Source organism: Miscanthus floridulus, chromosome 9 (genome assembly GCF_019320115.1).
Source record: "Miscanthus floridulus cultivar M001 chromosome 9, ASM1932011v1, whole genome shotgun sequence".
In the NCBI taxonomy this organism is placed as follows: Eukaryota; Viridiplantae; Streptophyta; class Magnoliopsida; order Poales; family Poaceae; genus Miscanthus; species Miscanthus floridulus.
This window is the reverse complement of record NC_089588.1, coordinates 33,059,630-33,131,718: the sequence shown is the minus strand read 5'-3', so window position 1 is coordinate 33,131,718 and position 72,089 is coordinate 33,059,630. Positions and strand designations below refer to the sequence as shown.

Genomic DNA, 72,089 nt, shown 5'->3' with positions numbered 1-72,089 from the left:
TTGCATCCGACCCGAGGAACCTGAGGCTTGCCTTAGCTACCGATGGATTCAATCCAGTTGGCAACATGAGTACCCAATATAGTATGTGGCTAGTGCTTCTAACACGCCTGAATCTCCCACCATGGGAATGCGTGAATCTAGCAAACTGCTTTATGGCATTACTCATCCCAGGTCCAAAGTCTCTAGGAAAGGATTTTGATGTGTTCCTTGAGCCCCTAATTGAAGACCTGATCGATCTATGGAAGGGTGTCCGCACCTTCGATGCATGTACTGGTAAGAAGTTTGACCTTTGCGCTGCCGTGCTGTGGTGTATACATGATTATCCAGCGCTGAGCACGTTATCAAGGCGAACAACAAAAGGGTATTATGCATGTATTCATTGCGACAAGGATCCATTGTCTTGGGCAATAAGGAATAAGATATGTTACATTGGACACCGTCGTTACCTTTTTCAAGGACATGCATGGCGGAGAAGTTTGGCTTTCGATGGTAAGCGTGAAAACAAAGATGAGCCAGGCAAGTTCACTTTGGAGGAGGTCCTAGAGGAGCTAGAGAAGGTGAAAGATGTCAGGCCAGGGAAGCATCCTGACATTACTGGGAATAAAAGGAAGCGCAATGAGGGTCCAAGGATTTATAGCCGCAAAGTTGGGTTGTGGAGATTGCCATACTAGCAACATCTAAAGCTTCCACATAATCTCGATGTGATGCACATAGAGAAAAACATATGTGAAAACATTCTTGGCACATTACTCAATGTACAGGGCAACACCAAGGACACAACCAATGCTAGGCTAGATTTGTATGATATGGGCATAAGACCTGAATTTCACTTGCAGCAGCATGGCAACTCAGTCATTGCTCCACCTGCTCCGTATGTCTTGGGGAAGGATTAGAAAATCATGTTCTACAAGTTTCTCAAAGGTATCAAGTTTCCTGATGGATATGCAGCTAACCTAGCAAGATACATAACTGCAGATGGTTCGAAGATCCAGGGAAAGCTGAAAACACATTCTTGCCACATACTCCTGCAAAGAATCATACCTGCTGGCCTAAGAGGACTGGTGAGGAAGGATGTATATGAAGCAGTTGCAGAGATCGGGACCTTCTTCAGGGAACTATGTAGTAGAAATCTATAGATTGATGTTGTGAAACGGCTGAAACAAGAAATTCCATTGATCCTATGCAAGCTTGAGAAAATCTTTCCACCTGCCTTCTTTGATGTCATGGTGCACTTGGCCGTCCATCTTCCTGATGAGGCACTGCTTAGAGGACCTGTTCAGTACGGATGGATGTACCCAATAGAAAGGCGGCTAGGCACTTTGAAGAATTTTGTAAGCAATAGGGGTAGGCCGAAAGGATCAATTGCTAACGCATATATGGCAAGTGACACCTTGACTTTTTGTTCTAGGTATATGGAGGATATTGACACTAGATTTAACCGTGATGATGGTAGTGCTGGAGAGGTGCCATTGCCTGATGACATCTCTGTTTTTAAGCATGGTGTTACTCTTGTTGGATCTGATAGGAGGCAGTACATTGATGATGTTGTCCTGAATAAGTTAGTCTGGTATGTGCTAAATAATTGTGCTGAAGTTGAGGAATATGTGGAGTAAGTATCATTTAGATGTTTCAGTTTAAGTTTTTTTTAAATTTCAAAATATTCTTATGACTAAACTTTGCCCTACAGCTTGTACAGGGCCGATCTAGAGGAGCAAGGTGCACGTGATGTTGATAGAATGGTTGAAAAAGGATTTGCAAAGTGGTTTAAGTGCCATGTAAGTCACTACACATTGTGTTTGTAGGTTCAGTACATGAATTAGTATCCATATGTCTTTGCTGAACTGATTACTTTTGTTGCAACAGATTGTGAACAAACGCAAGGAGAATCTAGAATCGGTTAGCGATGGACTGTGGGCACTATCATGTGGCCCAGATCTACGAGTTAAGACTTGTGCAGCTTGCAAGGTCAATGGAGTGTGGTATAGCACTGTGGATCATGAGAAGTTCCTTCTGACACAAAATAGTGGTGTACTGACTGAAGGTTCACATAATGGGAAAGACGTAGATTTTTATGGAGTCCTTAAAGAGGTAATTGAGTTGGAATATAACTCGAATCTGCAAGTTCGTCGGACGGTGGTTCTATTTCGATGTGATTGGTTCAATCTAGAAGGCAAGACGAGAGGCCTTCGAGATGATGGACATTTCAAATCCATCAATGTGCAGTCATTATGGTACAAGACTGATCCTTTCATCTTAGCGACTCAATCGAAAAAGATATTTTACCTGCAAGACACATCTTTAGGTAAAGATTAGCGAGTTGTGCAGAAATTTGAACATAGGAATATTTATGATGTGTCTGAAAAAGATAAGGACAGTCATGATGTGCATCAGGATGAGTATGGTTCTGATACTGAACATGTAGTGCAAGCAGGTGCTGAAAATGAGGTCATGCAGAATATTCAAGGTGGAGAAGCCACTATAACTGAAGGAAATTTAGAACACCTTATAAAAAGCAAGAAGCAACCTATTATTCATGAAGATAGTGAGGATGAGGAGGAAGATGAGACAATAGAGCAATATTGTAGTGATGGTGGCAATGAGAACAATGGTTACATGTCCCTAGACAATGAAGATGATGATCTCTAGTATGGACCTTGACGTACTGTTTTTATTTCTAGTATGGACCAGTGACATGTCCCACTATTGTTTTGGTTTTACCAACATTTTTGTATTTATTTTGTTGGCAATAGAATGCTTTTTCAACCATTCAGGATCTGTTATTGCAACATGATTATCCTAAATTCTAGTATGGACCTATTCTTTTTTTGCCTTCTCTATTTTCATTTACATATGCACTGACTATTCAGAACATGCTTCAAGGATGGTACAGAGCTTAGTCTATTCCTTGCAACCAAACATGTGCTGTGTTACAGCTTAGTCGAGCACATCTGTTGTCCCCTAGCCAACCCATCATAAAAGCCACAGAGATTGACATTGTAACACATTCAAATTCAGATTCAAACTCAAACACACATTCAGATTTGGGCTCACATTCAGATTCATGATCAAACTCAGATACATTCACATTTGGACTGGGAACTCAATTCCATTGATCAGTTACAATCTACATAATTTACAACAGTGGGAACTCTATTTACATATTTCACAGCTATAATTTACAATTTAGATTTGGCTTCATGCTTCGGGTTGGGCACCTCTATTCAGATTGGGCTTCTGTACTGGGGATACTAGCAAAATTCAGAGGTAATGACCAATCCCATAAGCTGAGAGTGTGCCAAGGTGAGGACTCCTCCATTGCATTCTTTGCATTCAGTTCTTACACGGTCTTTGAATGTTGTTTCACCAATAAGTCAATCAGTAAGCTTTAGGTCACCAGCGCCATCGTTCGCCTCTCCACAGAATTCCTGAAATGGGCAACAATAGAACACTATCAGCTATCGAATATGACAAAGCTATGTAAGATAAAACTTTAGCCTACAAGTTTGCTCAATAAGCACACCACAACATTTGAATGAACCGATCCTATCTGGGTACCTTAAATGACATCCATCCAACCACAAATTCCAACAAGGTTGCTGGTCCAACTCTAAATGAACTAATTGGAACTGATAGCAAATTAACTAATTTTTCATGGTTGCTGGTCCAACTCTGAATCACATCTAAGAATCCTATCTGGGTACCTTAAATCACATCCATCCAACCACAAAATCCAACAAGGTTATATACCTAGAGGATTATATACCACACAATCCACATAATCCAACAAGGTTATATACCACAAAATCCACATAATCACATCCATCCAATTCACGGTGATGGCGCCGGCGCCGGCACCCCCGTCGTCCTTGCCGGTCTCCTCGGTCTCCAACTCCCCGTCCTCGGGCACGCCATCGACCACCTCGGCGTCGATCCGGGCACGGGCACGGGCGCCGAGCTCCTCCCGAACGGCGCGCGCTGCGGCGGCCTCGGGGGACTCGCGGGGCTGCATCTTGTCGGACAGCGGCCGCGGGGCGTGCTGCTGAACCGTGACGTCGGGAGCTCGTGGCGGATTGAGGGGATTGGACGGAGGTTGTGGCTAGGGAGCACGAGACGGAATGAGGGGATTGAGGAAAGAACACGGGGATGGAGGGGGTATGGAAAAGAATGTTAACTGAATTTGGTTTAAGTAAAAGTGTGCTCGAGTACAACCGAACATACTTGAGTAGCGCAACGGTAAGGCTCTTTGAGATTCACCCCGAGCTCCCAGGTTCGAACCCTGTTGGAGCCAATTTTTTATTTGCCAACATTTTTTTGTTTTATTTGCCAACATTTTTTGTTTTATTTTTTCTCTATGGTCCATTTTTTTGTAGATGTTTAATTAGTCTACTATTGCTTCTACTAAAAACAAAGTTTGAAATTATTTTGAGAAAAATGGGCATGCACTAATATTGCTTCTCACATATATCATTGGCACCAGTGAGCCATGTTCATGCTTGTACAAGATGTATACTACCACCTTGTCGAAATCATTTGAAATTTTTATGGGATGTTTATGGAGCCAAACTATGATGTTGTGTGCATCTATGCAATTTTCTGACCAAGTTTGCCTATTTCTGTCATTATTTGTTGGATTAGTGAAGCATAATTGTTAAAATACCTTAAACTAGCTAAAAAATTCTACAAACTTGCATGGACACCTCAATTTGGTGTACAATAATGAAAAAAAAGTTTCAACTAATTCTGGGGAAGTGGTCATGAACATCCTCACAAGGGGATACATGTCTCACATATGGCCTTGTCGCTAAGTGAGAGTTGTTCATGCTTGTACAAGATGTATACTACCACCTTGTCGAAATCATTTGAAAATTTTATGGGATGTTTATGGAGCCAAACTATGATGTTGTGTGCATCTATGCAATTTTCTGACCAAGTTTGCCTATTTCTGTCATTATTTGTTGAATTAGTGAAGCATAATTGTTAAAATACCTTAAACTAGCTAAAAAATTCTACAATCTTGCATGGACACCTCAATTTGGTGTACAATAATGAAAAAAAAGTTTCAACTAATTCTGAGAAAGTGGTCATGAACATCCTCACAAGGGGATACATGTCTCACATATGGCCTTGTCGCTAAGTGAGAGTTGTTCATGCTTGTACAAGATGTATACTAGCACCTTGTCGAAATCATTTGAAATTTTTATGGGATGTTTATGGAGCCAAACTATGATGTTTTGTGCATCTGTGCAATTTTCTGACCAAGTTTTCCTATTATTGTAATTTTTTGTTGGATTAGTGAAGCATAATTGTTAAAATATGCTAAGATAGCTAAAAAATTCAAAAAACTTGCATAGACACCCCACTTTGGTGTATGATGTTGGCAAAAAAGTTTCAACTAATTTTGAGAAAGTGGTCATGCACATCCTCGCAAAGGCATACATGTCTAACATATAACCTAATAACTAAGTGAGAGTTGTTCATGCTTGTACATGATGTATAGTACCACTTTGCCAAAACACATTTGAAACTTTTATGTCATGATCATTAAGCAATAATATAATAATTGAAACTCTAGCAATAAAATGTACATAGAAAAATAAAATAATAATAAACACAAAAAAGTTGGAAAAACCAAAATAAAATTGCCTACCCTCGGACGCGCCAAAAGTGATTTCCCCGCGTCATACCGAAAAAAGCCGCCAAAAAGCCGCCATTTCCCCACTCCCTCATCACCCCTCGGCCATTCGTCCTCTTTTCCCCCTCATCCCCCACCCCTCCCCCACCCACCCATTTCTCCAATCCCTAGCCGCACCACTGGAACACAGCCGTCGCCGCCGAGCTGCCTCGTCGCCCACGAGCTGCGTCGTCACCGACATCCCCCTCTCCCTCGTCACCTCACCCCTCGACCACTCATCCTCTCTTCCTCCCTATTTCTCCAAACCCTAGCTGGACCGCCGGAACACAACCGCCGCCGCCGAGCAGCTCGGTCCCCCACGAGTTCCGTCGTCCCCGACATCCCCCTCTCTCTCATCGCCCCATGGACCTATCTCACCCCTTCCACCTCTTTCTTGGCCCAACCTAACCCTAACCACCGCCGAATTGTGTGTCATCGCCGCACTGGATCTGCTTCCCCGTCGACTTGGGTTCACCGCACCGGGTCTTGTTCCCCTTTGACGACCACCGCCGACGAGCACCTGGTGGCAATGGTGGCAACAAGGGGTCAAGGTAGGAAGAGACCTGCAGAACAAGAACAAGGTAAGCGAGTCCTCTATGCAATTACTAGTCTGCGTTCTTCAGCTTTTTATGAATGATTGTTCGATGTCTATTACTGCTTTATTATTGTAGATTGTTTGTTGAATGATGTGCTGCCTGCTAGGCTATATCGCAAGTAATTAAAGATGTGCTTACTGTCAAAATACCAATGTCAGCTACATGTTATTGGAAGTAATCCCATGTTAGATTCTAGACTTCATTGACATGCTTATAAAATTAGCCGACATGCTTGTGTAGTTGTGTGTTTGTGCTGCTAGAAGTTGAGCTCAGGGTAGGACATATTGTACTATTCCATAAGAAATTTACACCAACCAGTTCAATGGAGACAAAAGCTAGGCTTACATAGCTCTAATTTGTGATGGACTATCTTCCTTCTCACCTGCATATCTTTATCCTTGCATAGCTCTAATTTATTAGAGAATGCAATAGTTTTAACCAGTTACAGAACAGTTAACTACTAATGCTGCCAACTAGTATGAAGTCCATAAAGAAACGTTTTCTCCAAGTATTTCACTGAATAATAGGATCTAAGCTTTTGCTATTGATATTTGCTCATGAATCATTTGTCTATTAGCAAGTTCAGTTGATAAATCAACACATTTGATTATCCTTCTTTATTTATGGACTGTTCTTTGCATTATACTACAACAATTGTGGGAACTCATTTAGTCATATGCAGCTGCATAGGGTGGCCTTAGCACTAGACTTATTAAGCTTATTTCATATTTATCTTGGCATTTATGTTTTAGGAAATCAAATTCTTAGCTATCACTAAAAATATATAATTGCATACTGGTTGCCCAACTATACTTGTGTAGGCATACTTGTTGCAGAGTTCCTGATAGGTATACTTGTGCAGGCATACCTGAACAGAATGATAGAATCAGTAGTTAGAGAGGCAATGTGCAGGCATAGTTGTTTAATATTTGAGAGAAAATAAAAGATATTATGATCTATGCCCGCTGAATCATTTAGTAGATTAGAACAAACTTATTTCTTGCTGGTTAGTGTACTATCTTAGAAATATTAGCCATGAATTTGAATTAAGCACATCAACACATTGAGCCAATTTGTGTACATACTGAATGTTTCAGTTCACTTTGGTAGCTCTGAATTTTTTCTAGCCATATGCCTATACTGAATGTTTCATATTTTAGTTCCTAATCATTATCATTTATCAGCTCTTAGCTGTTACCTTTTACTTGTTGCCTATAACCTATCACCTCTTATCCCTTAGCTCTTCCGCAAGCACTACTAGCTCCTACCTCTTCTCTATCTAGCATCTATTATTACTACTCCTTTTTATTCTCTAATAGACACAATCTGCTTGTTCTTTTAAGAACCTCAAAAAACTGAATATGAGAGAAGGCGAGATGAACAAGTGGTGGCGAATGAGAAGGTGTTTGAAGCGCTCAGAATCCTAACAATATCTAGTGAACTTAGTAATTCTTTACCTCAATCTGCTACAAAGAAGGGGAAAACCTCAGCAAACAAGAAAACAAGTAGTGAAGATTTGGATACATCGGAGTATCTCCTTGAAAATGATGATCAAGGAGATAGTGATGATGATGAAACTGAATCTGATGCGCAGCCACAACCCACTAAGGTGCTTCTTCTATCTTCAAATTACTAGATGGGGAATATTTGCATCGCATTTGAATGTTTTTAATCTGTTCTTTAATGTATGCCCTTGCTTTTTAGATACATATTCTTTCTTTCATACCTGTTCTTTAATATATGCTCTTGATTATTAATGCACATGACTTACTTTATTTTTTTCCACAGTCTCCTTCAGGGCCTAGACGGAAAGTCCTCGCTTCAAAGAAGAAGAAGACAGGTCCCAACATGGCGCTGGGAGTTAGGGTTAGTAAGAGAGTGAGGGCACCGGAAGGTTCACAGGTGCAACCCCCTAGGGCCCTATTAAGATCATCAAAAAGGCTTCAACTTTCAGCGAGAGATGGGCAGATTGAAGATGATCATACAGATGGTCATGATGAAATACCACAAAGGTCTTCTACAGGTGCACAGGAAGACAGTGGAGCTGGTGGTCAGGACATTACAGCTGCAGAGGAAGACGGTGGAGCTGGTTTTCAAGACATGACACTTGCTGAAGACAATGTAGCTGGAGAGGAAGGCACTGAAGGCAAGTTATTTTTTCTTTGTCATTGAAATAGGTCATCTTTTTTGCTGATTTCATTGAAACTAAAGCATTTAAATGCAAATTATATGTTGTAGCTCCTGCACAGAGAGCCCCAAGGAGACCCAGGCCACCCACCAAGGGAACACAGCTAGATATGATGACAAAAGCTATGGGAAGGAGAATGCCCATAGCTGTTGCTGAAGGAAAAAGAAGGCCTCATGAACCTGTTCAAGCAGCCAGGTTTGCATCTAAGGCTGGTGTCATCATTCGGGATAAGGTTCATGTCCTACCTCATTGGAAATTATACAAGAACGATGATGAACATTACAAAAGTTTTGTGGGAAAGCTCTCTGTAAGTGCATTACTGTTTTTATGGTAAACTTGTATATCTGCTTAACCTGAATTGACTAACTAAATATGGAATTATCAAATGACTAGGGGCGCTTGGCCATTAACACTAACGACAAGCCAATAGAGGATGCTTGCACCGATATGCTGCGCTCTAGGGTGCGACAAAGGCGTTATCGGCTCAAGAAGAAATATTTCAATGGTGTAAGTGCAAATGAGATTAGGACAACTTCTCCAGTTGAATGCATGACTGATGAATAGTGGAGGGAACTAGTTGCAAAGTGGTCTGATCCAAAGAACATGGTATGGGTATATTCTTTCTTAGTCAGTTTCCAATGGATCTTATCATTTTTAACCTATGATCTCATCTCACATGTCATTCTCCTTTAGGAAACAAGTGAAAAGAACAAGACTAATCGCGGTGAAGTCAAGTATCATTAGACTACCGGCTCTCGCAGCTATGTGGCACACTTGCATGCATATGTAAGTAACTGATTCTCGACATAGCACTGACTTTGTATCATAAGACTACAAAACTTTGCTGTAATTGAATCTCTATGAAACAAAAGCATGGGAGGAACAATGCAGAGCCCAGCACAGCGCAAGATGAAGAACTTGATGTGGTGGAGGCCTTCGAGACATGCCATACCAGCTCCAAACATGGTCTAAGTGAACCAGCAAGAGAAGCATTGGTAAGTCCCGACATCTGTTTCGGTACGCCATTTTGTCCATTAATTGGATAGCATGTCCATTATTAAAATGCATCCTATTTGGCGTATGTGTTCTACACTTTTGCTATGCTGTCCTGAAAGTCTGACATGGATACATTAAAATGATTTGTGATTGATTCAGGATTCTTTTTCTCTCAATTATATAGACTGCTATGAAATTTATCTGCCTTCTCTTATTTACTGTGGTTGAGAAGATCAATAATAAATGGAAATCTATTATTTGGGAGGTTGATATGTGAACCATTAAGTCCCCTGTAATTTTGCTCAAGTGCTGATGTTCACTGAATGAGAGAAAAATACTAAGAACATGAAATTTCTGTCTCTTTGCCCCAACCATTGCTCATTAAAGTATAAATTGTTCCTTCTATACATTGCTATATCTAATTAAGATGTTCCTTCATTATATGTATCTATCTTTCTACTCTGCCATCTTGGTTCAGTCTTTCTACAATATGCAAGTATCACTGTGCATATTATGTTGTCATCCGTTTAATGCTGACCTAAAACATGAACTGAATATGCAATTATCATTGTTTAATGCTGACCTGAAACATGAACTGAATATGCAATTATCACTGTGCATATCTATCTTTCTACTCTGCCTGCCTGCTCACCTCAAATGCTGACCCCAAACATGAACTGAACATTTTAATTTACCTTACTTGACTGCAAATAAGATTCCATTTTGCTGATAACAAGCTGATAACAATCTGCAAATAAAATACATCTTGTGTGATATTTGCACCTCACTTTAATTCAATAAGTATGAACTAATGATGGCTCATTGTTGTTTCAGTCCAACATGGAAGCTTTGAGGGCAGCACCTGTTGCTGAAGGAGAGACAGTAGTATCCAGTGTGCAGGTTGTGTCACAGACGCTCTCCAAGAATAGCTCAAACAGTTTCGTGAAGAATGTTGGCATCAAACTAGTGGCATCCTCCAACTCAGCAGCATCAAAAGAAGAGCTTCGGGAACAACTAGCAGCTGAAGCTAAGGCTGCTGTACAAGATGAAATCGATGAGCTCAAGAAGAGAACTGAAGAAGCTGAGGAAAAGATGGAGAGGACACAAAGGGAGATGGAGGATATGAAGAAGCTGGCAGAGGCAAACCAAAAGGCAATGGAGGAGAACAATGCGCTGCTCAAGCGTATCTTGTCCCTGAATTCTTCGACATGAACTACCAAGGGCTCTGTGTTGCTGCTGCTGGTGCTTGGCAAGGGGTTTGTGTTGTTGGCTGATTTTGTTTAGTCTAAAACCTATGTTGCTGGTGCTTGGCAACTTTATATTATTAGTTGTGATAATGTGAACTGAGATCAATCTAGAACCTGGAATGTGATGTCAAGTTAGTTATATATGAACTGAGTTTATTAGTGTTGAGTCAGTTGTATGGTGACTGGATTGCTGGATCTATTAAGTTATGGAAGCATTTGGTCATTTTAATATTATTTGCATTTTGTAAAAAAAGTAGCATGTGCATCTATGATGAAAATTCTGGGTTCTGTGATGTTATTGCAATGTGATCAGTGACGAAAATTTTGTTTTCTGTCACCTTATCGTAATTTTAATCTATGACGAAGATTCTGGGTTCTGTGATGAAAATGTAAACCACTCACAGGAAGCCACGTGGACTAATCATAGCGTGCCATGTGGCCCAAAAAAGCGCCATGTGGACCCACCACGTCACTAGACACGTCAGCTACCACGTCAGCTGCCCACATCACCTGCCATGTGGATGTGCCACGTGCGCAAGACACGTCAGCTGCTAGCGTGGCAAGCGCCATTTGGTAACCTGACGGAGCAGCATGTTATGACGAAAACCTGGGTACATCAGTGACGAAAACTCTTCGTCATTGAATGATATCCATTCAGTGACGAAACAAGGCATTTTGTCACAGTTGTTGATCAATGACGCTCATTCCATGACGAATCTATTTTCGTCACAGGTTCGTCATAGAAGAACTTTGGCGACGATTTTGGAGTCTTCCATGATGAAAGGGGAGCGTCATTGATGAGCACTTCCCTAGTAGTGTTGCCAACTTGATGAGAAGATGTTTTGCAAGCTAAGGAATGAGTTGAACATATTGAATTTCTCAAATATGTGTTGATACACCTCCCACTTATATAACATGCCTCTCCTTCCAGCACTCCAAGGTAAAAGTTGATTGACATGCATACATTCTTTGCTAAGGACTTGTTTAGTGCATCTAGTCATTCCTCATACATTATAGGCTCATTCATGAAAATCAAATGAATTTGATGCTTATATGGTACCACTATTGCTTCTATGCTTGACTTGATCTAGTGGTATCATATGACATGTTTGTGGGCTTGTAAACCTAGTGTTTAATCCAAAAAAATGAGCTATAAGTGTTTAACTCAACATGGTCAAGATAACCCTTAAAACGAGGTGTGAAGAAGCTTGTCCTTGGATTAAACCGAGTTAAATATCTTTGGCAAGTGCTCTAGATTGAACCAAATTTGGAAAAATGATCCTCACCCCATTGATTGACATTGATAATCTTAACCTATCTAAAATTGAATCCTTGTGGTCATTGATGACAAAGGGGGAGAAGTAACTCACAAAGATAAGGGGAGAAATATGACAAAGTAAGGGGATCACTTAAAATTTAAGCACACAAGTAGGGGGGGCAAGCTCATAAACTTGATTGATGTATTTGAATGTGCATTACATATGTTTGCTTGCATGGTACAAGTTTTAAATTCAATTTCCATGCTTGTGTGTTGTATGCTAGTTGTAAAATTGATTGATGAAATGAAAGACTAGTATGCATAGAATGATAGTTAGATATACATTGCTTATTTTCAAGTTTTCAAGTGGTACTAGAGCCTTGCATATAATGTTGATGTCATGAGGTACATAGCTCTTTGTATTTGCAAGTGGTATCTAACTAACAATGGTCCTAAGAATAGTATATTTGGTTCACTCCGATTGGTATCACGCTTCAAAGGTCCATCTCTTACACCTTAGCATCATTTGGTAGACATTACTCTCCCACAACTCTAATCTATGCATATGTGCAAGCTTCAATCTAAACTCTTAGCACATATGTAGCGGGAGCTAATGCTACCAATTTAGGTTTATGAAACTTGTCCAAATCCTTTACACATGGTAAAACTGCTTGGGCAAGCAACATGGATTCAAATTGTTTTTAATTCATATCTTTGTGAAAGGGTTGTCATCAATAACCAAAAAGGGGGAGACTGAAAGCTCTAGTTTGGTTTTGATGAATTGACAAAACCCTAGGTGCTAACCTTTGCTCTAAGTATACATGAGATAGGTTAGTGCTAATCCAAGCGGTGGAGCAAGTGGATGATAATCATGATGGTGGTGGAGGCCATGGTGATGATCAAGTACTCTGGACATGGAAAAGAAGAAAGAGAAAAACAAAAAGCTCAAGGCAAAGGTATATTTGATAGGAGCTCTTTGTTTTGGTGATCAAGACACTTAGCGACTGTGATCACATTTAGGCTAAATAGTCATAGTATTAAGATGGGTGAAACTCATCGTGAAATGCGGTTATCAAAGTACCCCTAGATGTCCTAACTCATTGCATATGCATTTAAATTCTAGTGAGTGCTAACATCCATGAAAATGTTTATGAAAAGTTGCTAACACACGTGCATAAGGTGATACACTTGGTGATTAGCACATTTGAACAAGGGTGGAGAAGTTTGAGAATAGGAGCAGTTGGTTTGGAGGACCGGACCCAGACCGATAGAGTCTGGTTCCTTCTCTGGAGTGGCCGCACGGGCACTCAGTGCTTCGGACCCAGGCATTGGGCGCAACCGGGCCTAGGCACAAGGGTCTGGTTATGGAGTGATGAAGGCGATGGAGCGAGCAGTGGCAAGTGGCAGCGTGTGGAGAACTGGACTTAGGGTGCGGGTCTGGTCGGTGTGCTCCGGACTGGGTCCAATCATTCTAGAGCGCCTTAGGAGCTCTCTAGATCCCATTGGACCTAGGTGCGTGTGATAACAGGACCCTGGTCCACAGCTTAGGTCCGGCCATTGTGACCATTGGCGCATCGCTACAACAAGGACGTAACTTACTGGCAAGCAAGTGAAACCTCGAGGATTATCATTGTGATTGTTTGATTATCTCTTTCCATGGTGGTACACAACTCACTACCTCTCTTTGTATTTACTTTCCTAGTGTAGCTAAGCTCTTTAGTGTAACTGTGGGGGTATGACCCTTGATACCCATAGACTGTACATGGGCCAAGCCGCTAGAGGAGGCCTAGCCCACAAGACTGTGCATGGGTCGCACTACTAGTGGAGGCCCTACTTACAATACGATGATGTGTAAAGCACGGCGTAGGTTGGCGTGCATCACAAGACTGTGTGAAGATCCTCGGTGATCTAGGAAACCTGCTCGGGTATGCTAGATCCTGTAATACTTGTAACTTCCTATCTTGTAAATCGATTAGGATAGAAACAAGAAGACGATGGTAGCATCCAAAAGACACGAGGATTCATATTGATTTAGTCCAAAGCCCTACTTCTAGTCTTAGAGGTGATTGAGTGCATGTTCCTCGCTTGAATGCTCTAAAGTTCTTACAATGGGGGTGCAAGAATGGTGGAAGAGGTAGGAGAGCTAGAGCTAGGAGATGAACTACCTAAAGGGAAGCTTCAGGAGTCCAAAGGTTATGAAGAATGTGAAGATGTTCAAGATGATCAGAACGATGCCCTGGCTGCCCTTATATAGAGTTCGTGGCTAGGGCATGTACAAAGAAGAAGGTTCTCCCAACCGAAGGGTCATGAGCCTGAGGGAGGGGCCTAGCTAACTTGGCTTACAAGCTACACCGTCTTGCTGCGCACATCTAGGCATGGTTGTCATCATGGTCTTGTGGCCACATCATGGCATGGTGTGGCATGATGCTATTGGGCCAACCATGGTGGCACTGTAGACACGGTGATGGTTCGCCATCCATCCTACATGACGTGAATTCTATCATGGCCTCTGTCGTCATCTCCTGATCCCTTGGGAGCATCGTACTAGAGTTGGTAGCCGCCCCCAAGTCGTCAGTCACCTTGTTTGCTTCTGGAGTTGGTAGCCATAATCCTGAGCCTTAGGGTTGTGGCTCCTACTAGCTTGATTGGCCTCTAAGTCAAGGCCTCTGTCGTGGATCCCATCCCATATTGGGTAGGATACACATGTCTTGTTAGCCCATATTTGGATGGTGGGTCACCATACTACTCATCACCGTCTTGCGATATTGTCTTGTCCCTACTGCATGGTGCAGGGATGGTGTCTGACCAGACTGAGGTGACATCTGTCCCCTCAGTCCTTGCAGGGTCTGTGCAGCATGTCCAGTCTTGTTAGAGTAGGCACGCTTGGCTAGGCTCGACATCTCTCTGTTCCTCCCATGGGTCAGGATGGCAAAGAGGTCGTGAACCTTTATGTGGCATGTGACTAAGGTAGAAGGGAGGGGTCATGGCTGACCCTATCCTTAGCATCTAGCCTGGTCCGCTTAGCTTAGCTAGGCCTTGATCATTTGGGCCTTTGCTAGCTGGTGTATCGTGGGTTGCTTGGCCTGCTAACTAAGCGTTGCCTTGAGACACCCAGGGATCATAACCCCGACAATAGCCCCTGAGTGTTTTGACGATCATGAAGTGATCGTGAAAGTGCTGAGATGCATGTGTGTTGAGTGCAGGTTCGTAGTCGTGGCCTATTCAAGCTTCGCCACTCGACCCCTTGCGAGCTAGTGCGTTCAATGCAGTAGGTGGCTGTTACATTCCACACCATCTAGACACCTTGATGATGCGGTACTTGACTGCTGAGCCCTGCTGTGTCAATGTGTTGTGTTTCAGGCTTCATGACCTAGGCAAGGCTGAGAGGTCTCATCGATGCTGTACCGGCCCTGCCTTTGGGAAGGTCTTGATTTTCCTGACCTCACGTGAGCATCTAACATTGGCTGTGACCTCCTGTGGTTCGCCATGTGGTGCGGGGGTCTCAGGCTGCTTAGTCTACCCTTGCACCTATAAATAGGGTCTTCCTACCATTTGAACCACTTATAACCATGTCTATGCTTCTACCTTTGGACCCTTTCTGAAACTGAGTTTGAGAGAGAAAAGGAGAGGAATTTTGAAGAGAGTCATGAAGTTCCAAGCATGTGTCCCATTGGGGGTTGCTTGCGGTGCCCCTTCAAACAGCTAGTGCTAGAAGGGGACTTGCGAGCAGTGGAGGATATGCCTGTGGTGCGCATGCACTATGAGGATCAGGCAATCCCATCTTGGGAGAGATGGGTTTTTCCTAACTCCACGACTCTCTGCCTATACCCCGTCGGTGCTCGTGAAAGCCCACGGGTGCCCGTTTCGGTGTCCTTGAGCTATGACCTCCATGCTTCTCCCTGTGCTCCTATGCCCCTAGAGTCGTGTTGCTGCAGGAAGGCTAGTGTAGCATTCCTTTTTTACTTGTCCTTCTAGGGCAACAACAACAAGGTCTCCTAGGGCTTACTAGAAATGTCACCGGTGTGGTGATTCTAGATTTGTACTTTTGCACGTGGCTTGGCCGCTCCTGTCTCCAAAATTTGGAAGGATAGATCCCTTTTCTGTGTTTGCTTGCTTTGAGGTTGTTATGAGTTTCTGGTTTTTGTGGTCGAGGTTAGGTTAGTAGGCCTTGGGTCATGGCTTTGAGTTGGACGTCATCTCTCATCGCAGATGAGTCGACCCTTGCCCAAGCGCTTTTCCTGCGACCATCTTGGAAGGGGCTAAATCGTGGTTGCTTACCCTAGTAGAGGCATGGTCCAAGATGCCCTTGTCAGCTGAGGATTACCGCATGGGTTTTAAAGCATCCCTTTTCATGCATGTCCAAGGCGCGTTCTACGTGAATATAAGCACCATCCTTGCGGAGGTGCTTTTGTGGGTTTTTTAGCTATTGGTCCGATCAATCTCCCATAATGGGGCTGCCAGCCTCCACTGGTTCATGAGATTCTAGGATGGCAATGGGTTTGTGACCCAAGACATGGGGAGGAGACGGTCGTGGCCTGGCTAGGACCCTTATCGAGGTCGCATGGGCCCCACTCCTTTTTCCCTGGTGTCCTTTTCGACCCTGAGAGGTCGTGATGCCTAGTTATAGGCACATTTGGTTTTGCCCCATGCAAGGAGAAGCTTGTCCACCATAACCATGTGGTCAGAGCGGTGCGCCTCAATGAGGTCAATGGGTAATTCAAGTGGGACCCGATATCCTCCCCAATCGACATGGAGTTCAGCTGTGCCTCGTCGAGAGACATCCCATAAATCATTGGCCACCAAGCATATCGGTCCTCGACCACCTCTGTAGTGGCCAGAGGGCAAGATGCCTCCCCCTAGAGGGGGTCAACCCAAGCGACTTCGAAGCGAACAACTCAAACACAGGAGGAGATGGTCATGAGGTTCCGCACCACCGATAAGAGCCGCAGGGGCCCATCTCGTCCTACCCCTACCTCTTTGGTGGCCTCAAACCTATCTAAGGGCTGGCCCAAGAGTGGGTTTCCTAAGCATGACGTAGGGTCGTGGTTGTAGCAGGCTGCTGTAGGGTCGAGATGGCGGACTAGAGTGCAGGTGAATAGTCCTTTCTAAAATTAATCGCGTCGGCTAACCAAAACAAGTGCGGAATTAAAACTATCGGTCTAGCCAAGACTACACCCCTTTATTTATGTTCTCTAGCACCTTCCAAAGATACTAATTAAGCAACAAAGGTGTCGGGCTAGCTAGAGCTCACCTAACTAATTCTAGAAGCAAGGTCAAACAAACCTATGCCACTAGTACTTCAAGCAACAAGAGAGCTCCTACACAAGCTAGTAAGCAAAAGCACAAAGCCACCTAAGCTCACTAGCAATGCTCAATAACAAGGCAGCCAATGCCAAATTATAGAGCACAGTTACTTAGCTACACAAACTAAGTAATGTGACTAACAGGGTTACACAAACTAAATTAGCCACGCAAGGGAGCTACTTCTATGCTACATAAGCAAGAAGGTAACTAGTAAGCTACACAAGCTAACTAATTACAAGAGCAACTACACAAGTACAATGTATATCAAATATAAATACAAGTTTGTGAAAGGGGATTGCAAATCAATGGGAAGAACAAGGTTGACACGGTGATTTTTCTCCTAAGGTTCACGTGTTTGCCAACACGCTAGTCCCCGTTGTGTCGACCGCTCACTTGGTGGTTCAGTGGCTAATTGGCATCACCCACCAAGCCCACACGTCGGGCACTGCAAGAACCTACCCCAAAAGTGAGGGTAGCTCAATGACACGCTCAACTAGAGTTGCTCTTCGCGGCTCCCGCGGGGCAAGCACAATGCCCCTCACAAAGCTCTTCTCCGGAGCACCGCACAAGCTTCTTGCGGGCTTCGACGGAGACCACCACCAAGCCATCTAGGAGGTGGCAACCTCCAAGAGTAACAAGCACCACCGGCTTGCAACTCGATCACCTAGTGCCACTCGATGCAACCTCACGATGCAATTGCACTAGAAGCACTCTCTCACACAATTGGATGATCACTATCAAGCATATGTGAGATGGAGGGCTCCCAAGCACTCACAAGCATGGACACAAAGTCCCCCGAGGTGCTCAGCCCCAGCCATGGCCAAGGCCACCTTCTATTTATAGCCCTAGGGGCTAAACTAGCCGTTACCCCTTCACTGGGCAAAACTTGGGACGACCGGACGCTCTGGTACGATCAACCGGACGCTGAACTCCAGCGTCCAGTCATGCAATGCACGCCACGTGTCCCCTTCTTCAAATGTTGTTTGCTAGATCCCAACGGTCATCTGTCGACCAGACGCTATAGCAACAACTGACCGGACACAGCAACCCCAGCATCCGGTCGTTTCCAGTAAGGTGCCAGACATGACCGGACGCGTCTGGTCGATCACGATTGGACGTAGCACCAGCATCTGGTCACTTTCTAGCCTTTCCGCTCTGCTTGTGTCACCACACGTCACCCTGACCGGACGCACATAGTCAACGTCCGGTCATTTCCAGCGCTAGCATCCAATCGATGACCGACGCCTGCTCGCTGTCTGCAATCACTGATCGGACGCTGGAACCCAGCGTCCGGTCACTATGTGACCAGAGTCTAGTCCACTCTGTGGGACCTCTCTTTTCTATATAGGGCGCCGGTGGCACCGTCGGACTGTCCGCACTCTATGGGCGGACACTCCGCCGGTGGAGTTTCAAACCCTTTTCGTTCCATCACCGAGTTGATCCACATCAACTCCAACTTCATCTCCTTTGTAAATGTGCCAACACCACCAAGTGTACACCATCATGTGTATGTGTGTTAGCATTTTCACAATCATTTTCCAAAGGATTAGCCACTCAACTTGCCACACCACTCAATCCTAGCGATGATGCAAAGTTAGATCACTCGAGTGGCACTAGATGACTGATATGCAAACAAGTTTGCCCCTCTTGATAGTACGGCCATCTATCCTAAACCCGGTCACAAACTTCTCTACACACCTATGACCAGTGAAATGAAATGCCCTAGGTTATACCTTTGCCTTGCGCATTCCATTCCATCTCCTCCAATGTTGATGCAACATATGCACCAACATGATCAACAATGATATGATCCACTTCATATCATCACATGATCATATTGGTTCATCGATCTTGACTTCACTTGATTTTCATCATTGCCTTCGTCCATCGGCGCCAATTCTTGCTCAAGCTTCACCGCCACGCGGTCCATCGCTCCAAAGCCTCCGACTTGCCCTTCACGCTTGCAACCGGTCCATCAAGCCAAGTCTTGTCTTGATCTTCTCCACCTTGATCATATGACTCAATGTCATGTCTCATGTGCAATGAGCTCCTTCATCATCACATGTGTGAGCTTTGCAACATCTCCAAGCCATTTTCACCTTCATGGCATATGTTCCTCTTACATATTACCTGTGGACTAATCACATGTGTATCTCACATAAACACAATTAGTCCACCTAGGTTGTCACTCAATTACTAAAACCACACAAGGACCTTTTAGCTACACTGTCCGTGGACTTAGGGGCTTGTTGCCTCCTTGGTCATGATGCAACTTAATGGCGCCCATCCACATGTAAGCACATGATGCGCCGCACCACGCAGTTGCTGTGGTGCGGTGGCTCGCTTGCCGAGGGTCCGTGGGGCTCGTCCCAAGGCAGATTTTGCAAGGATGTGGTTCGCATCCCTAGACACCGCCACATATATGACCAATCTAGCTTGAGTCCCCTTACCTTGTTTTTGCCTTCCATTATTGCGTGTTGCAATTGAGAGAGGGGTGGAAGGGAATCAAACTCAAGAGATTTAACTAGGAGGTGCGTGGCTGTTAGTGATTGCTTGGCACCTTCTTCTCTGCTGCTCCTTTTGCCTTTGCCTTCACCTTGCGCCTTGCTCAGTTCGTGCCACTGCGTGGGCAACCGTCACTCCTCCTATGTTGTGTTGATTGTGTGCACTTCCAGGGCTACCTCCTATGCCACGGTGGGGGGCCATCACTGCTACCCATGCTGTGACTTCGCCGGTGGCGGGATCAAGCTTGCCTTTGTCATCTTAGGGTGACCATGGAGGGTTCCACTGACTCATTCATGGGGTAGACGAAGCTCACTGGCGGTACTCTATGGCTGCCTATGAGGCGAGGTGGCTGGAGCTCAGCCTTGATGACGCCAGGGTCACTCATGCTACCTTAGAGAGTGAGGCTGCTATCGCACAGGCGGTGACTATCAATGCCTAGGCCCGCATCACAAGTAAGGGTCTCCTTCATCTTAACATCTTAGGTGATGTCCATAGCTTCTGATCTTCGCATTATCTTATTGTCAGTGCTGTAGGAGTAGTTGGCGGCTTCTCGCCATGAGGAGGAGGCCACTCGCCTCTGGGGATTCATCATAGCGGAGGACCGTGAGTGGGCGGTGGTGGTAGGAATCCAGCAAGGGGCTAGTGTCACCCTTGCCGCCGTGCAGCTATGGGTAGAGATGGACCTCTGCTAGATGATAGCTGGGTTTCCAGAGCACGTCGAGTAGGAGAAGTGGGCGGAGTTGGTCAACGACTTTGCCACCGCTTTGACCGTCGTCACGGCTCCCATGGATGTGGAGGGTATCCTTCATGGTGATGGTTAAGAGTTTTAGGATGTATCGGGGGTCAAGAGATGGACAAAGATGTTCTTTTTGGCTCATGTTCTTTGATCATGTCTTCTTCGCGCACTGTTGTCTTGCCGTGACCTCTGCCTATCTAATTGTTTGAATGTTGTAGTCATGTGGCCCCACCTAGGGATCAAACCATGAGGCTTGACCTAGTGTGGCTCCATTTTCATGACCGTGGTGTCTGTAGGGTAGGTCTGGTGGCATCGCGCCTTTCTTCGTTCTTCCTTCTTCGGGTTGCATGAACATGTCCCTTCCCCCGCTTTCACATGGGTGTATGGCCTTGTCTGGATCTAGCTCTAAAGACTTGGCTTTGTGTAGTCCTTTGATATGCGCAAGCATGCATTGCACTGTAGTGCAATCCCTACGTGCAGGTTGCATTGGTTGATTTGCGATGATCGATGTTGGTTGTTCGAGAACGGGCGCGCTGATAGAGTGTCGCCATCGACATGCTCGTTTCGATACATCATGAGTTTGGTCAGTTGATTGACACATCCGTTTGTTGTTTTACTGCCTTATCATCGGTAAGCTTGCGCCACGGTGGCGTCGGTCTTGATGTCGATGGCTAGGGTCACATGTCGAGGAATTTTGACGATGACATTCTTACACCAGGTAACGCCGTCGCTCGCGGTGACGAGGTTCTCGTGGGTGAGATGTCGGCCATCTGTGTCCGCCGTCAATTCTGGTCTTCCGGTATATGAGAGTTTCTAATGTGAACATTTGGTGCTATATGGGCAATCTTATTGTATGAACATGTTTGGGTATTATGTATATGGTGTGTAATCGGCGCATTCGCTTTGTCATTTTGTCGTTTCCTCATTTTCTTCTAGTTAAAGCTCGGAATGTACGTCATCCCCTTAGTCCTATGCGTGTGGGTGCACGTTTTAGCCTAGGGGCTGGCCCATGGGGCCAAAATGCGTGTGACCCAATTCGCGGCAAGATGCTAGGAAACGGTCGCAGATCCGGTGAGATGCGAGAAGAAAGCGAGCGAGGGGCTAGAGTTCTCTTTCCTTTCGTTCCCTCCTCCTTGAGCGAACGAGTTCCCCATTTCCTTTCAGACTCATGCACGAGTGCCTGGCCTTGCCCAGGACCTGGCCCATGAGGCTTGACTAAGGCAACTTTTTAGTGCAAACGAGAAATCAAGGCTTGGGTCACCAGTTTGTCATGGCTTGAGGTGCAATTAGTAAGAACTCAAAATGAGTCAGTCACTGGAATGATGACAAGTAGTGCTATGCCATGGGTCATGTACATGTGTCTATATGTGCTACCCCCATGAGTGAATCGTGTCTGGCTGCTAGCACGAGCCGAATTGAATCACTTGGGAGTTTAAGTAATACTAGGATGAAGTGTATGGGCATCATGTTCTCTGGTAGGCTCTATAGGTCGGCTCTAAGTTTCTTGGAACTATAGGTGCACCTACACGTGTATGTGAACGTGCTTAGGTAGAGAGGCTAAGGTTAAGGTGGATGTGACTGGCCAATGTACCAGAAGCTGTCGTGAACCTGGTTGTCATTGCTCAGGGTGTGGTGAGCCCCCAAGCGCTTGCTCGTGGTAGAGTTGTTGTGGTCCTAGGGCCGCGAGATGGTGAGGGTGCTTCTTTAGCACTTGACATGGCCATAGCTGGCATGGATCGACCCCTCAAGCGGCCTTGGGCCAACCCTTGCTGGCTTGATGTCCTCGTCGAGCTCGCGGCCCCCCCGGGGATGACTCCTTTGTGTTTGGCCTTCTGAGAGGGCTCGTGTGTTCAGGTGCTTGAGCCCCCATGGTGCGATGATGTTGCGGTTGTCTTTGTTTCTGGTGTGGTTGCCGCCCTTAATGAGGAGCTGGCATGACTTATCGCTACAGAAGTGGGTCCTGAGGGCAACGCGGTTTTGTTCGCTTGGCGTGGCGCGTGGTGCACTCAGGGGGGCCCACTTCCTCGGATGCACGTGCCTCCAAGTGAAGGCTAACAGTTCGTGAAGGCGCGATGGATGGCTAGTCCACCACATGGGGCTAGACCATGGTTTTGGGCTTGGCCTTACGAGGCGTGGCGCCGGGTAGCCACTAGATCACTAACAATGGCGCCGTGTGGCGGTAGGCGATTTCGTCGCTCGTGTGTGCCTTGACTTGCTGTGTTTCGCTATAGGCGGAGACACCGCTCGGGGCGTGTCTCTACCACCGGACCCAGGCTTCCCACGTGGTTTTCCTAGATAGGGTAGAAGCTAGTGATGGGTGCTCACCCATTGGTGTGAATGATCTCGTGGTTTCCCAAAAGGATGTGGCCATTTGAGGCCATTCCCTAGGTGAGCTCGCCATGAGCCATGGGCCTTTGGCTTCCTAGGTGGAAGACTTGGCCATAGCTGATGACGAGAGAGGGTGCTGGCCCCCCTTCGTAGGTGAACTCTAGGATGTTGCAATTGAGGGCAGTTCTGAGAGTGTGTCCACCGTAGGCCATGGGGTCCAGATCTCTAGAGCGGAGGTCTAGAACGCAGCTAAAGGCGAACACTGGCGCTAGCCCTTTCATGCCAATGAACTCATGGTTTTCATGATGGATGTGGCCATCGTGGGCCATTCTACGAGCGAGTCCACCGACAGTGCGAGGACCCATGGCTTCCTTCTCAACAAATGAGAGTGCACAACTGTCTCCTACCTAGCACGGCAATTGTCGGTGTTTTGTAAACTGGACTAATAAATTTATACGATTGTCTCACTGCTCTAGGAAGACAATGGTAGCATCCAAAAGACAAGGATTTATACTGGTTCAATATAAAGCCCTACGTCCAGTCTCAGAGATGATCGAGTGTGTGTTTCTCCCTTGAATGCTCTGAAGTTCTTACAATGGGCGGTGCAAGAATGGTGGAAGAGGTAGGAGAACTAGAGCTAGGAGATGAAATGCCTAGAGGGAAGCTTTAGGAGTTCAGAGGTTGATGTGAAGATGTTCAAGATTATCGGAAGAATGCCCTGGCTACCCTTATATAGAGTTTGGGGTCAGGGCATGTACAAAGAAGAAGGTTCTCCCAACCTATCGACGAAATATGGTCGGCAGTCTACCTAGGGGTATGCCCAAGGTAGTAGATTGTCGCTAGACAGATGCGCAAGCCACAAACAAGACGGTGACGCAAGACAGACACGAGGTTTTATCTAGGTTCGGCCGCCGAGAAGGCGTAATACCTACGTCCTGCGTCTGATTTGTATTGCTGTATGTCAATGAGAGATGTTTTTTAGAGGGATCCCCTACCTACCTTATATGGTCCGGGGGGCAAGGTTATAGATCTGGAAACCAATCCCAAGTTAGTTACAATTGCCATATGTGGCCGGATAAGGATTCCTATTCTAACCGACCAGGATCCTACTTGATCGCCAAATCCGCCTTGACTCCTTGTGCAGGACTCCGATCAGGTTGGCTGGGCCGCACGTCATCTTTCGGGTGGACCGGACCCATTGATCCGGGCCAGCCCAAGCTTAGCCATAAGGGTATAGGGGTTAACACCCCCACAGCTAGTCCCCGAGCATCATGCATTATGCTGCGACACGCTATTTTAACCTTCTCCGACAAGTAGAACTTGAGTCCTTGACGTCTCTGACCACCGTCATCACCGGAGAAGTAGGTTGTTCGAAGAATGTATGGTGCTCTTAAGAAAAAAGAAAAAGATTTCTGTCCTGAGAAGTATGCCCACTTGTATTTCTGAAAAGAAATGTAAGTGGTCTTGAAACATAGCGTCCTTGAACATCAGAGGCGTAGGGGTCGAAAAAATAAACACATTCACCACAAGGTGAAGTGTGCCCACTTAGTCCCCGAGCCTAGTAGTAGGTGACGTAGGCACGTGGTGCTAGTGTCTAAAAAGAATTCCCAGTTTAGTTGAAAACCCAATTGCCGTACAGGCAAAACGAGATGCACCGGCAGGTGCATCGTACCGACGTAGTCCCCGAGCTTGCTGGAAGGCGAAGTATGAGCCTTGTAGCAAGGTCTTAATAAATGTCTCTCAACTGTATGTGAGTACAAATCACATGTAGCCAAGGAGATCCATTATTCAAGCAGTGGTCAGGACAGTCCCCGAGCACATTAATAATCCTTACAATCATTCAAAGCACAGGGGTCGATTAAACAAACACTTTCACTGCAAGGTGAAGTGTGCCCACTTAGTCCCTGAGCCTAGTAGTAGGTGACGCAGGCACATGGTGCTAGGGTCTAAAAAGAATGTCTGCTGAAGTTAAGAATCCAATTGCCGTACAGGCAAAACGAGATGCACCGGCAGGTGCATCGTACCGACGTAGTCCCCGAGCTTGCTGGAAGGCGAAATATGAGCCTTGTAGCAAGGTCTTAATAAATATCTCTCAACTGTATGTGAGTACAAATCACATGTAGCCAAGGAGAACCATTATTCAAGCAGTGGTCAGAACAGTCCCTGAGCACATGAATAATCCTTACAATCATTCAAAGCACAGGGGTCGATTAAACAAACACTTTCACCGCAAGGTGAAGTGTGCCCACTTAGTCCCCGAGCCTAGTAGTAGGTGACGCAGGCACGTGGTGCCAGGGTCTAAAAAGAATGTCCGCTAAAGTTAAGAATTCAATTGCCGTACAGGCAAAACGAGATGCACCGGCAGGTGCATCGTACCGACGTAGTCCCTGAGCTTGCTGGAAGGCGAAATATGAGCCTTGTAGCAAGGTCCAAATAAATGTCTCTCAACTGTATGTGAGTACAAATCACATGTAGCCGAGGAGGACCATTTTCCAAGCAAAGGTCAGTCAGTCCCCGAGCACGGCAGTGGTCGAAGCAGTCCCCGAGCACGAGAGTGGTCGGGTCAGTCACCGAGCACGGCAGTGGTCGGAGCAGTTCTCGAGCACGGCAGTGGTCTGGGCAGTCCCCGAGCATGGCAGTGGTCTTGGCAGTCCATGAGCACAGCAGTGGTCTATGCAGTCCCCGAGCACGGCAGTGGTCTGATCCATCCTTAAGGACAAGACAAGCACCGAAAATACAAACGCCATTGATGTATTTATTTATCTCCTTTCTCTGCCAAGTCCAGTCTGACACGTCTGGTCAAAAAAGCAAACGGGTATAGTATGTCATTCTGTCTTCTTACTCTTTTCTAGCAAATAGTTGCTTGGCACCTGTATGGAGGTGCGTCAGTGTGGGCCCTCTTACACTATCAACGAAAAGGCGCGTACACTGGTAACGAAGGGGCGCATTTATTGGTGTAGATCTCGAGGTTGTGTGAACAACCATCTACGGCGCACGCGCACGTCTCCCAATAATCTTGGGCGGACGAAACGACGGAGCTCTTTGTTATTTATAATGTAGATCTGGTAAGTTACTCATACCGTTCCCCATTGTCATTCGCCGCCGCAACCTTCTTCCTCTTGCCGAACCCTATTCCTCCAAAAATCATCGCCAACCCCCTCGCCACCGCATCCACCCCCTTAGTAAAGACAGACTAATGGCGAAGAGAGACGCCCAGAAGAAAGGCGGAGTCATGGCGAAGGAGTGGTGGAAATCACGGAGCAATGAGCAGACCATCGAAGACCTCGTCGCCATGGGAGTGCTCCACAACAAGGCACTCATGGGATGGCGTGCGTCGGAAGGAGAAAGCTTCCCCGATCCACAACTAGGTGAGATTATGGTGTTCGAGGATTTCTTCAAATGGGGTTTCGGGGTTCTAGTGCACCCTTTCCTTCAGGGTCTCTGCTTGTACTATGAGATTGGGATTTGCAATCTGCATCCCAACTCGATTCTTCTTGTCTCCACCTTCATCCATCTCTGCGAGGCTTATGGTGGCTTCCAGCCCCATTTCGACCTCTTTTGCCACCTATTCTATCTGCGAAAGAAAGGGAGCGGCGGCTCGAAGGTAGCCGAAGGCGTCTACCTCAATCTTCATGATGGCATGAAGACCCAGTACCTGCACTGCCCCTGGAACACCTCGCTGGACGAATGGTATAAGAAGTGGTTCTACATCCATGAAGAGCTGAACACAATCACCCTCTGTGATGTGGGGTTGATTCTAGAGAGGAAGAACAGCTGGTCGGAGATGCCCGAGAACTTGGAGCAGATCGCAGAGCTGCTTGGGATGATCCCGTGGAGAAAACTAGATGGTCCAAGCGTGGTCGGGAACTTCATCAGCCGAAGGATCCAACCCTGCCAGAAGAGGGTATATCCTGGCTTCGAGTACTAGGGAAGCGCAGACCCAACAAGGACCAGGAAAGAGGTGCTCGACAAGATAGAAGTCAAGGCCAGGATTGGGGAGCTATTCAACATGGCCGATCCCAATTATGTCAGGTTGAACGACATCGAGCCTGCCTTCAAGCTGGCCCGACCTCCCCCAAAGGTAAATGATGCTTCCTTTTAACTGTAGAATCATGTTGTAACAAGAAATTGACTGTTGTCTCCATTATGTGTCTCAGAGTAATGGTCGTGACCGGGCAACAGTGTTCGTGTCTCCGCTCCCCGGTGTGGATTGGCCACAAGTTGCCGGCCTAGCTGCCCCGAGCAGTGCCAGGACCGACGACGTCCACTGGGCGGCACTCAAGGCTGTGGAGGATGCATCGACCAGAGCCGCTGGCAAGCGTCCGGCTGCCAACAAACGACGCCAAGCCATCTTCCCCCTTTTGGACGATGAAGCAGAGGATGCGGACATCTTCCGGCTCGTCCCTTGAAAGAGGAGGAGACAAATGGGGTCGACGGAGCAGGGTACCTCCTCTGTGCTAGCAGTGATTGCATCACCGACCACTACAACACAGAGGACAAGCGAAGGAAATGCCGAGCATCAAGCCCCGACGCCTGTACCGGTGGTGGAAAGAGTTCTGGTGGAACCTGCTGAGCACACGGAGCAGGGGCGGTCGAGGAGACGCTCCTTCGCCACATCATTCCGTGCTTCGAAGCTATAAGTATCTATAACTTTGATATAAGCTTGTAATTTGTATTGGATACTATTATCTTCTGAACTTTTCTCTGGTAAATTAGGTCGGCGTCCACCAAGAACCCCGACCAGCTAGCCGGGTGTGGCACAACTTCGCCAGCAATGGCGGAAAAAACTACCTGGCAGCCAGCCATGGAGGAGCCTATAGAAGGAACTCCGCCGGGACCTCAGCAGGTGGACGACCAGACATTAGTCCCCGAGCGACTGGTCGAGAAGACAGCCGAGCAGAGTACCAGTGCTCCGAGCACAAAACCTGCTGAGGCAGATACCTTGGCACCAAGGGAGCCAGATCAAGCCGAGGAGCAGCAGCCGAAAGTGGCACAGAGCACTCTTGCAGATGCAACGGCTCGTGGAAAAGCCCTGGTGGTCGTGGAGACTGCAGACTCCAGACTAGCATCGCCCCCTGAACAAGAGGCTGAAGAGGACAAAGTAGAAGAGGTCCTGGGCCATCCCTAAGATAAGCGACAACATGTATATGTGTCGCGCCGGTGGAACAACGAATGGGTTATGCATGAAGAAATCCCAGAGGTCGAAGAGACCCTAAGAGTCGAACGGGCGGCAAAGCGTCTAGTGACAGAAGTCTAGGTATGTTTGGCTTGACCACTTGACCCTGTTATGTAGTCGATCTATCTGACTTAGCTTATTTATGTGCAGGACTTGATGAAGACCGCGAGGTACCGAAAGAGGTGCTTCGATCAGATTGAGGGAATCACGACGAATAATAAAGAACTAGTGGCCGAGGTGGAACACTTGCGCCGCCAACTTGAAGCCACCGACCAGAAGACGGCAGAGCTAGAGGCATAGAACTAGAACCTGGTCAGCTAGCTTAATAACAAAGAGCGGGGAAGAATAAGTAAGTTGTCACTTTATCACAGCAAGTGTGTAACACGTATTGTTGTGTTGTTGGTAGTGACAGCTGTAATGCAGGCTTAGAAGCTGAAGTAACCTGCCTCCAAGAGGGGAATAGCCATGTGACCGCAGAGTGTGGTCGTCTGAAGGAAGATAACGAGAAACTAGCATGCAGCCAGTCTCAACTCCAGGACCACACCACCAAAATGAAGGAGGAACTAAAAAGTAAGTATTCCAGACCACCTTTCTCATTCTGTTGCCCGCCTTGTCTTATCGCGCAATAACATTTTGATGTCTCATATGGTGTTCAGTTTTAAAAGTCAATGCCAAGAGGCATTTGGAGGCCATGATCAAAGAGCGTGACGGCTGGAAAGCACGATGCCTCGAGGCCACCGAGGAGCAGGACACGTGGAAGAACCGGTGCCAAGAAGTGGCAACTGGCATTGTCCCTGTCCTTGACCTTATCGACCCGGCGCTCGCAGAGGAAGAGCCAAAGACGCCCTAGCTCGGGCTGGTTGAGAGATGCCGACAAGCATGGGGATGGTTCCAAGAGTTCGTGAAGGAGGCGGGTGAGTACATGGGTGCCCATGTACTAAGCATGGTACGTGCTCACTACCCCCTGATCGATCTCAAGCACCTGGAGGCTGGGTACCCGAAGGAGGTAGACCCAGACAAGACGGAGGAGCTTCGGACGGCCCAGCTGGACTTGTCGTCAAAGATAATTGGCAACATTAACCTGTGTGGAGGTGGGACAGCACCTGTACAGGATACGCCATTGACAAGTCAGCTGGAAATGCCATCAGTTGCAAACCAACCAACAAAGCCTACGGTCTCGACCAGCCAGGCATCGTGGGGCCATCCCCTTCAGCTCGACTAGCACAAGAGTCCCCGAGACTCGAGTAGGATGTCGGAATCGGCGAGCAGTAAGTGCCACGCGCCCCGACCAGCCAATGTAATAGGCCTAGAGCTGTAGAAGGAGGACATAGTTGTGTTATTGTAAACTTGAGCCTCTTCAGGCAAGCTTGTAATAACGTAACTGTATATCATTATAAGCTTGTTTGCTTTGTATAAAATGTATTTAAGCTTGAAACTTTATGTTGGTGTAACTAAGTGAGAACATGTTAACGTTTTGTTTAGTTGTACCATTTTGCTCGACACATCATCCTGGAAGGTTTGTGCAGCCATAATTTGCCATGTGGTCGGAGTGTGAGGTACAATGACCTGTGCACACGTAGACGTGGACAAGTCAAACCAAGGGGGACCTGCCGATCACTCGTAATGTAGAGAGCGGATCCCATGCACGTGTTGGGAGGAACCGGGACAAGGCCTGCTCTGAAAACCGTAGAAGGAGTGGTGGTCGGCTTGTATTAGCTAAGTTAGAATAACCATAAAATTTGGAGTGACACATTAGAGTGGTCGGAGAAATCATAATTGCTTTATTGAAGTAAATCGAAAGTACAAGAGGAGTACATATCTCAGTAGTTAAGCATAGAAACGTCTAAGCTTGTCGATGTGCCACGATTTTGGTACATCCGTACCATCTAGGTGAGCTAACCTATAAGACGTTGGTCGTGTGACTTCCTTGATCATGAAGGGTCCCTCCCATGGGGTTGCGAGTTTGTGGACACCAGCCTGGTTCGTTTTCCACTTCAGGACTAAGTCCCCGACCATGAAGAACCGCTCTTTAACGTTCTTGTTGTAGTACCTACGCAAAACAACAAGGTATTTGGCCATGCGTACACAAGAATCGAGCCTTTTCTCTTCTGCGCTATTCACTTCTAGCTCCCGTACTTCATTGACCTTGCCTTCGTTGAAGTTCTCTACTCGTGCTAATCGGAAAGCTATATCTAGTGGGAGGACTACCTCAGCGCCGTAAACCATAAAGTATGGTGAGACGCCGGTGTTACGACTGGGCTGCGTCCTGAGGCCCCAGACCATAGCTGGTAACTCTTTGAGCCATCTTCCGGGAGCTTTGTCATTTTCTCTATACATCCTCTTCTTCAATGCATCCAAGATCATGCCATTTGCCCGCTCGACTTGTCCATTAGCTCTAGGGTGCGCCACCGAGACGTATTTTACTACTATGCTCCTTTCATCGTAGAAGTCCCAAAAAGCGTTCCCGGTGAACTGAGTACCCAGATCGGTGATGATGCTGTTGGGTACGCCGAAATGGTGGATGACCTGGTCGAGGAATGTGATAGCCTTCTCTAAGGATGCCTGTACCAGAGGCATGTATTCTATCCACTTAGAAAATTTGTCAATGAGCACGAAGACGCATGTAAATTTCCCAGGAGCCGGTTTGAAAGGCCCGATCATATCCAGTCCCCAGCATGCGAAGGGCCAAGAGGCTGGAATCGTCTGTATCTCATGTGCTGGTACGTGGATTCTCTTGGTGAAAAACTAACAACCCTCACAGTGGCGGACTAGCTTCTCTGCGTCGGCTACTTCTGATGGCCAATAGAACCCTGCTCAGAAAGCCTTACCGACCAGTGTTCTTGAGGCCGCGTGGTTGCCACAGGAGCCAGAGTGGATTTGGTCCAGGAGATATTCGCCTTCCTCCTGGGTTATACACTTCATCAAGATTTCCTCCTTTGCGTTTTTGCGCCATAACTTACCATCGACAAGCAGATACTGCTTACTGCGACGCATCAGGCGCTCGTTTTCTATCCGATCAGTATAACCGCTGCTATCTGTTAAGTACTTGATGAAAGGTGTTCTCTAGTCTGGCTCATGAGTGGTTGGAGGTGGCTCGGTTGTGCTCGGCGCCGGAACCGTAGCCACCAATTGCTGGCCTGGAGCTTTGTCGACCGTGGAATCTTCCTCTTCGGTGGAAGGCGTGAGCAGGTCTTGGATGAATACACCAAGTGGGATTTTGGCTTGAGATGATCCTAACTTTGACAGTGCATCCGCTGCTTGGTTCTTGTCCCAGACCATGTGTATGTACTCGATGCCGTAGAACCTGCCTTCCAGCTTTCTTATCGATTTACAGTATGCGTCCATCTTTTTGCTGGTCGTGTCCCAGTCCTTATTGAGTTGGTTGATGACCAGAGCCAAGTCTCCGTAGACATAGAGACATTTAACACCAAGCTCAACCGCAATGCGTAAACCATGCAGGCATGCTTCATATTCGGCGGCGTTATTAGATGCCGGGAAATAAATCCTGAGGACGTATCGGAGCTGCTCCTTGGATGGTGATACAAAAAGAACCCCTGCTCCCGCACCGTCAATGTTGAGAGAGCCGTCGAAGTACATCATCCAATATTCGTCGGATCCCGGAGAAGCAGGCGTGCTTAAGTCTGTCCACTCGACGATGAAATCGACGAGTTCCTGAGACTTGATTGTAGTACAGCTTGCAAATTCCAAGGAGAAGGGGCATAGCTCCATTGCCCATTTGACGATGCGCCCGTTCGCATCCTTATTGCGAATGATGTCCCCCAAGGGGTACTCAGTCATGACCACCACACGATATCCGTCGAAGTAATGTCTCAACTTTCGGGATGTTATCAGTATGGCATAGAGCAATTTCTGAATCTGTGGGTACCTGGTCTTAGATTCGTTGAGTACCTCACTGATGAAATAAATTGGCCGCTGTACCTTATAGGCATGGCCCGGCTCGTCGCGCTCAACCACCATGGTAGTGGAGACCACCCGATTGGTTGCTGCAATGTAAAGTAGGAGAGTTTCATCTTCTCTAGGAGCAGTGAGGACCGAAGGTGATGTAAGGTATTGTTTTAGCTGCATGAAGGCAGCGTCTGCTTCCTCTGACCACTCAAACTTCTTGGATGCTTTGAGCAGTTTGAAAAACGGTAGCCCTTTTTCTCCTAATCTTGATATGAAACGGCTGAGAGCAGCCATGCATCCGGTAAGCTTCTGGACATCCTTCACCTTTTTGGGGGGCTTCATGTCTACGACAGCTTTGACTTTCTTCGGATTAGGGCGTATGCCATCGTAACTAACGATGTTGCCTAGCAATATACCAGAAGGAATACCAAAGATGCACTTCTTTGGGTTTAACTTCCATTGGAATGTATTGAGGGCCTCAAAGGTGTGTTTTAGGTTGTCAACAAGGGTATACGCTTCCTTGGTTTTGATAACTACATCATCCACATAGGCCTCTACAAGGTCATATTTTATCTCATCTACGAGGTAGGCCTGAATGGCGCGTTGGTATGTAGCCCCGGCGTTCTTGAGCCCGAACAACATAGTCATGTAGCAGTAGGCGCCGAAAGGCATGATCAAAGACGTCTTGATCTGATTGTCCTTTTTGAGAGCGATCTGGTGATAACCAGAGTAGCAATCGAGAAAGGAAAGGAGCTCGCAACCGACGGTTGAATCTACAACCTCATCTATGCGAGGTAAGCCGAAGGGGTCCTTAGGGCAGTGTTTGTTGAGATTAGTGTAATCAACGCACATTCTCCATTCATTATTCTTTTTGCGTACAAGAACCGGGTTGGCTAACCACTCCGGATGATACACTTCTTTGATAAATCCGGCTGCCAAAAGCCGTGTCACTTCTACCCTAATCGCCTCCTTTTTGTCGTGAGCAAACTGTCGTAGCTTCTGCTTGATAGGTTTGGCCTTGCTGTTGACATTCAAGGAGTGCTCGATCAAGTTCCGAGGTACACCGGGCATGTCGGCAGGTTTCCATGCGAACACATCCACGTTGCTCCTCAAGAACCCAACGAGCGTGTCTTCCTATTTGGGATCCAGGTTGGCCCCGATAAGGGCCATTTTGCTGGAGTCACCGTCGACCAGCTAGATCACCTTGTGCTCCTTTGACTTGATGTTCTTGCGTGGAGTCTCGAGGTCTGGGATCTCCAGGTGGTCGGCTGAGGTCTTCTTAGCGTCGAGCACGGTCTTGGCCATGCGAATAGAGAGGTCGTGGGCCTCTGCTATTTTGAAACTGTCATCTTCGCAGGTGTAAGCAGCGTACATGTTACCTCGGAGGGTTAGGACTCCTTTCTCGGTAGGCATCTTGAGCACCAGATACCTGTAATGAGGTATGGCCATGAACTTGGTGAGCGATGGTCGACCAAGAATAGCATGGTAGGTGCCATCGAAGTCAGCGACCACAAAGTTGACGTAGTCGGTGCGGAAGTGGTCCGGGGTCCCAAACTGCATAGGTAGCATGATCTGCCCGAGAGGTGTAGAGCTCTGTCCGGGGAGAACACCCCAAAACTGTGCCTTGTATGGCTTAAGATCCGCCTGATCCATCTTCAGGGCGGGCAGACTGTTCTTGAATAGTATATCGATGGAGCTGCCGCCGTCGATTAGTACTCTGTCAAACTGGACCTTGTTGATACAAGGATCGAGGACCAGGGGAAAACATCCTGGCTCTGGTATTGTGGCCCATTGGTCCTTCCTGCTAAAAGAGATTTCGTGGTGAGACCACGGAGAGAGCCATGGATCGGCGAGGAGGTTATCGGCGTTGGCCACGTTCAAGCAAGCATGGGCGAGCAGCTTGCGTTCCCACTTGGTCTCGATGGACACTTTGCCTCCGATGATGGTGTGCACACGATCGGTTGGCTTGACGTACTTGTGACGAGGGTCTGCATCATCGTTGTCGTTATCCTCGTTGCACTGTTCCCCTGCATCGTTAGGCTTGTCGGATGTGTCCGGAGCCTGTTGACGCATATAGATAGACTTGAGAATGCGGTAATTTTCCATGGTATGGTTTGACTTAGGATGGAGCTGGTAGGGCCCTTTCAATGCTTTGGCATAGTCGTCTTTGTAATTACGACGTCTGCCACCCTTTTTAACGGTATTGACCTCGCCGTCGTCTTCCCGAGCACGCTTGCTCCTGTAATCATCACGGCGGTTATGCCGCTGATTATGTTGGTCGCGGTGGTCGCGGGAGTCGTTGCGCTGGTTGCGGCGGTCAAAATTGTCGTTCCGACCACGGTTGCCGCGGTAGTCGTCGTGGTGTGGAGGGTGGTTAGAGCGTGGAACCCTTGCTGCTTCTTCAATAATTATCTTCTTAGCGTTGTCGACGTCCGCATATTTCTTAGCGATGGCTAGGAGCGCTGTGACCGATTTAGGTCTATTCCGGAGGAGCTTGTCTCTTAGGGCGTCATGGAAGCGGAGGCCAGTGATGAAAGCCTCGATTGCCTCGTTGTCGGATATTGATGGGACCTTGATGCGCATCTCTGAGAAACGCCGGACGTACTCGCACAGTGGCTTGTCTTTCTGATCTCGGATCCGTTGCAGATCGTACTTGTTGCCCGGTTGTTCACAAGTAGCGATGAAATTGTCGATGAAGGCTTGCTTAAGCTCCTGCCAAGAATCAAAGTAGTTTGCTGGCAAGCTGACCAGCCATTGGTGACCAGCATGGCCAACAGCGACTGGGAAGTAGTTAGACATGACGTGCTCATCAGCCATGGCTGATCTGCACGCAGTTTCATAGAGCATGACCCATAATTCGGGGTTTTCCTTGCCGTCGTACTTCTGAAGTGTCTCGAGCCTGAAATTCTTGGGCCATATGACTTGGCGAAGGTGTGGAGTAAACTGCTTCAAACCCGACGGACCGTGGGCAGTGTCATACTCCATACGGCGATAGCTTTCGTAGGATGCTCGATCGTCGGCTCTCTGGTTGATGCGAGCGCACAGATCGCGTCCACCGAGGTAATGGCAAAGATCGTTATTGCCATCGCGGCGATCTCGATTGCCATCCGGATTAGCCCTGCGACCATGGTTATCGCGGTGATTGTCGCGGTTGTCTCGGTGATTATCGTCCTAGACGTCGCGACGGTTGTCCTCCCAACGGCGGTTATCATCCCGAGCACCATCATGGCCACCGTTTCCGCCTTGACGGTTGTCTGATGGGTCGTTATTGCGTGAGCCACACGGGTTGAGTGGCTGTGAGCGACTTGGAAGCTGGTGGCTGTGGCTTGAATCGACTAAGATGGATGGAGCCCGGACTTGATTTACAATCTCTGCGGTCTGGGCCATGGCAGCCGTCAGATAGGCTTGTATTTCATCACAAACCGCTTGGGTTTTCGGGGTGTTGGGTAGCCGTTGCATTGTCACCATGGCGACGGCTACATTGGCACTTGGAATCCTAAAGACCTGTTTGTCCCCCACCCTGTCGAAAGCATCGTTGAGGTCGCGTGGCTGGACCCTTATGTGTCGCGCCTCCTGGTCTGCTTCGGCTTCGATTTGTCGGCGATTGAATCGGTCAATATTGCGTGCTTCGCGCGTGGTCTTTTCTTGTTCTGTTTCGCCGACCACCGGTGGTTCGTCATTGCTGACAACATGGATCAAATCCCCTCGTCTTGGCGGGAAAGACAGGAATTGTGAAAATCTTGGGGCGTGGTCTGGCAGATCTAGATCGTACTTGGTGCCGTCGTCTTCGTGATGCTGAAGCTCGGTGTGTACAGATGCTTTAGATGCGATGCCAGACGAGGAGCTGAAGTCGCCCTCTTGGACCATGTGGACGGATCCTTCTTGATAATCTTCAGTCCGGATCATGTTGACGAAGTCGCGTGGCTTCGGTCGAGGTCAGTGCATAAAACACAGATCCAAGCGGTGTTGTAGGTTATACGCGTAGCTGGAGGCAGCATTTCACAGGCTGTAGGGCTGGACCTGGTGGTTCTCCGTCAAGGCTTTGTACTCGGAGAGCCGGAGACCTGTCGCGGGGGCTGGCCGGCAACGAGCGGAGCGCCCTTCAGGAGTAGATATAACCATGAGATCTGTACCAAGTCGTGCAGGACGACTGGTCCGAGCTGGTCAGGTAGATCTGTTGTGGGGAGCGGTTACCTGCTCGTTAGGTTGACTTTGAATAGTACTTACTAGAGCTAGGGTTTCAGCGAGTTTGGCGCCGACCCGATCGATGGAGTTGAGCAGGTTGGTGTTGTCGATCTGCTTCCCTTTGTAGCGGGGAAGCAGACGACGAGTCGTCGGCGTGGCTGAAGATGATGCAGGCGTGGTCGGAGCCAGATGTACCATGGTCGGAGCCAGATCCATCGTGGTCGAAGCCGTACCCATCGTGGTCGGAGCCGTAGCCGATGTAGGTGGAACAGTGGTCGGCGTAGATTGAATCCACGCCTCCTCCGTGGTCATGGCGATGAAGTCGTCGGAGCCGGTGGTCCAGGTGATCTGGCCGACGGTGAACGTGAGGCCGTTCGGCGTAGCCATGGAGGTGGAGACGATGACCATCTTGTTTGCTTGGAGAGCAGTACGCACACCCCCTACCTGGCGCGCCACTGTCGATGAAATATGGTCGGCAGTCTACCTAGGGGTATGCCCAAGGTAGTAGATTGTCGGCAGACAGATGCGCAAGCCATAAACAAGACGGTGACGCAAGACAGACACGAGGTTTTATCCAGGTTCGGCCGCCGAGAAGGCGTAATACCTACGTCCTGCGTCTGATTTGTATTGCTGTATGTCAATGAGAGATGTTTTTTAGAGGGATCCCCTGCCCGCCTTATATGGTCCGGGGGGCAGGGTTACAGATCTGGAAACCAATCCTAGTTAGTTACAATTGCTATATGTGGCCGGATAAGGATTCCTATTCTAACCGACCAGGATCCTGCTTGATCGCCAAATCCGCCTTGACTCCTTGTGCGGGACTCCGATCAGGTTAGCTGGGCCGCACGTCGTCTTTCGGGTGGACCGGACCCATTGATCCGGGCCGGCCCAAGCTTAGCCGTAAGGGTATAGGGGTTAATACCCCACACGACCGAAGGGTCATGATCCTAAGGGAGAGGCCTAGATAACTTGGCTTGCAAGCTATGATGTCTTGCTGCGCACGTCCATGTGTGGTTGTCGTCATGGTCTTGTGGCCACGTCATGGCATGGTGTGGCATGGTGCTACTATGCCAGCCATGGCGGCACTGTAGGCACGGTGATGGTTCGCTAGCCATCCTATGCGATGTGAATTCTATCGTGGCCTCCGTTGCCATCTCCTGATCCCCCGGGAGCATCGTACTAGAGTTGGTAGCCACCCTCAGGTCGTCGATCATCATGTTTGCTTATGGAGTCGGTAGCCACGATCCCGAACCTCGGGGTCGTGGCTCCTGCTGGCTTGATTGGCCTCTAAGTCAAGGCCTCCGTCGTGGATCCCATCCCATAGTGGGTAGGATCATACATATGTCTTGTTAGACCGTATTTAGATGGTGGGTCACCGTACTAGTCATCACCATCTGGCGGTGTTGTCTTGTCCCTGCTCGTGGCGCAGGGATGGCGTCTGACTGGACTGAGGTGACCGTTGTCCCCTCGGTCCTTGTGGGGTCAGTGCGGTGTGTCCACTCTTGTCAGAGCAGGCGCGCTTGGCTAGGCTCGACCTCTCTATGTTCCTCCTAGGGGTAGGGATGGTGGAGAGGTCATGAACCCTTGTGTCGCGTGCGACTAATGCAGAAGGAAGGGGTCGTGGCTAACCCCGTCCTTGGCGTCTAGCCTGGTACGCTTGGCTTAGCTAGGCCTTGATCGTTTAGGCCTTCGCTAGCTAGTGTATCGTGGGTCGCTCGGCCTGCTAACTAATCGTTGCCTTGAGACACCCGGGGATCATAACCCCAACACCATTGGTCTACTCCTTTCTCCCTCACTTCTTTTTTTATGCCTAGGTATAATATTGCAAACAACCATATATACATGATGGATGCGGCTAATGGCCGTGCACACGCACGCACGACAACTTCTTCCTCCTCGACTCCGTCACCCTCGCCCTGGCCGCCGCCCATCGGGCGAAACCCTAGCTTGCTGCGGTGGGGCGGTGGGCGGCAGCGGGGGCCGCATTGCTTCGGTGAAACCCTAGCTCGCCCACGGCGCCACCTTCTTCCCCTCCCCCTGCCCCGATCTGGCTCGGCCACCTCCACTACTACCAGGGCTTCTAAACCGTCCGCCGGCATCCCCACTGTTTGGCCGGCCTCCTCACCGAACTCCCTTTCCTTCTAAGGTCGACGGAGTTTGGGAAGATGAGAGGGAGAAGCTATCTGGAACCCTAAGGAGCAGATCCAGGAGGAGGAGGAGGACCCACCTCGCCAGAAGCCGCCGCTGCTGGAACCCGCCACTGCCGCTGGAACCCTAACGGTGGGGGCGTGGGCGCGGTAGTGCGTGGGTGCGGCGGCTTTGCGCGGGCAGCCATCGGGAGGAGTTCGCAGGAAAGGAGGGTGTGGGCGCGGCCGCCGGAAGGAACTCGCTGGAGATCTAAGTGTGCGTGTGAGAGAGAGAGGTGGAAGACAAGGCTGGGCGTGTGGGCATGAGTGGGGAGGAGCCCGTGCGGCGCCCATAAAAAAACGGCCATGCGTTTATAAGACAATGCCATATGGGATCATTATAATCGATGCTAACATCAGTTCTGGGCCCACATTGTGAAGATATTTTTTTTCTTGTCATTCCTTCTCATTTTTTTATATTGCACATAACCAAATATATGATCATTATTATTCATGCTAGCATCAGCTTTGGAACCGCAAGAACGACATCGCTTGTTGGTCGTTGACTCTCTGCTCACAGAAATACAGAATGCATCGCTTGCCACTTCGCCGAGGTTGACAGTGTTGAATTTTCAGCAAGGCTGGATCTGCACTCTGCAGCGCATGCCTGTTTTCTAGCTCCCCCCATATCCAGGTATCGAATTTCGTCGTCAGTTCGCAGTTTGTTCCAAAGCTTAGATTCTGATGACCTGAAAAGTTGAAATAATTTGTGAGATTCAGGTATGGAGGTTAAGATCTTACACATATGACTCTAAGCGCCCAAGCAAGTGCACTCAAGCACCATGGCAGAGGGTGTTGTGGGAGCACTGCTTGTCGAACTAGGTGCAGCCTTGGCGAAAGAACCAGCAACCTATGGCGCATCCCTGCTGTGCAAGGAAGCGAGGCCCTCAAGGCTCTCTTTGGCGAGATCCGCAAAGCCGAGGACGAGCTGGAGATGATGAAGGCCTACCTGCGTGAGTCAGAGAAGTTCAAGGATACCGATGAGATTACTGGCATCTTCATTGACAAGATCCGGGATCTATCTTTCCAGATCGAGGATGTTGTCGATGAGTTCATGTACAAGCTTGAGGACGATAAGCATGGAGGATTTGCAGCCAAGATGAAGAAGAGGATTAAACATGTCAGGACTTGGCGATGCTTAGCTCTCCAGCTCCGTGACATCAATGAGCAGATTGAAGACACTGCAAGAAGGAGAGACCGTTTTGCCATCCCAGTAACAGGAATCCCAAGAAATGGCGACCACCATTCCAGATTGACCAATAATGATGCTTCGTGTTTTGCGAGGGAAGAGGATCTAGTTGGTGTTGAAGATAATGCAGCCAAACTCAAGCGGTGGCTAGTTGACGATCTGGAAGAAAAGAACATGAAAATCACCACAGTTTGGGGGATATGGGTGGAGTAGGTAAAACTACTTTGGTTGATCATGTCTACAAGATTGTGAAAGCGAACTTTGATGCTGCTGCATGGGCAACTGTATCCAAGAATTGCTATAGAGTTTGGCATCTCAATCAATTATAACAATGTGCATATAAGAAGATTAGTAGAGGCCATCCGTGAACATCTTCATGGTAAAACATATATCTTGGTTTTGGATGATGTTTGGGAACAAGACGTGTGGATAAATAATATCATTGCTGGTCTTTCCGACTAATCAAACCTGCCGATTTGTTCTTACATCAAGAGTATCTGAGGTTGCATCAGTAGCAACTAATGACTGTGTAATTAATCTGGAGCCACTACAAGAAAATCATTCTTATATGTTATTTTGCAAACTAGCTTTTTGGAACAGTGATAACGAAACGTGGCTTGGGAGTTCTTAGAAAAATGCGCAGGCTTGCCGATTGCAATTGCATGCATAGGTCGCCTTCTGTCTTCCAGACCCCCAACATACACTGAATGGAATAATGTGTACGAGAGGTTAGAGTTACAGCCAACTGAAAACACGATCCCTGGTGTTGATACAATTCTGAAAGTCAGCTTGTAGGATCTTCCATATGAATTAAAAATTTGTTTCTTATATTGTGCACTATTTCCTGAGGATTATTTAATAAAGAGGAGGAGGTTAATTAGGCACTGGATTACTTCTGGATTCATCAGGGTGAGGAGAAGAGAACACTAGAACAAGTGGCAGAGGGCTACTTGAATGAGCTTATAAACCGAAGCCTACTACAAGTTGTGAGTAAGAATATTATGATTGGACGAGTGAAATGTTGCCGTATGCATGACCTCATCCGCCGTCTTGCTATTGACAAAGCAGAGAAAGAATGTTTTGGCAAAGTTTATGAGGGGCATGAGACCGTTTTAGTAGGTGGGAAACGTAGATTGTCAATAGCGAGCACCAAGATTTCAATAGCGAGCACCAAGATTTCTATCTTTACCAAAGGATGTAGCAAAGCTGAAGAAGCTAAGGTACCTATATATGCAACTAAAAAGATCATTGAGGGACCTTTCTTGCGCTACGGTGGACTTAAGGTGACTAGGGGTGCCATAAAGAACTTGACAAGATTGCATGCTCTGCAAAAGGTAAAAGCAAGCTTAGAGACTCTATCTGAAGTTGCATCTTTGACGGATTTACGGACATTTGCAGTTGATAGTGTAACAAGTGAGCATTCGTTAAGCCTCTGTAGTGCTCTCCAGAGTATGAGCAATCTTGTCAGCTTGTCAATTACAACATCAAACGAAAATGAATTATTGCCATTGGAAGAACTATGTTTACCAGAAACTCTCTATAAACTTGTACTTTTTTCGGGAACGTGCTTAGCACGTGTTTCATTAAGAGGAGTTAATCTATAAACTTGTACTTGTAGGGCAGCTGGAAAATACCCAGATGCCTTATATTCTCGAATCCTGGAAGCACCTTAATAACATCATAATATTGTGTCTGATGCTCTCCAAACTTGACGAGAACTCATTTCCAAGCCTCAAGGTGTTAGACAATTTATGCTTTCTGGAGCTTGTTAAGGCTTATGATGGATATACATTATGCTTCCCTGCGCAGTCATTTCCTAAAGTGAGAGAACTACGGATATGGTGTGCTCCACACGACCACACCTCAACCAAGTTGAAATGGAAGAAGTTGCACTGAGAAGCATTAATAAGCTATGGTTTCTACAATGCCCAGAATTGAAGTGCCTCCCTCATGTCATTGAGTATCTTAAGGCCCTAGAGCAATTACGATTGGTAGATGCTGCAGATGAGCTTATAGAAATGCTTGAGCAGGAATGTGACGCAAATGAAGAACTTATAAAGATTAGTCATGTCGGGTACCATAAAAAGGGGTCCCCTAAGCAAGAGCCGAAAAAATCGCTTAGACCTTGTAAAAATCGAAGCCAAGAGACAACCACCGGCAAACCCCCACCTTATCCGAGGCTCGGCTGGACCGCCCGGCCCACCTCGAACAATATCCGGGCTCACCCGAAGCGGGCTCGGCCCAGAACAAAACCACGAGGCATCGGACGAGGTACTGATTCTCCGACTCGCCCGAGGCCCCGCGCGTAAGGCCTCGGACGAGGTACCAATTCTCCGACTCGCCCGAGGCCCCGCCCATAAGGCCTCGGACGAGGTACCGATTCTCCGACTCGCCCGAAGCCCCGCCCGTAAGGCCTCGGACGAGGTACCAATTCTTCGCCTCGCCCGAGGCCCCGCGACACAAGGCCTCGGACGAGGTACCGATTCTTCACCTCGCTCGAGGCCCCGCGCCACGAGGCCTTGGACGAGGTACCGATTCTCCGACTCGCTCGAGGCCGGCTCGGCAACGACCCCGTCCCCGCCGCCTTGACCGACTTCTCTGATAGGACGTCACATCCAACCAACGCGTCCAACCACTCCAGCGATGTCAGCCGAACGACGGCACGATATAGCGGAGTGGCCGACGAGACGGGGTTCACATCGACGCCATGCCGTCCGGGACAGGACGGGGCAGAGGTTACCGGCCTGTCATGTGGGGGCGCACGTACGTGAGACGCCGTCGCGCGCGTGACGTGCGCCGAGCCACAGAGCGCACCCAGCGTGCGGCTGAGGAAGCCACCGTGAGTGGCTAAGATTAGAAAATAAGAGATTAGTTTCCTTATTTATTCCTAAATTGTAGGCATGGTTAGTTCAGCCTGAGGGCTATTTGAGTCTTGTAACCAGACGATAAAGGCAAGCAAGATTATTATCCCTAATCTCTCTCGTCTCCCATCTAAGCCTGCGGAAGAGGGGCATAACCTCGCCGGAGAAGACGACGGACCGCGGCTACAATCTCCGTAGGCGAGGGCCTCCTACCCTAGACACCAAGGCCCTTGACAACCTGGTATCACGGTCACGCCGATCCTCTTCTTCCCGCTCCGCCGACCCATCGCCAGCCGCCGCATTTCCCACAGCAGCCGTGCCACCAACCAGCCCACCACCATACCCACCATTAGCCAGCTTTGTCCCATCACCCATGGCGGAGCCCTCCAATGCCGACATCGCCAAGATGATCGAGAGCCTCACCGGCACGATCGCCTCCCTGCAGTCCGACATAGCGACGTTGAAGAAGGACAAGGAGAAATCCTCTTCATCGTCTGGCCCAGGCGGTAGTGCTGACGGCCAGCACCACAACGACCGCCCTCCGAGATTTCAGAAGATGGATTTTCCCTGCTATGATGGCACGATCGATCCGCTGATCTTTGTCAACCGCTGTGAATCTTACTTCCATCAGCAGCGAATCATGGAGGAGGAGAAGGTTTGGATGGCCTCGTATAATCTGGAGGACGTCGCCCAATTATGGTACATACAACTCCAGGAGGATGAGGGTACCCCCCAGTGGAGCCGCTTCAAGGATCTCCTCCACCTACGTTTCGGGCCGCCCCTACGCTCCGCGCCGCTCTATGAGCTCGCCGAGTGCTGGCGCATGGGCTCCGTGGAGGAGTACCAGAACCGGTTCTAGGTGCTCCTGCCATGCGCCAGTCCATTGGAGGAAGCCCAGCGCGTCCAACTCTTCACGGGGGGCCTCCTGCCGCCGCTAAGCCACGTGGTGCGGATTCACAACCCGCAATCGCTCACGGCCGCCATGAGCCTGGCCCGTCAAGTGGAGTTGATGGAGCTCAACAAGCCGGCCCCGGCTCCCGCCCGGTCAGCGGCCCGCGGCCTGCTTCCAGCATCGCCTCAGCGCCCCGCGCTCCCTGCACCACCACCAGCGGGCGCCGCCACCGCCAAGATGGAGACCAAACCGGTGAAACGACTCTCTCTGGAGGAGCAGGCGGAACGTCGCTGCCTTGGGCTGTGCTATAATTGCGACGAAAAGTACTCGTGTGGCCATAACCGGGTCTGCCGCCGCATCTTCTACATCGACGGCGTGACGCTCACCGACGCCGAAGACGCCGCATGGGACGGGGACTAGGAGGAGGCCCCGGTCTTCTCTTTGCAGGCGGTCGCCGGCGTGCATCCCTGCGACACCATGTAGGTCCAGGTGACTTTGGGCGCGGTGACCCTCACTGCCCTCCTCGACACCGGCTCCACCCACAACTTCATCGCCGAGGAGGCGGCGCGCCGCACCAACCTGCCCATACAGTCCAAGCCACGCCTCACCGCCACAGTTGCCAATGGCGAGAAGATCCAGTGCTCGGGCATCCTGCGGCAGGCGCCGATCACCATCGATGGGGAGGCATTCCACGTGGACCTCTTCGTCATGCCGTTGGCGGGATACGATCTCGTCCTGGGAACCCAGTGGATGGTTACCCTGGGGCCGATCACGTGGGACTTCACGGCGCGCACAATGTCGTTTTCGCGCCAGGGCAAGGACGTGTGCTGGAGAGACGTGGCGGCGCGCCCAGAACCGACTATCGCCGCCACAGCAGCCTCGACGGACTTCCTCGACAAACTGCTGGCATCCTTCGAAGGGGTTTTCGTCGAGCCTTCTGGCCTACCACCACAGCGCGGCCGGGACCACTGCATTGTCCTCAAGCCGGGTGCGCTGCCCATGGCCGTTCGCCCCTATCGTTACCCGGCGGCCCACAAGGATGAATTGGAGCGGCAATGCGCCGCTATGATCGCTCAAGGCATTGTCCATCGCAGCGACTCCGCGTTCTCGTCACCGGTCCTCCTCGTCAAGAAGCCGGATGGATCATGGCATTTCTGCGTCGACTACCGCGCCCTCAATGCGGTTACAGTCAAGGACACGTTCCCGATCCCCGTCGTCGACGAGCTGCTTGATGAGCTCCACGGGGCGCGTTTCTTCACCAAGCTCGATCTCCGCTCCGAGTACCATCAGGTGCGGATGCGGCCGGCCGATGTCCACAAGACCGCGTTCCGAACCCACGACGGCCTCTACGAGTTCCTCGTCATGCCGTTCGGGCTGTGCAACGCCCCGGCAACGTTCTAGGCACTGATGAACGACGTACTCCGATCGTTCCTTCATCGTTTCGTTCTTGTGTTTTTTGATAATATACTAATCTACAGCAAGACTTGGGCGGATCACCTACACCACATCTGCGCCGTCCTCAGCGAGCTTCAGCGGCACCAGCTCTTCCTCAAGCGCGCCAAGTGCGCCTTCGCTAGCGTGTCCGTCGCCTACCTTGGCCACGTCATTTCCGAGGCAGGCATCGCCATGGACCCGGCCAAGGTGCAGGCGGTGCGGGAGTGGCCGACGCCGTGCTCGGCCTGCGCGGTCCGTGGGTTCCTCGGCTTAGCAGGCTACTACCGCAAGTTTGTGCACAACTACGGCACATTCGCAGCACCCCTCACTGCCCTCCTCAAGAAAGATGGGTTCTCTTGGTCACGGGAGGCCTCGACGGCATTCGACGCGCTCAAGGTTGCTGTCACCTCCGCCCCGGTACTCGCCATGTCGGATTTCTCCAAGCCCTTCATCGTCGAGTGCGATGCATCATCTCACGGCTTCGTGGCGGTGCTGGTCCAGGACAGCCACCCAGTGGCCTTCTTCAGTCGGCCGGTGGTGCCCCGCCATCGCGCACTCGCGGCGTACGAGCACGAGCTGATCGGCCTCGTGCACGTGGTATGGCACTGGCGACCGTACCTATGGGGGCGCCGCTTCATCGTCAAGACTGATCACTATAGCCTCAAGTACCTGCTCGATCAGAGGCTCACGACGATCCCTCAACATCACTGGGTGGGGAAGCTTCTCGGTTTCGACTTCGCCGTCGAGTACAAGCCGGGCCAGGCCAATGCCGTGGCGGACGCGCTGTCGCATCGGGACACGCCGGCGGAAGGCACCATCCTGGCGCTCTCGGCCCCACGTTTTGACTTCGTCAATAGACTCCGTCAAGCACAAGCTACTGACCCGGCCCTCGTCGCCATGCATGAAGAGCTTGCTGCGAGCTCCAGAGCTCTGCCGTGGGCGGTGGTGGATGGGCTGATCCAGTACAGTGGGCGCTTGTACATTCCCCTAGCCTCGCCCTTGTTACCAGAGCTCCTGGAGGCAGTCCATGCGGAGGGACACGAAGGCGTCTAGCGCACGCTGCACCGGATGCGGTGGGATTTTCATTTTCCTAACATGAAACAGCTCGTGCAGGATTGGGTGAGGGCATGCCCTACGTGCCAGCGCTACAAGTCAGAGCATCTACACCCGGCCGGCCTTCTTCTACCGCTGCCCGTGCCGCAAGGAGTCTGGACTAACATCGCCCTAGACTTTGTTGAGGCGCTGCCGCGTGTCCGGGGCAAGTCGGTCATCTTGACGGCGGTGGACAGGTTCAGCAAGTACTGCCACTTCATCCCTCTGTCCCACCCGTACTCCGCGGAGTCCGTCGCCCAGGCTTTCTTCACCGATATCGTCCGCCTCCATGGCGTGCCATAGTCCATCGTGTCGGACAGGGACACGGTCTTCACCTCCAACTTCTGGTGCGAGCTGATGCGGCTAGTTGGCACCAAATTGCACATGATGACGGCCTTTCACCCCTAGTCCGATGGGCAGTCCGAGTCGGCAAACCGCGTCATCATCATGTACCTGAGATGTCTCACCGGAGACCGGCCGCGGCAGTGGCTCCAGTGGCTTCCGTGAGTGGAGTACGTCTTCAACACCGCCTACCAAACGTCACTGCCGGACACGCTGTTCCGCGTCGTCTACGGTCGCGATCCTCCGTCCATCCAGTCATATGAGCCCGGAGACACCAGGGTGGTCGCCGTCGCCAAGACCTTGGAAGAGCGAGATGAATTTCTCGCTGACATCCGCACCCGACTTCAGCAAGCACAGGTGGTCCAAAAGCGCCACTATGACAAGGCACATCGCCATGTATCGTATCAGGTGGGGGACTGGGCACTTTTACGGCTCCGGCAGCGCGCGGCGTCCTCACTGCCACAGACCGTCACCGGCAAGCTGCGGCCATGCTTCTACGGCCCCTACCGCGTCACCGAGCTCCTCAACGACGTCGTTGTTCGCCTCGCCCTGCCACCCCAAGCCCGTCTGCACGACGTCTTCCACATCGGCCTCCTCAAGAAGTTCCATGGTTCGCCGCCGGATGCTCCACCGGCCCTGCCTACTGTTCACCATGGTGCGGTGGTTCCGGAGCCCGAATGCGCGGTCAAGATGCGCCTCGCCCGCAGGGTGCGCCAGCTGCTGATCCAGTGGAAGGGCGAGTCCCCGGCTTCGGCAACCTGGGAAGACGCCGACGCCTTCACCGCCAAGTACCCAGACTTCCAGCTCGAGGACGAGCTGTCTTCCGAGGAGGGGAGAGATGTCATGTGGGGACGCACGTACATGAGACGCCGTCGCGCGCGTGATGTGCGCCGAGCCACAAAGCGCACCCAGCGTGCAGCTGAGGAAGCCACCGTGAGTGGCTAAGATTAGAAAATAAGAGATTAGTTTCCTTATTTATTCCTAAATTGTAGGCATGGTTAGTTCAGCCTGAGGGCTATTTGAGTCTTGTAACCAGACGATAAAGGCAAGCAAGATTATTATCCCTAATCTCTCATCTCCCATCTAAGCCTGCGGAAGAGGGGCATAACCTCGCCGGAGAAGACGACGGACTGCGGCTACAATCTCCGTAGCCGAGGGCCTCCTACCCTAGACACCAAGGCCCTTGACACAGCCTCTGTGCTCGGCGCTGTGCTCACGACTGACACCCGTGCTGCACTGTGCTGCCTAACCCCTACTCCGAAGACAGCGCGGCGTGGAAAGTCAAGTCCAGGTCCCTGTAGCCTCGGAATCAACATACAAGACCAACTGCTCCCTCCGAGCCTCGGCTATCCGCTTTCGGGCTCCTGTAGCCTCGAGACTCGCACCCGCCGAGCCCCCCACAATGGTTCAGCCTCTGCACTGACTAGGGCTCGGCTCTCTACGTTGTCAGCACTCTGGGACCGGCACGTCGTTCGCAGTACGCACCATACCCTGCGTCAAGCCACAGGAGCTCCCACGTCGTGCACAGGGCCAAGCCCTGTATCCTCGGAGTCAGCACACCTGCGCCGTCGCGTCTACCCAGCCTCGGCTCTCTGCGCCGGTCAAACATACAGTGACCAACACGCCTCCAACAGAAGAAGGCGCGCATGCCACCACAGAAGCTCCCACGTCGCACAGGATCAGGCGTGACCGGCGCGTCGCTCTAGTGCACCGAGGACAAGGCCGCTTCACTGACCATGCCGCCACAGTGATGAGCTACAGGGCTCGGACATACCACCTCTGCTCACAAAACGCCACGTAGCAAATACATGTACCGCCCCTGTGCCTCCCTTCGACTATAAAAGGGAGTAACCAGGGCCGCTTCTAGGGAGGACGGACACGGGCAAGCAACGCACAACGCTCTGTAACACACACGCTTCCTCGCTGCAAGAGATCAACATCTCAAGCAGCCCACGCCACTCTACGCAGAGACCTGGGACTAGCTCCCTCTCTCGCCCAGCTTGTAAGTCCCTACTACAAGCACTTCGGTGCAAGGAATACAAGATCGCTCTCTCAGACTAGACGTAGGGCACCTATTGCCTGAACCAGTATAAACCTTGTGTCTCTTTGCATCACCATCCGGGATTAGGGGCACGCAGTACACTTTCACTAGTCGGTTGAGGACCCGCCGGACCAAAACACCAACAAGTCACATCAGAATGGTTACTGTTGAATCAACCGAGGATAATTTTTGGCGAAGAATTATTGTCCCCATAAGAGGAGATGGATTAGCTGGTTGAAGGCTAGCTTGGATGCTACCTGTTATTTTAGGAATTCACTACAATACAAGGTATGCATTTATGAAGCTTCTTGTTTGTTGGGATGGTGGCACCACAATGTTAGTCTGAACTTCTCATTGGTTTCATTTTCCTCAGGTTGCTACAGCCTTCGTTGGTGTGTGGATTGATGGTTCTCTTCAATTATTTCAGTTTTAAAATGTGGCAGGGGAAGTTAACAGAAATAGCACTTATATTAAGACTGGTCTATGTATGATATTGCTAGACTAAAGTGATAGGAATTATCGGGTTATAAAATACGTACCCTCTTCCATCCCTTTGAAAAGAAAAAAACTGTGTATGATTATTTGGTTCGAGTAGCTACACAAAAATGCGTTGGTGCTAGAACGAGCGTGTCCAAGAGCAAGTCCATCAATCTGTACTACTGCACGGGTGAGCAATTTTAAGATATACTCCCTCCTTTCAAAATTATGAGTCATTCTATCTTTCTTGGAGAGTCAAAGCATCTCAAGTTTAACCAAAATTTTAGAAAAAATTATAAAGATTTATGACATCAAATCGGTATACTATGAAAATATAATTAATGAAGAATCTAATGATACTTATTTGATATCATAAATTTTATTATTTTATTATATAATTTTGGTTAAACTTGAGATGTTTTTGACCCTCTAAGAAAGTTAGAATGACTCATAATTTAGGATGGAACGAGTATAAATATAATAAATTTATTTGGGCTCCATTTGGACGTAGATATTAAAGGTGATGGATTTTTTTTTTTTTTGAGAAATCCAAGGGTCCGAAGCCCCTACAGCTTTATATTAAAACGAGGAGCAAAGTTACACCTGAACAGAAAAAGGGGAAACAAAAAAAAAGGTAAAGAAAAAAAAAACAGGCCGCTAACCAGCCAGGCTATAGCAGGTTCTGGATCCAGATCAAACGCTGGCTTTTTTTGCCCGCAGGGAGGTGAGAGTTACTTCATCCATGCACACACTTTCTTGCAATCGTTGATACTTCGATGCCTTCCATTGAAGATAATGTCGTTTCTAGCACCCCAAACCGTCCAGCACCCTCAAGCTATCAGAAGGAAGCTTTGAGTCCTATACAGATTTACCTGTTACTAGCTCGAGCGCGGTACTCGGCTATCGAGGCAAGTGTCATTTGGCTCTACCCTTCCGAGTAGGGGATCTTGCGGAGGCACGGTATCCGCTTGAATTGAGATGGATGGAGTCCTTTTATGCTCTATTGAACAATATACGCTTATTCAGGATCACAACTTGAGGGCGAGCTGTTGCTTAAGTGTGGAAGAATGTCACGATACTCTTCTCCAATCCTACCCACTACTCTATCGCTAACAATGATACATACTGCTGCTTAGATTTTATTAGCTGACATTACAAGGATTATTGTGATTCTAACTAAGGTAAGATATTCAGAGTTGTTGATATGCGCAAACACTGAATCGTAGCTGCCCTGGCACATGTACTCGATTCTCAAAGCATCTCCGAGAGGATTGAGAAAACTGCAGAGGCAGTGGAAGAGCAGTTGGCAGTTGGGCGCGAGATCTTTTTCTACCGTATCTTGTAAGAATTAATATAGAGGCTCTAAAAGGACATATATTCGGCAACATAGAAAATGATACATTTTAATGTTATTTTTTACGAAATGTAATACTTAGGACTTAAATATTTGCCCACACAATCAACCAATGAACACGTGCATGCACACTATAACTCATGAGCACTTCTAAGAGGTTGGGTCAACACATCTTAAAAATGACAGTCACTAAAAGCATCTCACTGTTGATGTGTGGGTCACCTACCCAAGAAAAGAATAGAGTTGTTAACTTCTAGAAATAAATTTAAAAAAATGCAAACATATGTGCTTAATCTAGAGAATTTAAATTGTTTTTTTTGTGAAAAAATCTAAAATTTAAATCTAGTTATGGATGGGTTCCAGTACAAGAAATTTAACTAACCGAGCGTATCTACTATCAATTGGAAAGGGTAGGGATGAAAACGGGTCGGATACGAACAAATATCACTGATATTACATTTGTTTTCATATTTCTTTCTAGAATCGGATTCGAATACAGATGGTGTCAACCACCCCGGATAGGATACGATTGAATATCGACATCATAAATATACGATTTGATTATTTGGATACGGATACTGTGGGGGTATTAACCCCTATACCCTTACAGCTAGGCTTGGGCTGGCCCGGATCAGGGGGTCCGGTCCACTAGAAGACGACGCACGGCCTGGCCAACCTGTTCGGAGTCCCGCACAAGGAGTCAAAGCAGATTTGGAGATCAAGCAAGATCCTGGTCGGTTAGAATAGGAATCCTTATCCGGCCACCTATGACAATTGTAACTGGCTAGGATTAGTTTCCAGATCTGTAACCCTGCCCCCGGACTATATAAGGCGGGCAGGGGACCCCTCTAAAAAACATCTCTCATTGACATACAACAATACAATCAGACGTAGGACGTAGGTATTACGCCTTTACGGCGATCGAACCTGGATAAAACCTTGTGTCTGTCTTGTGTTACCATCTTGTTTGTTGCTTGCGCATCTGTCTGCCGATAATCTACTACCTTGGGCATACCCCTAGGTAGACTGCCGACCATATTTCGTCGACAGTGGCGCGCCAGGTAGGGGGTGTGCTTACTGCTCTCCAAGCGAACAAGATGGTCATCATCTCTGGCTCCGTGGCTACGCCAAACGGCCTTACGTTCACCGTCGGCCAGACACCTGGACCACCGGCTCCGACGACTTCATCGCCATGACCACGGAGGAGGCGCGGATTCAATCTGCGTCGACCACTGCTTCACCTGCATCGGCTACGGCTCCGACCACAGTGGATCTGGCTCCGACCACGGTGGATCTGGCTCCGACCATGGTGGATCAGACTCCGACCACGCCTGCATCGTCTTCAGCCACGCCGACAACCCGTCGTCCACTTCCTCGCTACAAAGGGAAGCAGATCGACAACACCGACCTGCTCGACTCCATTGATCGGGTCGGCACCAAACTTGCTGAAACCCTAGCTCTGGTAAGTTCAATTCAAAGTCAACCTAATGAGCAGGTAACCGCAACCCACAACAGATCTACCCGACCAGCTCGGGCCAGTCGTTCTGCATGACTCGGTACAGATCTCATGGTCACATCTACTCCTGAAAGGGCGCTCTACTCGTCGCCGGCCAGCCTCCGCGATGGGTCTCCGGCTCTCCGAGTACGAAGCCTCGATGGAGAACTACCAGGCCCAGCCCTACGGCCTACGAAACACTGCCTCCAACTACGCGTACAATATACAACGCTGATCGGATCGGTGTTTTATACATCGACCTCAACTGAAGCCACGCAACTTCGTCAACATGGTTTGGATTGAGGATTATCAAGAAGGATCCGTCCACACAGTCCAAGAGGGTGGCTCCAGCTCCTCGTCTGGCATCGCATCTAATGCCTCTGTCTGCACCGAGCTTCAGCATCATGACGATGAAGGCGTTGAATACGATCTGGATATCCCAAACCACGCCCCGGGGTTCCCACAATTCCCGTCTTTCCCACCAAGGCGAGGGGACTTGATCAATGTTGTTAGTAATGACGAACCACCGGCAGTCAGCGAAACGGAACAAGAAAGGCTCGCACGCGAAGCACGCAATATTGACCGGTTTAATCGCCGACAAATCGAAGCCGAAGCAGAAGAGGAGGCACGACGCATAAGGGTCTAGCCACGCGACCTCAACAATGCCTTTGACAGGGTGGGGGACAAACAGGTCTTTAGGACTCCAAGCACCAACGTAGCCGTTGCTATGGCGACAATGCAACGGCTACCCAATACCCCAGAAACCCAGGCAGTTCGCGACGATATACAAGCTTACCTGACGGCTGCTATGGCCCAGACCGCAGAGATCGTAAATCAAGCCCGCGCTCCATCCGTCTCAGTCGAATCAAGCCACAGCCGCCAGTACTCAAGTCGCTCACAGCCACCCAACCAACGTGGCTCGTGCAACAACGACCCATCAGACAACCGTCAAGGCGGAAATGGTGGCCATGATGGTGGTCGGGACGACAACCGCCGTCAGGAGGAAAACCGCCGCGACGTTCGGGACAACAACCGCGATAATCGCCGCGATAACCACAGTCACAGGGCTAATCAGGATGGCAACTGAGATCGCCGTGATGGCAATAACGATCTCCGCCATTACCTCGGAGGACGTGATCTGCGCGATCGCATCAACCAAAGAGCCAACGATCGTGCATCCCACGAAAGCTATCGCCGTATGGAATATGATACTGCCCACGGCCCACCGGGTTTGAAGCAATTTACTCCACACCTTCGCCAAGTTATATGGCCCAAGAACTTCAAGCTCGAAAAACTTTAGAAGTACGATGGCAAGGAGAACCCCGAATTATGGGTCATGCTCTACGAAACTACGTGCAAATCAGCCATGGCTGACGAGCACGTCATGTCTAACTACTTCCCAGTCACTGTTGGCCATGCAGGTCACCAATGGCTGGTCAGCTTGCCGGCGAACTACTTTGATTCTTGGCAAGAGCTCAAGCAAGCCTTCATCGACAACTTCATTGCTACCTGTGAGCAGCCCGGCAACAAATATGATCTACAGCGGATTCGAGATCGGAAATATGAGCCACTGCGCGAGTACGTCCGGCGTTTCTCGGAGATGCGCATCAAGGTTCCGTCAATCTCCGACGAGGCAATCGAGGCTTTCATCACTGGCCTCCGCTTCCACGATGCCCTACGGGACAAGCTCCTCCGTAAGAGACCCAAATCAGTCACAACGCTCCTGGCCACTGCCAAGAAATATGCGGATGCCGACGATGCTAAAAAGATAATTATCGAAGCAGCAGCAAGGGTTCCACGCTCCGACCACCCCCCACACCATGATGACTACCGCTGCAACCGTGGTCGGAGCGACAATTTTGACCGCCGCAACCAGCGCAACGACTCCCGCGACCACCGCGACCAACATAATCAGCGGTGTAACCGCCATGACGATTATAGGGGCAAGCGTTCTCGGGAAGACGACGGCGAGGTCAACATCGTTAAAAAAGGTGGCGGACGTCGTAACTACGAAGAAGACTACGCCAAAGCATTGAAAGGGCCCTACCAGCTCCATCCCAAGTCAAACCATACCATGGAGAATTGACGTGTTCTCAAGTCTATCTACACGCGTCAACAGGCTCCGGATACATCCAACAAGCCTAACAACGTAGGGGAACAGCACAATGAGGACAACGACGATGAAGACGCAGATCCCTGCCACAAGTACGTCAAGCCAACCGATCGCGTGCACACCATCATTGGAGGCAAAGTGTCCATCGAGACCAAACGAGAACGCAAGCTGCTCGCCCGCACTTACTTGAACGTGGCCAACACCGACAACCTCATCGCCGATCTGCGGCTCCGTCCTTGGTCTCACCGTGAGATCTCCTTCAGCAGAAAGGACCAATGGGCCGCAATACCTGAACCAGGATGTTTTCCCCTAGTCCTCGATCCTTGTATCAACAAGGTTCAGTTCGATAGAGTGCTGATTGACGGCGGCAGCTCCATCGATATACTGTTCAAGAACAGTCTACCGGCCCTGAAGATAACCCAGGCGGATCTCAAGCCATACGAGGCACAGTTCTGGGGTGTTCTCCCCGGACAGAGCTCTACACCTCTCGGACAGATCACGCTACCTGTGCAGTTTGGGACCCCGGACCACTTCCGCACCGACTACGTTAACTTCATGGTCGCTGACTTCGACGGCACCTACCATGCTATCCTTGGTCGACCATCGCTCACCAAGTTCATGGCCATACCTCATTACAGGTATTTGGTGCTCAAGATGCCTACCGAGAAAGGAGTTCTAACTCTCAAGGGCAACGTATACGTAGCTTATACCTGCGAGGACAACAGCTTCAAAATAGCAGAGGCTCACGACCTCTCTATTCACATGGCTGAGACCATGCTCGACGCCAAGAAGACACCAGCCGACCACCTAGAGATCCCAGAGCTCGAGGCTCCACGCAAGAACATCAAGTCCAAGGAGCACAAGGTGATCCAGCTGGTCGACGGTGATCCCAGCAAAACGGCCCTTATCGGGGCCAACCTAGATCCAAAATAGGAAGACGCACTCGTCAGGTTCTTGAGGAGCAACATGGATGTGTTCGTATGGAAACCTGCTGACATGCCCGGTGTACCTCGGAATCTGATCAAGCACTCCTTGAATGTCAACGGTAAGGCCAAACCTATCAAGCAGAAGCTACGATGGTTTGCTCACGACAAGAAGGAGGCGATTAGGGTAGAAGTTACATGGCTTTTGGCAGCCGGATTTATCAAAGAAGTGTATCATCCGGAGTGGTTAGCCAACCCGGTTCTTATACATAAAAAGAATAATGAATGGAGAATGTGCGTTGATTACACCGATCTCAACAAACACTGCCCTAAAGACCCCTTCGACTTACCTCGCATAGACGAGGTCGTAGATTCAACCGCCGGTTATGAGCTGCTTTCCTTTCTCGATTGCTACTCTGGTTATCACTAGATCGCTCTAAAAAAGGACGACCAGATCAAGACATCTTTTATCACGCCTTTCGGTGCCTACTGCTACACAACCATGTCGTTTGGGCTCAAGAACGCCAGGGCTACCTATCAACACGCCATACAGGCCTGCCTCAAAGACGAGATAAAAGATGACCTCGTCGAGGCTTATGTCGACGATGTAGTTGTTAAGACCAAGGAAGCACATACCCTTGTTGACGACCTAGCATGCACCTTTGCAGCCCTTAATACTTTCCAATAGAAGTTAAACCCAAAGAAGTGCATCTTTGGTGTTCCTTCTGGTATATTGCTTGGCAATGTCGTCAGTCACGACGGCATACGCCCTAACCTGGAGAAAGTCAAAGCTGTCTTAGACATGAAGCCTCCCAAAAAGGTGAAGGATGTCCAGAAGCTTACCGGATACATGGCTGCTCTTAGTCGTTTCATATCAAGATTAGGAGAGAAAGGACTACCGTTTTTCAAGCTGCTCAAAGCATCCAAGAGTTTTGAGTGGTCGGAGGAAGCAGACGCTGCCTTCACACAGCTGAAACAATACCTTACATCACCTCCGGTCCTCACTGCTCCTAGAGAAGATGAAACTCTCCTACTTTACATTGTAGCAACTAATTGGGTGGTCTCCACTGCCATGGTGGTCGAGCGCGATGAGCCTGGCCACACCTACAAGGTATAGCGACCAATCTATTTCATCAGTGAGGTACTCAATGAATCCAAGACCAGGTACCCACAGATTCAGAAACTGATTTACGCCATACTGATAACATCTTGAAAGTTGAAACATTACTTCGACGAATATCGTGTGGTGGTCATGACTGAGTACCCTCTGGGAGACATCATTCGCAACAAGGATGCGAACGGGCGCATCATCAAATGGGCAATGGAGCTATGCCCTTTCTCCTTGGAATTTGCAAGTCGTACGACAATCAAGTCTTAGGCACTCGTCGATTTCATCATCGAGTGGACAGACTTAAGCACACCTGCCTCTTAGGGGCCCGATGAGTATTGGAAGATGTACTTCGACGGCTCTCTCAACATCGGTGGTGCAAGAGCAGGAGTCCTTTTCGTGTCACCATCCAAGGAGCAGATCCGGTACGTCCTCAGGATTTATTTCCCAGCATCTAATAACGCCGCCGAGTATGAAGCATGCCTACATGGTTTGCGCATTGCGGTCGAGCTCGGTGTCAAACGTCTCTATGTCTATGGAGACTTGGCTCTGGTCATCAACCAACTCAACAAGGACTAGGACACGACCAGCGAAAAGATGGATGCATACTGCAAATCGATCAGAAAGCTGAAAGGCAAGTTCTATGGCATCGAGTACACACACGTGGTCCGGGACAAAAACCAAGCAGCAGATGCGCTGTCAAAGTTAGAATCATCCCGAGCCAAAGTCCCACATGGCGTATTCGTTCAAGTCCTGCTCACGCCTTCCATCGAAGAGGAAGATCCCACGGTCGACAAGCCTCCAGACCAGCTACTGGTGGCTACGGTTCCGGCGTTAAGCACCACCGAACCACCTCCGACCACTAATGAGCCTGACTGGATAGTACCTTTCATCAAGTACCTGACAGATGGCAACGGTTACACTGATCGGACAGAAAACGAGCGCCTGATGCGTTGTAGTAAGCAGTATCTGCTCGTCGATGGCAAATTATGGCGCAAGAATGCAAAGGAGGAAATCTTGATGAAGTGTATAACCCAGGAGGATGGCGAACATCTCCTGGACCAAATCCACTCTAGCTCCTACGACAACCATGTGGCCTCGAGAACGCTGGTTGGCAAGGCTTTCTGAGCAGGGTTCTATTGGCCGTCAGCAGTAGCCGATGCAGAGAAGCTAGTCCGCCACTGTGAGGGTTGTCAGATCTTCGCCAAGAGAATCCATGTACCAGCACACGAGATCCAGACAATACCAGCCTCTTGGCCCTTCGCATACTAGGGACTGGATATGATCGGGCCTTTCAAACTGGCTCCTAGGAAATTTACATGTGTCTTTGTACTGATCGACAAATTTTCTAAGTGGATAGAGTACATGCCTTTGGTACAGGCATCTTTAGAAAAAGCCATCACGTTCATCGACCAGGTCATCCACTGCTTCGGCATACCCAACAGTATCATCACTGATCTGGGTACTCAGTTCGCCGAGAACGCTTTTTGGGACTTCTACGATGAAAGAAGCATAGTGGTAAAATACATCTCAGTGGCACACCCTAGAGCTAATGGACAGGTCGAGCGGGCAAACGGTATGATCCTGGATGCACTTAAGAAGAGGATGTACAGAGAAAACGATAAAGCTCTCGGAAGATGGCTCAAAGAGTTACCAGCCATGGTCTGGGGCCTCAGAACCCAGCCCAGTCGCAATACCGGCGTATCACCATACTTTATGGTTTACGGTGCTGAGGCAGTGCTTCCAGCAGATATAGCCTTCAGATCAGCACGGGTAGAGAACTTTGACGAGGACAAGGCCAATGAAGCGTGGGAGCTGGAAGTGAATAGTGCAAAAGAGAAGCGGCTCGATTCTTGCGTACGTACAGCCAAATACCTTGCTATTTTGCGCAGGTACTACAACAAGAACGTTAAGGACCGGTTCTTTGTGGTCGCGAACCTGGTCCTGAAGTGGAAGATGAATCAGGCTGGTGTCCACAAACTTGCAACTCCATGGGAAGGGCCCTTCATGATCAAGGAAGTTACACGACCTACGTCTTACAGATTAGCTCACCTGGATGGTACGGACGTACCCAATTCATGGCACATCGACAAGCTTAGGCGTTTCTATGCTTAACTGCTAAGATATGTACTCCTCTTGTACTTTCGATTCAATTCAATAAAGCTACTATGATTTCTCCGACCACTCTAATGTGTCACTTCGAAGTTTATGGTTATTCTAACTCAAACAGTCAAAACCGACCACCATTCCTTCTCGGGTTTTCGGAGCAGGCCCTGTCTCTGGTTCCCCCAACGCGTGCATGGGATCTGCTCTCTACGCTACGGGTGATCGGCAGGTCCCCTCTGGTTTGACTTGTCCGCGTCTACGTGTGCATAGGTCACGTACCTCACACTCCGACCACATGGCAAACCAGGGCCGTACAAACCTTTTAGGATGACGTGTTGACTAAACTGGTACAACTAAACAGAACGCTAACATGTTCTCACTTAGTTACACCAACACGAGTTCCAAGCTTAAATGCATTTTATACAAAACAAACAAGCTTATGATGTACAAGCTTGCCTAAAAAGGTACAAGTTTACAATAACACAACTACATCTTCTTCTACAGCTATAGCCTATCCTATTGGCTGGTCGGGGCATGTGGCACCTGCTGCTCACTGCTCTTGACATCCTGCTCGAGTCTCAGAGACTCTTGTACTGGTCGAGCTGAAGAAGATGGCCCCGTGCGATGCCTGGCTGGCCGAGACCGCAGGCTTCACCGGTTGGCTCAAAACTGATGGCATTTCCAGCTGACTTGTTGATGGCATGCCCTATACAGGTGCTATCCCGCCTTCACACAGGTTAATGTCGCCGATTATTTTTGCCGACAAGTCTAGCTGGGTCATCCGAAGCTCCTCAGCCTTGTCTGGATCTATCTCCTTCGGGTATCCAGCCTCTAGGCGTTTGAGATCGATCAAGGGGTAGTGAGCACGCACCATGCTTAGTACATGTGCGCCTGTGTACTCACCTGCCTCCTTCACGAACTCTTGGAACCATCCCCATGCCTTTCGGCATCTATCGACCAGTCCGAGCTGTGGCGTCCCTGGCGCATCCTCTGTAAGCACTGGATCGATAAGGTTGAGGACCGGCAAAACGCCCGTTGCCACTTCCTGGCATCGTTTCTTCCATGCGTCCCGATCCTTGGTGATCTCTTGGCACTGCGCCTTCCAGCCGTCACGTTCTTTTATCACGACTTCCAGATGCTTCTTGGCATTGACTTTTAAAACTGCAAATCGCACAAGACATTAAAACGTCATGCCACGACAAGATAAGGTGGGCAACAAAAGTGAGCAAGGTGGTCTGGAACACTTACTTTTTAGTTCCTCCTTCATCTTGGTTGTGTGGTCCCGGAGTTGCGACTGGTCGTGCGCCAGTTTCTTGTTGTCCTCCTTCAGGCGATCACACTCTACGACCACACGGCTATTCTCCTCTTGGAGACGGACTACTTTAGCTTCTAAGCCTTCACTACAGCTGTTACTACCAACAATGCAACAACACGTGTTATGCACTCGTTGTGATAAAGTGACAACTTGTTTTTTCCTACTCTTTGTTACTGAGCTGGACGACCAGGTTCAGGTTCTGCGCCTCTTGCTTCGTCCTCTCATGGTTGGCGGCTTCAAATTGGTGGCGCAAGTGTTCCACCTCGGCCGCCAGTTCTTTATAGCTTTCTATGATCCCCTCAATCTGGTCGAAGCACTTCTTTCGGTACCTTGCGGTCTTCATTAAATCCTGCATGTACAAAGCTAAGTAAGATAGTTTGAGTGGATAGCAAGATCAGGTGGTCAGGCAAAGCATACCTGGACTTCTGTCACCAGTCGTTTCGCCGCTCGTTCAACTTTCATGGTCTCTTCGACCTTTGGGATTTCCTCATGAATAACCCATTGGTCGTTCCGCCAGCATGACACATATACATGTTGTCGTTTGTCCTGTGGACGGCCCAGGACCTCCTCTACTTCGTCCTCTTCGGCCTCTTCTTCGGGTAGCGGTGCTGGTCCGAAGCTTGCAGCTTCTGCGACCACTATGGCCTTCCCATGGGCCGTAGCATCGGCAAATGTGCTCTGCGCTATCACCTCCGGCTGCTGCTCCTCGGTCTGGTCTGTTACCCTTGGTGCTGAAGTGTCATCCTCGACAGGGTTAGTGATCGGAGCATTTGTGTTTGGCTCGGCTCTTCCCTCGACCCCCTACTCGAGGACTGTTGTCTGACCGCCTGTGGTCTGAGGCTCCGGTGGACCTTCTGCTATGTTTTCCTCCATGGCCGGCCGCTGGGCAGTCTTCTCTGCAATTGCTGGTGAAGTCATGCCGCTCCTGGCTAGTTGATCCGGATTTTTAGTGGACGCCGACCTGGTATATTCGAGATAAGGTTCAGAAGGTAACCATAATCAATGAAAATTGCAAGCTTACATCAAAGTTACTAATACTTACATATTGGAAGCGCAGAATGATGTGGCAAAGGCACGTCTCTTCGGTCGTGCTTGCTCCGCGTGCTATGCGGGTGACACCTGGTCTCCCTCTACATCCAGCACCGATGCTGGGGCTTGGTGCTCAACTCCTCCACCGCTTGTCCTTGGTATCATAGTGGCCGGTGATGTGGGTCCCACCGGCATGGAGGAGCCGCCTTGCTCGGTCGATTCCAGTTGCCTCCTCCTCTTTCGAGGGACGAGTCGAAAGATGTCTGCGTTCTCTCCCTCCTCTGTGTCATCGTCCGATAGAGTGAAGATCGCCTACCGATGCTTGCTGGCCGCCGGCCGCTTACCAGCAGCCTTGGCCGCTGCCTCCTCTCCAACTCCGAGCACCGCCCAGTCGACGTCTTCGGTCCTGGTGCTGGTCTAGGCGGTTGGGCCACCAACTTACGGCCAATCTACACCAAGGGGTGGTGATACGAACATTGTTGCTCTATCACGACCATTAATCTGGGAAACACAAAGGAGATAACACAATAAGTTTCTGTTACAACATAAAACTACGGGTACAAGGCAGAATGATTTACCTTTGGGGGAGGTCGGGCGAGCTTGAAAGCGTGCTCGATGTCGCTCAATTTGACATAATTTGGATCAGCTAAGTTGAATAGCTCTCCAATCCTGGCTTTGACTTCAATCTTATCAAGCGCCTCTTTCCTGATACTCGTTGGGTTTGCGCTACCTTGGTACTCGTAGCTGGGATGTACCCTCCTCTGGCAGGGCTGGATCCTTCGGCTAATGAAGATCCCGACCACGCTCGGACCATCCAGTTTCCTCCACGAGATCATCCTAAGTAGTTCTGGAATCTGTTCTAGGTGCTCGGGCTTCTCCGACTAGCTGGTCTTCTTCTCCGGAATGAACCCCACGTCGCACAGCGTGATCGTGTTCGGCTCTTCATGGATGTAGAACCACTTCTTGTACTAATTGTCAAGCGACGTGTTCCAAGGGCAGTGCAGGTACTGGGCCTTCATCCCGTCACAAAGATTGAGGTACACACCTCCGGCTATCTTCGAGCCGCCGCTTCCTTTCTTCCGCAGACAGAAAAGATGGCGAAAGAAGTCGAAATGGGGCTGGAAGCCACCATATGCTTCGCAAAGATGAATGAAGGTGGAGACAAGAAGAATCGAGTTGGGATGCAGATTGCAAATCCCAACCTCGTAATACAGACAGAGCCCCTGAAGGAAAGGGTGCACTGGAACTCCAAAACCTCGCTTGAAGAAATCTTCGAAAACCACAATCTCACCTGGTTGTGGATCGGGGTACCCCTCGCCCTCCGGCGTGCGCCATCTGCGAGTTCCTTGTTGTGGAGTACTCCCATGATGACGAGGTCTTTGATGGTCTACTCGTTGCTTCTTGACTTCCACCACTCCTTCGCCATGACTCTGGCTTTCTTCTGGGCGTCACTCTTCGCCATGAGTCCGCCTTGGCTGATGAAGGTGGATACGGTGGAGGGATTGGTGATGATTTTGGAGGTATTAGGGTTGGCAAGAAGAAGAAGAAGAAGGATGCGGCGGCAAGTGGTAATGGGGATCGGTAAAAAGTAACTTACCAGTTCTATATTATAAATAACCAAGAGTTCCGCCATTTCGTCTGCCCGAGATTCTTGGGAGACGTGCGCACGTGCCGCAGACGGTTGTTTTCACAACCTCAAAATCTATGCCAATATATGCGCCTCTTCGTTATCAGTGCATGCGCCTCTTCGTTGCCAGTGTGAGAGGGCCCACACTGACGCACCTCCATACAGGTGCCAAACGACTATTTGCTTGAAAGGACAAGAAGGCAGTATGACGTACTATACCCGTCTATTTTTTTGACCAGACGTGTCAGATTGGACTTGACAGAGTAAGAAGATAAATAAATACACCAAATAATAGTATAAGTGGCATTTGTTTCTTTGCTGCATGTCTCGCGCTCAGGGATGGTCCAGACCACTGTTGTGCTCGGGGACTGCCCAGATCACTATCGTGCTCGGGGACTGCCCAGACCACTACCGTGCTCGGGGACTACCCAGATCACTATCGTGCTCGGGGACTGCCCAGACCACTACCGTGCTCGGGGACTGCCCAGACCACTACCATGCTCGGGGACTGCCCAGACCACTACCGTGCTCGGGGACAGCTCCGACCACTACCGTGCTCGGGGACTGTTCCGAACAATGCTTGGTGACTGCTCGCCTCGGCTACATGTGATGTGTACTCACATACAGTCGAGAGGCATTTATTTGGACCTTGCTACAAGGCTTATACTTCACCTTCCAGCAAGCTCGGGGACTATATTGGTACGATGCACCTGCCGGTGCATCTCGTATTGATTGAACGATGACTGGATTCTTAACTTCAGTGGAAATTCTTTTTAGACTCTGGCACCACGTGCCTACGTCACCTACTACCAGGCTCGGGGACTAAGTGGGCACACTTCACCTTGCGGTGAATGTGTTTATTTTATCGACCCCTACGCTTTGACTGATTGCCAGGATTACTACTGTCCAAGGGTCACTTACATTTCTTATCAGAAATACAAGTGGGCACACTTGATAAGGAAAGAAATCTTTTTCTATTTTTAAGAGCACCATGCATTCTTCAGACAACCGGAATCTTCGGCTATAATCGTGGTCTACTACTTTCTGTTCTGATCAGAATTCTGGCGCATTTGATTGGTTAATGTTTCAACAGTTGGAGATGACATGAAGACGGATTGCATTAGTCGAAGGAGATCGAACAGCATGTCGCAGCATAATACATGGTGCTCGGGGACTGGCTGTGGGGGTATTAACCACTATACCCTTACGGCTAGGCTTGGGCCGGCCCGGATCAGGGGGTCCAGTCCCCTAGAAGACGACGCGCGGCCTGGCCAACCTGTTCGGAGTCCCGCGTAAGGAGTCAAAGCAGATTTGGAGATCAAGCAAGATCCTAGTCGGTTAGAATAGGAATCCTTATCCGGCCACCTATGGCAATTGTAACTGGCTAGGATTAGTTTCCAGATCTGTAACCATGCCCCCTGGACTATATAAGGTGGGCAGGGGACCCCTCTAAAAAACATCTCATTGACATACAGCAATACAATCAGATGCATGACGTAGGTATTACGCCTTTACGGCGGCCGAACCTAGATAAAACCTTTTGTCTATCTTATGTTACCATCTTGTTTGTTGCTTGCGCATCTGTCTGCCGATAATCTACTACCTTGGGCATACCCCTAGGTAGACTGCCGACCATATTTCGTCGACAGATACGGTATCGGATGTTGAATATCTAGACTCGAATACGAACGGATCTAAACACCTCTAAATAAATTCGGTCTTGAATACGGTAAAAAAAAATATTCTTACCGTTTAAAGGCTGTCGCTGTGCTGCTGCAGGTCAACTGGTAGCAGGTCGCACACAGTTTGCAAGTCTCTTTGTCCTTTTCGTAGTGTCAGCAGTTATGACACCATGCAACAATGGCGTCATTTGTCGATTGCATTGTTCTACCACGTACCAAGCACCAAAGCGTTCCATCCAAAAAGTCCTGTTCGGTGTGCGCGTTTGCCAGGGCACCGTGTTGAGTTAGCGTGGAGTCCGCTGAATTCTGGCGCCACAAACAGCCTGTTCGCTTGCTGAGCCACGACTTATCAGCCGGCCTCCGCCGCCCCAGAAACCCACCGGCGAACAGTCTGTTAAAAAGAGAAATAGGAACGGAGGCAGGGAGGACGGAGCGACCAGACGACTCCAGGCTTAGCGTCACGGCGTACTCGCATCGTATCTTCTGACCTCCCGTCTCCGGCTCTTCGCCTCCGGCCGTCCGGCGGTCCATCCCTCCGCCGCTCTGCGTCACGGCGTGCTCGGTGCTCCAGCTTCAGGCTCCGGTCACTCAGCCAGCAGCACCCAGCGGCCAGCGCGGTTGTCGCCCTCCTCTTGCGTCGCCGCGGTGCTCGAGTCCTCGGCGTGGGCGAGACGACGAGATCCCGATTCCCGACGACTGCCCGCCGCGGCCGCGTCCAGCCGTCCAGCTCCTCGAATGTGGGAGCGCTCAACGCTACCCTTTGCTGGCTTGCTACAGGTTAGTTTGATCCCCAATTTCTTTCTTTCCCTAATTCTTACCAGCTAATTTGGTATGATTTTGCTAGATCAAATAAAATTGACTAGACTTGATTTTTTTAATTAGGTAGTAATGTTACGTCTGAAAAATTTCAGTTCCTTTTACAAAAGAAAAGGAGATAATCTTCTATTGGGGAAGGGGAAGGAGAAGGGGAAGACCCGTTTAATGCTCATCCAATACTGGAGTTAGGTGATTTGGGACAACAGAGGCAAGAACAAGAAGCAGCAGCACCTCAGTTAGATGAACTGGAACCCCAAAGGCAAGAAGATGCAGAACAACAACAAGAAGCTGCACCTGCAGATCACTTGTTCTTGTTTTCTAAATTCGCCCCCCTATAATTTGGTTCACCAGTGGGAGGGGGTTTTTTTTTCTCCAGATTTGTATTTGTATTAATCATAAACACTGTTTCAAGTTTCAATCTTTGACCACAGCTCCCATACTTAATCAAGTAATCAATTAGTAAAACTCAGGCCATGTTTAGTTGCTCCAAATTCCAGAATTTGGCACTATGCAAAAAGAAGATTCTCCGTCACATCAAACTTGCGGTACATGCATGGAGTACTATATGTTGACGAAATAAAAAACTAATTGCACAGTTTGGTTGTACTTTGCGAGACGAACGTTTTGAGTCTAATTAGTCAACAATTGGACAATTATTACCAAATACAAACGAAATGATGCAGTGCGCTACAGTGAAAACAAATTTCGGCGGCGCCAACTTTGCCAGCCAACTAAACGGGGCCTCAACTTGAAAGCACATTCTGTTGTACACCTTTCAGCTTGCTTTGTTCTTCTCATGCTCCCAAATCATTAGGTCGGTCCATACGTAAGACAAGGTTAGGATTAGGATGAGATCTCGTATAGTGTGACAAAAGATCTGTATCTGGAATCTTACATACCTGCGCCTCCAGTGCCACTCTAATGCTACTCCTTTTCTTCTCTTGTGCAGGGGAAGTTTGCTTTAAATAGACACTAAGACAAATCAAAATGGCCGAGATGGCCAGTTCTGCCATTGTCGGGGAGGTAGTCGGTCAAATATTTTCCAGTATCATCGACAAGTACAATGATGGATCAGATGAAGACAGTAGCAACATAGAGAGGCTAGAGATGGCGTGCATCAAACTCGATGCTACCATCGAGACGTCGGACCATTGGCAGATCACCGACGTGGCACTGCTGCGCTGGAGAAAGAAGCTGAAGCGTGTTGCTTTAGAGTGCGATGATGAGCTTCGAAGATGTAAGAAGCGATCTCTTGAAGACAAAGAGACCAAAGAGAAGCTCAGGCAGTCCTCGTTTCCTAGACGAGTAGCTCATAGCACCAAATCATGCCTGTCCTCTCTTGTGAGTCACAGGAACAATGGTGAACCCTCAAGCAAGGCTGTCGTGCAAAGGTTCGAGAGGCTAGCAAATGGTGCTGGTGATTTCCTGAGATTGGTGCAGTTGGGTGGAACACCGCGACCATACAGTTTCCTTGCCCCCCTTGTCCGTCATCTCTTTGCAGGCAAATATGCACATTATCAAATGTTACAGCACCAGGGAAGTATGCTCAAATGTTTCAGCATACGGCCTATGAGTTTTGAGGAGCGTGGACTGGAAGCAACGCTGATATTCATCCATGAAGACTGCAAGGCACCCAAGGAGAATTTTCGCCTGGGGCTCATGCTGCGTCTTTCCCAGAGTACAGACGTCATTGGGATTACTGTCAAGTGTTTGCAGCTGCTCACACCTCACTTCAACTCTATCAGCGAGGTAGTCATCAGAGAGCTCACTCAGCTTCCTACGCAGGACTTTAAGTGGTCACCTACGTACGATGAACCAGGTGACATGGAACACTGGAACCAAGTTCATGACACTTTGACTCGATGGTTCCGTTCAGATCCATTCTGCTGCAAACAGCATGAGCTCCAAAACATGTCTGCAGCTTGTAGCAGCAGCACAAATGCACCGGGGCTATCAGGCATATTCCCAGAACAAGTCATTGGAGTGTTTTTGCAGCGTCACATTTTACTGTCTGAGTATCAGGAATTGCAGGGGTCAAAGATGACATGTCACAGTACGTCATCTTTCCAAGAGGATGTCTTGCTTTTGAAGCTGGGAGTTCTCTTCATGCCGCATCACCCTTTGGAAGACATCAAGTTTGCTACTGAAGCTGAGAGCTCTGCAGTAGAGCAGTTATTAGATGCAAATGTTCATCCACACCAACTTGACAGTCTCGTGCTGCCCAAGGCGGTAGAATATCTTCACCATAATGCTGAGGCGATGATGTATCGGATGTCTTGGAAGTCTAAACATGGCAGTGCACACTTCTGTTTGCAGAAAACAAGCAAAGAGATGATGGGAGCACTGGGAGCTACAACACGACAAGGCTGGAGGAACAATAGCAATGCCTTTTTGGCGTTCGATGTAGAAAGGGGAACGATGACTGTGATCGATATGGGAATGGCAGCACTCAGTGTGGTGGGCTTCCTCCTCACGCTTGCCCTTGTGCGCTCAGCCATGAATGCTCGTCAGTGATCTGGATGAATAAAGAATAGTCCATTTGTCGGAAGTCTTGCTCAACAACACTAACACCATATTACCATCTCATCTGTTTCACAGATGACTGGCGAGATACCGGCCATGTCCTGCTTTGCTTCAATAATGGATATTTGGTGCTCCACAAACTACTCCAGGATCCTCAGCAGCTATGGCCAATTTGAATATGTATGTATTACCATCCACAAGGTGTGTAGGTTATGTCCTAACCTTGTCTTGTCATGTGATTTTGTAATGATTCAGGAATCAGGACGCTAGGTGTATCATCTTGTTGTTCATGAAAAAATATATATAGTGTACCTTGGTTTTGATTACAATGTGAAATCGAAGAATTCCATGATACCAAGTAGAAGAATGTTGGAATGGATAACTTCCTCTTTGTCTGTTCTGCAGACTCTTCACTTAGATTCTATGTTAATTTTGGTCAAATTCTGAAGATGGAGATTCCAACGAATACAGTTGAAAGTTGAAATCACACCTCTGGGGCATGCCACTGGGAAAGAACATGGGCACTGGGGCATGATCGACAGTTACAGTTGAGCTCATTTTTACCCCTTATAATTTGAAATTTGACACAACAGCAGGACTGCTGGGAGTATCTGTTAAAACTTATATAGCCGTATATGCTCCAGCTCTACTTGTTCTATTCTTGTACTAGTACATATGTAATGGGCGGACATGTGTGCCATGTAGCAGGGATGGCTCTAAAGTCTCTAATGGTGCCGGAGGTGTGTGCGATTCATCTGAATTTCAACCTGTGGCGAAGGCATCAAGCTATGCTTTCGGTAATACTAAAGCAGACATCTCTATGCCTAAACCATCCATATGGTTGCCACTGTAGCAACAATCATATCCATGTCTATGTCATGTGGGGCCGCACCTGCACAAGGAAACGCCGCGCCAGGTTGTTATGGCCGAATGGCCTATAAATCTTGTACTCGTGTGCGCGGTGATAATCAAGCAGGAACAATTACCCAATTCCTTAATATCCCTTTGCAGAATCAATCGGGCGCTGAGGGGTAAAACGTTGCCCCTGACCACGGATCGCGGCTACGAACTACGTAGACGGGGTCCTACTACCTTGTCCCTCGACGCCCTTGACAGTCTATATATGCATAAAATAGCTCTATATGACATCTTCCCACGATTTTAAAAGATGCTAGGGTGTACACAGTAGATTAGGCACAAATTAAACACGATTAAGTTTTTTCCCTAGTAGGAGCAAGAGCGGGAGGTACTGGAATGAAGGCCAAAATGATGCATTCTAAAGGCACAAACAGACTTGCAAAGGCAAACAAAAGGAATTTGTACTTTGTAGAGAAATGAGCAAATGAAAAACATGTTCATATGTGAATGACTGAATATAATAAATTCAGAATATGTTATTCATACCGGGTCCTGCATAATTGTTCTTGACTTGATGTGAATCGGATGCTTCGGATTTGGCTTCTTGAATAGACAACAGCCACTAAAAAAAACAAATAGATAATAAGAGCTAATAAACTCAAAAACAGTATCTAAACAACTAGTAATCAACAACAATAGAAGGGACAGCCCCAGTGTTGCACAGGCACATCTAAGGTTCCCAACAGGTTAACTACTGAGTACTGATGTACATTTGTCAGGTTCAGTCATTCAGAGCATAATACAAGCAATTAGCAACCAGCAGTCAAACATTCAGAAGAAATTGCAAGTTTGCATCAATGTCTCGGTGTCTAGCCTTACAGGTTCTAAGGTTCAGAAACAATTCAGGGCAGTATCAGTCCAGCACACAAGCATTAAGTATTACAGGTTCAGACATCAGAACTTCACGGCACTAGCAGAGTAGCACACAACACATCAAGGCTCAGAATGGTCATATAACAACCTGTCATTTAGACATTAAATGCGTAATCAAATGATGGAAAAATTAAAAATGTGCATAAAAATGGGCTAATTACAAGAGAAATTCCATGATGCCTTGCTGGATTGCTGCTTGCCAATCTGCCGTGTACACATCCGCCGTCGGCGCGTGAGTGACGGCGTGGTGGCGACGCGGCCACGAGCCGCGGGCCGCAGCGCAACCAGGCGGCCGGCGCCCTGCTGCTCCACTGCGGCCTGCCGCCCCGCCCCCGCCCCCTGCTGCTGCTCTGCCACTGTGCCTCTGTGGCTGCTGGCCGGCCTGCCACCTGCGCAGCCACGCCGCCGCCGCTCCCCCGCTACGCCTTGGGCCGCGCTGTTGCCTCGCTGGGCGCTCCCCAGCTACGCCTCTGCCGCGTTCTTAGCATATTGGGCCAAGTGGGGGAGTGAGGCCGTTCGCAGTTGCCATACAGGGCAGAAGGGAGGCCTTTTCCTTCGTCACTTCATAAAGCCCAAGCCCTCCAGGCATGCTCAGCCCACTGACTGGTTCGTTGGCCCAAGTCGCTATTTCTCTAGCCCTTGCTGATCCTGAAATTTGTAGGTGTCTGCGATTAATTTGCGTGCAGTAGCTGTTGCACGTACCTTGACATGGAGATGTTTTTTTTAAAAAACAGGAGGGGTTGCCCACTGGATTTTATTAAAATTTAAATGTACAAATTCTCCAAATACAAATAAGGAAACATAAAAGGAGACAAAGAAAATGAACTAGATTACACAAAATTGTCTAGCCATAATTTTAACTGAGTGCCTATATCCCTTTTGAATCTGAGCTTAACCCAAACTAATTCCTGTTTGAAAACCATCTTACATCTTTATACAGAATGATGAAGATTTCTGAAGATGACATCATTACGAGCAGACCAGATGGCCCAGAACATTGCAACAATTACTTCCATGAAGAAAGGCCTGTTGATTTGAGCCCTGAAGAGAGGAACCGAGTTAAGCATGCTTCCCTGAATGAGATATGCTAGGCCCAGCAGATTCCAGCAAGTCATAGCAAAAGGACAATCCATGAAAAGATGATAAAGGGACTCATCAACATCTTAGTGGCAAAGCACACAATTGTAGCTCTGTAGCTCCATTTGTTTTCTTTTTAGAAGTTCTCTGGTACTGAGTCTATCTTTCAAAGCAAGCCAGAAGAAAACTTTCTTTTTTAAGACAATTTGAATTCCATAACCATTTGTATATAGGTGAAACTGGTATAGAACCCAAAAGATGAGTGTAAGTTTTGTTTGATGTAAACAGAGATGATCCCTAAATATAATTCCATACATCTTTGTTGTGGCTAGGCTGAATGTTTTGCAATTTAGTAATCATCTGCTGGTATTGATCATGGGCTTCAATGGATGGAGGGACATGAAAAAAACTCAGATTTATCATCAGCATCCAGGAAATTTTGTACAAAAGTATTAGCATCTTTAGCAAAGGAAAATAAATGAGGCCACTGAACATTAAAAGGAACACCATGTCAAACATCTGACCAAAAAAGGAAAGTTGAGCCATCACCAATTGTGACAGATGCCATCCCCTTGAAAGAATCAAGGAGTTTAAGGACACCCCTCCACCAGAAAGAACCATTTCTGTTGTTTACTGGAATTGTTTCATTATTGTAATGAGAATTCCAAATCAGTTGAACCCAAGGGATATCACATTTGTTAAAAAATTTGTGCAGATGCTTAAGCAGAAGACTTTCATTCTGAATCTGCAGATCATGAACACCCAAACCACCATTTTCTTTGGAATTGCAGACAAGTTTCCAAGCTGCTTTGGGTTGTTTTTTGGAGTTAATATTAGATCCCCTCCATAAATTGTGTTTCCTATATTTATCTATTTGCTTAATCATAGTTTTTGGCAAAAGATAGGTGCACATGGTATATGTAGGCAAAGCACTAAGGACTGCATTTGTCATCTGTAATCTACCAGCATGGCTCAAAAAAGATAAAACAGTTACCAACCTTCTTTCACATTTAGATACTAGAGGCCAAAAATCAGCCACTGTTGGCTTTGTGACACTTAGGGGTAAACCAAGATATGTAAAAGGGAATGAGCCAATGGAACAACCAAAAGTATTAGCCAAAAGATTAAGATTATGATCACTGATATTAATTGGGACCATCATGGATTTAGCATAGTTAACTTTTAAACCAGTAGACTCAGCAAAAGAGTTAAGGATAGCCTTGAGAAAGAAAAGTTACCTTGTGTCACCTTGCATGAAAATTAAGGTATCATCTGCATACTAACAAAAATTGGGAAATCCTGATCAAATGGTAAATCAACTAGTAAAGTAAATAAACCTTGGTGCTTTGCTGCATTGAGAATACTTTGTAGGAAGTCAGCTGACAAGGCAAAAAGGAGGGGGATAGTGGATCACCTTGTCTAACACCACGTTTACAATGAAAAACTTTTCTAGGCACCCCATTGAGAAGAACAGCTGAGGTACCAGACCCAAAGATCATCTTCTTCCAAGTGATCCATCTGTCAGGAAAGCCTTTACTCTGCATAATCTGAATCATAAGCTCATGTTCCACCTTATCAAAAGGCTTTCTCAAAGTCTAATTTCAAAATGATGATCTCATTTCTTGATTGATGACAAAGATGCAGGTACTCCAAAGACCAAGCTAATCAATCTTGTATAGATCTAGCTTTAATGAAACCATACTGGTTTTTGTGAACAAGTCTTGGCATAGCACATTGGAGTCTATTGGCTAGAATCTTCGTAAGGATCTTAACAAATGTGTTAAGTAAAGAGATGGGTCTAACATCTGAAACGTTTACTGCATTATCATGCTTGGGGATCAGGGTGATGTGAGAACCATTCAAACTCTGAAGGCAAATATCCCCATTGAAGAAAGAGGAGCACAAGTTATAAAAAACATTGGAAATAATATGTCAACATTTCTTAAAAAAAATCTATGTTAAAAACATCTGGGCCTAGGGCTTTGTCAGAAGGGAGGTGCTTAACCACTGAGTCAATCTCATCTTTAAGAATTGGGTTTACCAAAAAGGAAAGATCATTGACTCGATGTATAAAAGTAGGCAAATGAAAATTTACACTCTGAAAAGAGGAAACCCCCAACCTCTCTTTAAAAGAATCCCAAATCAAGTTTGCCTTAGCACTATGCTCAGTAAAAGATTGGCCATCAGAATTTTCAAGAGTAGTGATCAGATTTCTACTGAATTTAATGGAAGCATTAGCATGGAAAAATTTAGTGGGAGCATCCCTAAGGTTATCCACTTAATAGAACCTCTTTGCTTCCAATAAATGTGCTGCTGCCTGAGCAAATTAGTAAGCTTTTGCTATAAAATTTCCTTAAAGTTTCAATTAGGGATGGACAGATCTCTGAATTCTTCTAGATACAGAAAAAAGTTAAAACTAGCTTGACATTTTCAATAGCCAGTTTTAGATTGGACAAGTGTCTTTGCCAATCTTTTAGAACCCTTCGCAAATTCTTGAATTTAGCAGTGATGAGTTTGGCC

General features: G+C 48.5%; 1 protein-coding gene, 1 long non-coding RNA gene and 2 pseudogenes across 3 annotated transcripts; 3 read left to right on the top strand and 1 right to left on the bottom strand.

The window, feature by feature from the left end:
- Window positions 1-6,200: 6,200 nt before the first annotated feature.
- Window positions 6,201-10,663, top strand: LOC136483180 (uncharacterized; annotated as a pseudogene).
- A 28,152-nt stretch (window positions 10,664-38,815) lies between these two features.
- LOC136483848 (disease resistance protein RPM1-like) lies at window positions 38,816-43,191 on the top strand (annotated as a pseudogene).
- On the bottom strand, window positions 38,842-68,915 carry LOC136481691 (uncharacterized). The gene is made up of 3 exons (XR_010764817.1): window positions 68,654-68,915; window positions 68,106-68,181; window positions 38,842-38,971 (listed from the first exon to the last, which is right to left on the bottom strand). It is a non-coding gene; the product is annotated as an uncharacterized lncRNA (long non-coding RNA).
- Window positions 63,660-67,157, top strand: LOC136481690 (uncharacterized). Of its 2 annotated transcripts, XR_010764816.1 has the most exons (3): window positions 63,660-64,139; window positions 65,128-66,902; window positions 67,107-67,157. XR_010764816.1 is itself a non-coding variant. In XM_066479011.1 (2 exons), exon 2 carries the CDS (start codon window positions 65,166-65,168, stop codon window positions 66,690-66,692), a length of 1,527 nt encoding a protein of 508 aa, XP_066335108.1. In that variant the 5' UTR covers window positions 63,660-64,139; window positions 65,128-65,165; the 3' UTR covers window positions 66,693-67,042. The 2 variants fall into 2 exon arrangements, 1 of the variants encoding a protein (XP_066335108.1); XM_066479011.1 differs by lacking the exon at window positions 67,107-67,157 and having other exon boundaries at window positions 65,128-67,042.
- Window positions 68,916-72,089: the final 3,174 nt, after the last annotated feature.

Excerpts from the sequence above, each read along its gene's own strand:
- LOC136481690 (XM_066479011.1), top strand. The coding sequence starts at position 65,166 with ATGGCCGAGATGGCCAGTTCTGCCATTGTCGGGGAGGTAGTCGGTCAA.